We start from the raw sequence: 72,089 nt of genomic DNA, 5'->3' as shown, positions 1-72,089 counted from the left end.
ACTGCATGTAGTTCGTCAGGCGCAGTAACAGTACCAAAATGAAAAGAACAGTTCAAAGCTCGAATTAAGTCCATGCCCATCAAAGCAGAGCCACCTTTCACAACGTAAAAACAAGCAGTGGTTACCTTTTTATTCAGTGAGACGTCCGCATGTAAGCATCCTAGTACTGGAATATCTTCTTTCAAGTACGTGACCAGTTTCACTTTAGGAGCGGTAAGAGAACAATCCGAAAAGTGTCGTTTGTACACAACCGCAGGCAGGATTGACACCGAAGAGCCCGTGTCCACGACTAATTCAGTCTCAACAGAAGCACCATTTGGCGTCGTAACATGAACATTACATAAAAGTTTGTCTGTAGAAGTATTCACAGTTTCAGTCAAAAGTACGACCACTTCAGGGACCACTTCCCGAACATCCTTAGAAGAACGGCAAACTTTAGAAAAATGTCCGGTCTTACCACAAGTACGGCATTTGGCTCGAGCGGCTGGGCAATCGGCAGCATTAGCCAGATGATTTGTAGCTCCGCAACGGTAGAAGCGCGACTCGCCCGCCGTGTAGTATCAGCCACAGATTTTGCTCTGTTAGAATGTTCAGCACGCTTCTTCCGATGAAAGGGTTTAGAAGCCACGGCATGAACTGAACTTTGTGCCGTGAGCATGTCCGAATTCGAGAGCGCTTGTTCCACCTGACACGCAATAACAATAGCGGTGTCCAGGGTCAGTGTTGGTTCCAGCAGGAGTCTGTCTCGCACTGCGGTGGCATACCGGAGTAAAGATAGTTTGCGGTTTGATATTCTGATTTATTTTAGCTGTGGTCCTGCAGTGCGGTGTCGTAGACATGCAAATAATATCTCATTTCGATATTCGTGATTTGTGAATTCGTGTCTCCTGTCCGAAATCAGTGTTTTTGTTCTTCTGAATTTTAATTTTAAATTGGGTATAGCTTTAAAAGTAGATCACTCAGAAACCTGAACCCAGTGTCATCTTGACATTCTAGATTTGTGAATTTTTTCTGTAAACTGTTCGCTAAGTACGCTAGACCGGAATGTGGAAAATAGGCGTTCCCTTTCGAGGGAACTCGAACTGCGTCGGTGACGACACTAGGGGAACGCCCTTCAGCGTAGCGCGTCTGAATTCATGAATGAAACCGAATCCAATCCTATTGGCGTTGCGTGATGACGTAGCGAGTGACGGCATACACGGATGTGTACAAAGGCACACCGGCACAAGCAAGGTAAGCTTTTTTGCTATTCAGCAAGCGCTCTGTGTTTTGTGAGTCTTATTTGGTGTCGTTTGTCTGCTTTGAGAAAAACTTCAGTATGGCTGATCAGTTCAGGAAATGTGTGTTCCCGTGCCCTCGTTTTCTCTCGGCTGGGGATCCACATGAGATGTGTGTGTCATGTTTGGGAAGACAGCACGCTCAAGCAGCTTTCGAGGAAGCTGCTTGTGCTCATTGCGAGTCTCTTTCTGTGAGAGTGCTGCGATCTCGACTGGCTTTATTTTCGGAAGATGGCCAAATGCGTTCTCCCCGCGGTTCGGGTCCCGCATCTGCCGAGGCAATGCGGCGGCTTTCATCGTGGGGATCGCAGAGAGATCTGGTCGAGGGTGAGACTGCCGAGGCATATTCTCGTTCCTCTTCTGGTGAGTCTGATTCCCCCATTCCCCGTTCGGGAGCCCGCTCCGCGGCTTCTCCCGATCGGGAGGATGTTCCTGCTTTACAGCTGTCTAATTCCGAGGATTTAGACATACTGAGCGTTGGGGATGAGGATCATGTTGACACGCATCAGTCTGTTCAGCCGGCACCTAATTACAGTGAGTTGGTGGAGGTTTTGACGCGGGCTGTGGCCAAGCTGGATATTTCTTGGCCACAAGAGCGGCAGGAAGCGCGTCCGAAAAGCAAGCTTGACGAACGCTTCCTGCAGCACCGCACGCAACCTTCACCCCGGTCTCTCCCTTTCTTCCCGGATTTACACAATGAGTTGTGTAAATCCTGGAACAGGCCATTTTCATCACGCCTGTCTAATCCTCCAATGTTGAATTATAGTAATGTTGTGGGGGTTAGAGATAAGGGATACGGGATGATGCCTCGGGTTGAGGAAGCTTTAGCCAGCTACCTTTCACCCGACCTTGCGTCATCCCTGAAGTCGCCGGCGTTGCCTTCTAAACCTTGCCGCACCACATCTGATTTGGTGGGCAGGGCGTATATGGCGGCGGGTCGAGCTGGTGCGAGCCTGCACACAATGGCCATATTACAGGCGTACCAAGCCGACCTTTTGAAGGATATCGACCAGGGCGAGGGTCCATCCCCGGATGATATCGTTGAACTTCGCAGAGCCACGGACTTGTCTCTCCGGGTTACCAAGGAGACGGCCCGTGCCATCGGTCGCTCCATGTCGGCCCTGGTGACCACGGAGAGACATCTGTGGCTCAACCTGTCGGGCATGAAGGAGAAGGATAGGACCTTCCTTCTTGATGCACCCGTTTCAGCCTCAGGTCTATTTGGTGAGGCTGTTAGCACGGTGGTGGACAGGTTTGAGGATGCTAAGAAGCAGGGCGAAGCCTTCAAGCGATATCTCCCTCGCCGTTCTAGGTCTAGGAGGGCTGCTGCGAGAGAACAGCCACAGCAATCCTCCTCTTCCTCTTACCGCCAGGCACAGAAGGCGAGTGTCGCTTCCAGAGCTCCCCCTCGTAGAGCTTGGGACTCTGGTCGACGCTCACACCCTCAGCCTCCTGATAAGACGGATCTGAGGACCGTCATCCAGTATAGGAAGGCTAAGGGGAAGAGGTCCTAACTCCTTTGAGGCCTCAGAGGGCCGCCCCCCCCGAGAGAGAGCGACCGAGGTCCCCTCTCTCGTTGGGCCCTCAGGGAGTTGGCGTCAGTATCCCGCCGTCTCTGACGCTTCGGGACACGCTAGCTCCCAGCGAGCTCACACTGGTTGGCCTGCCCCAAAGGCTTGCAGGCGGTCAGTGTTCGGGTTCGCACAATGTAGGGCGTTGTCGGTTTTTCCCTGCCGGTCCTCCGCTTCAGGGCACCGTCAACATCCTGCACAAAACACCGAGGGGCTGGTTCCTTTGGTGAATTTCGCAGAGGCATGGCAAAACCTCGCGAACATTTCTCCATGGGTCCTGCGCACTGTAAGAACTGGGTACAGACTGCAGTTCCAGGTCCGCCCACCAAAATTCAACGGGGTGGTCTGGACTTCAGTGCACCCAGAGCAGGGTCTAGTGTTGGAACAGGAAGTTCACTCACTGCTGGAAAAAGGGGCCATAGAGCATGTTCCCCCACCAGTCAGGGAGTCCGGGTTCTACAGCCGGTACTTCATAGTTCCCAAGAAGGATGGAGGGTTGCGTCCAATTTTAGATCTAAGGCACTTGAACCGGTCTCTGAGGAGATTCAGGTTCAAGATGCTTACCATTCCCATCATCGTGAGTCAAATCCAATCCGAGGATTGGTTTGTCACGATAGATCTAAAAGACGCTTATTTTCACATCTCCATTCTTCCATCTCACAGGAAGTTCCTGAGGTTTGCTTTCGGGGGCAAAGCTTACCAATATCGGGTTCTTCCATTTGGCCTGGCACTCTCCCCTCGCACTTTTACCAAGTGTATGGATGCAGCTCTAGCACCCCTGAGGCTCGAGGGCATCAGGGTGCTCAATTACATCGACGACTGGCTGATACTGGCGCAGTCGCGAGAGCTGGCGATTCGGCATCGAGATGTCGTCCTCGCCCACATCCAAAGCCTGGGGCTGAGACTCAACACAAAGAAAAGTGTGTTGGCACCAGCCCAGAGAACCCTGTTCCTGGGAGTGGTGTGGGACTCAGTCACGATGCGGGCACGACTGTCTCCTGCTCGGATCGAGTCCGTCCTGACTTCAGTGTCCAGGATAAAGCTAGGCCAAGCCATCACTGTCAAACACTTTCAGAGAGTGTTGGGTCTCATGGCAGCGGCGTCCAGCGTCATACCTTCTGGCCTGCTACACATGAGAGCTCTACAGTGGTGGTTAAGAGCCAAGGGGTTTTCCCCGAGGGGAAGTCCGTTCCGCTTGATAAGGGTTTCGCGCAGATGCCTTCGTTCCCTATCAATTTGGAAGAAGCCTTGGTTCTTGTCCCAGGGTCCCAGGCTGGGAGCGTCGTGTCACCGGATATCTATTTCGACAGACGCCTCCCTCACGGGCTGGGGCGCGGTCATGGACGGCCGTTTTACGAGAGGTCTTTGGCAGGACCAACATTCCTCTTGGCACATAAATTGCCTAGAAATGTTGGCGGTGTTCCGGGCTCTGAGGAGCTTTCTGCCAGACCTCCATGGTCGCCATGTCCTGGTAAGATCCGACAACATGTCGGTGGTATCTTACTTAAATCATCAGGGGGGTCTGAGGTCGCGCCCTCTGTGCAGACTGGCGCATCAGATCCTCCTGTGGTCCCAGCAGAGACTGTTGTCTCTCAGGGCGATGTATGTCCCGGGGGACCAGAATCAGGGAGCAGACATGCTGTCGAGGCAGGGGCTGAGGCCCGGGGAATGGAGACTCCACCCCGAGGTGGTGGAGTTAATATGCGAGAGGTTTGGCCCAGTGGAAGTGGACCTATTTGCGTCTCGAGAGACGACACACTGTCCACTGTGGTTCTCCCTCACACATCCAGCCCCGCTGGGGTTGGATGCCATTGTGCAGACGTGGCCGAGGCTGCGTCTGTACGCCTTTCCCCCAATCGCTCTGCTCCCAGCAGTTCTGGAGAGGGTCCGTCAGGACGGAGTCAGCCTACTATTAGTAGCCCCGTTTTGGCCGGCCCGAGTATGGTTCTCGGACATCATCTTGCTTCTGGCAGGCCCGCCATGGCAGATCCCTCTGAGGAGGGACCTGTTGTCTCAGGCGGGGGGCTCAGTTCTCCACCCTCGGCCCGAGCTGTGGAAACTGTGGGTCTGGCCCCTGAGGGGGCACAGTACCTAGAAGCCGGCCTGTCAGCAGAAGTAGTTGAGACTATACTAACTTCCAGAGCTCCCTCCACGAGGAAATTATACGGCCTTAAGTGGAATGTATTTTCCATTTGGTGCAGAGAGCGTGATTTGGACCCAGTTAACTGCCCAGTGGCTTCAGTACTGGAGTTTCTCCAAGACCGCTTTTCTGCCGGGCTTACCCCGTCCACACTCAAGGTTTATGTGGCTGCCATTGCGGCTTTCCACGCTCCTCTGGGTGATGGTCCTCTGGGGAGGCATCACCTGGTCGTACGCTTCCTCCGTGGAACCTGGAGGATGAGACCTGCGACTCGCACCAGGGTTCCCTCTTGGGACCTGGCAGTGGTGCTCGAAGGGCTGGCCGAGGCCCCCTTCGAACCATTGGAGTCGGCTGAGGCCAAGAACCTGACCTTCAAGGTGGTCTTTTTGTTGGCTATTACTTCTCTGAGGAGGGTAGGAGATCTCCAGGCGCTCTCTATTTCCAATGAGTGCTTGGAGTTTGCTCCCGGCAACATTAAGGCCATCCTTCACCCCAGGCCTGGCTATTTGCCCAAGGTGCCATCTAATGTGGCACGGCCTTTGGTTCTGCAGGCATTTCATCCTCTGCCTCATGTGACGGCGGATGAGGAGAGACTTCATCTACTCTGCCCTGTCAGAGCACTTCAGTATTACATCCAGAAGTCCTCCTCATGGCGGAAGTCGGACCAGTTGCTGGTGTGTTTTGGGTCTCCCAAGAAGGGGCTTCCCGCCTCTAAGCAGACCATCAGCAACTGGATCGTTCAGACTATTTCCCTGGCCTATCAGGTGCGCAATTTGCCTTCACCTATGGCCGTGAGGGCTCACTCCACCAGAGGCATGGCGTCCTCTAGAGCCCTCCTTTCAGGGGTTTCCATACATGACATATGTGAGGCGGCTGGCTGGGCCACTCCGCACACATTCATGAGGTTTTACAGTCTGGACCTTCCCTCTACACCCGGTGCACGAGTGCTTTCGTCCTAAGTTGTGCCTGAAGTCAGTTCACACTAGGATGAGCAGGGTTCGTTGTGGTATAGTGGGTATCTCGTTCCCCTAGTGTCGTCACCGACGCAGTTCGAGTTCCCTCGAAAGGGAACGTCTCGGGTTACGTATGTAACCCTTGTTCCCTGAGAAAGGGAACGAGACACTGCGTCGGTTCGCCACACCTCACCCTGCTTGGAGCACTTGCTTCATAGCAAAGAGCTTACCTTGCTTGTGCCGGTGTGCCTTTGTACACATCCGTGTATGCCGTCACTCGCTACGTCATCACGCAACGCCAATAGGATTGGATTCGGTTTCATTCATGAATTCAGACGCGCTACGCTGAAGGGCGTTCCCCTAGTGTCGTCACCGACGCAGTGTCTCGTTCCCTTTCTCAGGGAACAAGGGTTACATACGTAACCCGAGACGTTTTTCATGTTTAACAATGTATAATACCAAATTATAAAAAACACACACACCGCTGGTTTACAAAAATACTTGTTTTAGATTAAGCTTGATTTGTGAAAACTTTCACAGGACAGTTTGGGTCAGTTAAGCCTTCCCTGAGTGGTTAACTTGGTCATTCTGATTTGTGAAAACTTTCACAGGGCAGTTTGGGTCAGTTAACCCTTACCTGAGTGGTTAACTTGGTCATTCTGATTTGTGAAAACTTTCACAAGTCAGTTTGGATCAGTTAACCCTTACCTGAGTGGTTAACTTGGTCATTCTGATTTGTGAAAACTTTCACAGGGCAGTTTGGGTCAGTTAACCCTTACCTGAGTGGTTAACTTGGTCATTCTGATTTGTGAAAACTTTCACAAGTCAGTTTGGGTCAGTTAACCCTTACCTGAGTGGTTAACTTGGTCATTCTGATTTGTGAAAACTTTCACAAGTCAGTTTGGGTCAGTTAACCCTTCCCTGAGTGGTTAACTTGGTCATTCTGATTTGTGAAAACTTTCACAGGACAGTTTGGGTCAGTTAACCCTTCCCTGAGTGGTTAACTTGGTCATTTTGATTTGTGAAACAAGGGTGAAAGTTTTCACAGAGTTTCCTCTTTGGCGCCCTCCGTGGGGCGATTCTCCGAGGAGAGCCGCAGCGCTGCCACGTCGGTTGTTCCCTGCCGGTTCGCCGTTTCAGGGCACCGAGGTGTCAGCGTCCCCGTGCAATCCTCTGAGGAGGGTTGTAGAACGGTCAGTTCGGTTGTTCCCTGCCGGTTCGCCGCTTCAGGGCGCCGAAATGATTGTTCAATCAAATCCAGAGGCCAGTCTCAAGAGACTGGTTCCCTTATCAGAATTTCTGGCAGCGTGGAAACTTCTGCCAAATATTTCTATATGGGTCCTGCACATAATAGAAAAGGGTTACAGAATTCAGTTCGGTTCTCGTCCGCCCAGATTTCAAGGGGTCCTTCCCACAGTGGTGGACTCACAGCAGGCTCTGGTTATGGAGCAGGAAGTACTGACACTTCTTCAAAAAGGAGCTATAGAGGGGGTGCCTCCTCACAGCAGAGAGTCAGGGTTTTACAGTCGTTACTTCATTGTTCCAAAGAAGGATGGAGGGTTGCGTCCTATTCTAGATCTGCGCCATTTAACCCTCTGGGGACCAAGGTGTTTTTGGGGTCCTTGAGATGTTTTGACATGCTCTGACATTTGTGCTTTTTCAGTTGCTTATAAACATATTAATGGCACAGGTGAAATTACACTCTATTTAGCACAAACAGGTCTAACATAATGTGTGAGCAACATGTATGTACATGTTTGTATTTTTGAGGGAATATTGTTTATGCATGGTTATTGAAAAAACAAAAAAATTAAGTTTTTGAAATAAGGACACAAAAAACATACTAAATATGTGTCCACAAGACTTTTGACTAATGTACGTTGTCGCCTAGAGTTTTTGCTTCAAAATGATCTGAAAATCATCCTTCCTAATCATTCACATAAAACAATAGATTGTTTTAAATTGTGAAAAACATTTTTTTGTTTGCCAAGGCAATATGCGGATGGGCGGAACGGCCCAACCCCTATCATGAATAATTAAGTGGTTCTCAGACAGTGACCCTGCATAATAATGAGCCTTTCATTCAGGGGTGTCACACAAGAAAGAATGCAAGGACAATATATATATATATATATATATATATATATATATATATTGTCATTGCATTCTTTCTTGTATATATATAGCCTACATATATATATATATATATATATACACACACACACACACACACACATATATATATATATATACAAACAATCAAAATATAAATGAAAGCCAAAAGCACATTTTTAGTCATACCTGGAAACAAATCCTGGTCAAATGCTATATGGGCGATTCTACAGAATTGGTTCAAAGTTACAGTTGGAAACATCTTGAAAAGAAAATAGTCTTTTCCCATAAATGTCTTATAAAGTATTATTTTTTAAAGTAGACCAATACAATAAAAATAAACCAGTCGCATTTCAAAGTCGCTCGCGAAATGACCGCCAGGTGGAGCAAAGGGACATTTATCAAAACGTAAGTGGGGCTAATGTCAATTAACAGTAAGGATGAAATTCTACAAGTTATGGTAATTTACAAATAAGCCTACAACAAACATTTATTTTTAAACAAATATTTTTAAATATGCAACATGCACGTTTAAACAACAAACAATACAATCTGAACCAGCGCTTCTGCTCCTGTATTGAGACATGCAGCGCGTTTCAGTTACGATCCTGGTTCCAGTGGCCTTAATACATTCACAGCTTTTTAAAATGTCACAAAGCGTTTTGAGATGGTTTTGAATGAAATATTGAAGTTTATAATTAGGGTATTTTGGCACACCACGCCGAGTGGCTATGCATTATTCTAAAATCTGGCTTTATTCTGGCATGTTGAATTAGAGTTTGACAAACGCGGCGGCGTGTTCATTTGAATTTATTTTTCTCATAACAGCTAAAAGAACTTACTGCGTAATTGTTGGTCATACAGATAAGATATCATCTTTTAAAACTGTAAAAGGTCTACTTTTATTCATGTAGGCTAAAGTAGGCCTACACTCACAGGCTAACGACAAAACGTTTTCTCGCTCATGTGAGAAACAAACGTTTGGGTATTTCTGCAGTGAGGAAATTAATAGCCGAGCGGTAGAACTGACGGTTCGATCATCAAGATGACACGGGTTCGAATCTCGAACAAACATTGTGTACTGTAAATTTTATATTTATTAATGCAGAGAGATTTGTCTAGCTCTAAAACTCTGTTACACCATACAGTTTTTGCTTATATTTATAAAATAAAATTACCATGCATTTCCATTTTACACTAAGGAACAATAGTATCCAACAGAACGACTTTGCATCTGTACCAATCGGGTACCAATCGTAATTTCAAAAGCAGTTCTGTAAAAAAAGTAATTTTATATATATAGCCTATATATATATATATATTTTTTTTTTATTAGGCCTATTATTATTTTATTTTTTTTGATTCCCTACAACCTAGAGTTTTTAAAAACATGGTTTTAAGTAAAGTGTGATTTGCCAGGGGGGACTGGGATTTCCTTCTGGTCTAAACATCCCTGCTTCTGCTGAATTATTTGAATCCCCACACCCCTCCCTCCACAGTAATCAATGCTATAGGCTACTTCACCAATAGACCATATCAAATATAAAATAGAGATATGCAACAAGCACGTTTAAACGACAAACAATAAAATCAAAACCAGCGTTTCAGTTGTTCATTAGTTCCAGTGGCCTTAATGCATGCACGGCTTTTCAAAATTTCACAAAGCGTTTTGAGATTATTTTGAATGAAATATTGAAGTTTATAATTAAGTGTTTTGGCAGACCACGCCGAGTGGCCCTATGCATTTTTCTAAAGTCGGGTTTTATTCGAACTTTTGCTAACGACAAAAGTTTATCTGTCGTCTCTGTCTCCGGGAACTGCGCGTCACAAAAATGAACCGAAAGCCACTTCAGCTCAGTCACTATAAGAAATCGGCTATGTCTAAAGCCTTTAAATGTCTAAATATTCAGGCTAATAAATGTTATCTGATTATGTAATCCATAATGAAAACGAGAGGTACAGAGGATCTACTCAAACATGTAGCCTATGTAAGCACTTCCCAATGAGAAAATGACAAGACAAGGGTGAAAATCTCGCTCTAATTAAATGTAGCAGGCTAAATCGCCCTGAATTAAAATGTAAAAACAGATCAAATAATGTATTTGTCGAAATGTTGCGATATTGTTTCATTTAAGTTCATAATTATTCTATACATGTTATTTAATTTAGCAGCATTACCACGAAGCACCGTGGTTCGATATTTATTTGAATAATAAAGAAAAAAAAACAACTTAATTCACAAATTGCATGCCTGGTTGTAAGGATCCAAAGATCCCTGTAGAATTTAATATTGAGTTGAACATTTTGTTCATGACAACAAATTAACATGCGTTTTTTCATATTATATTTAGTTTTGCTTGGAAAAAGCTGGCCCAAACCAGTTTTATTTCATCAATTACTGAAATAATGAAATATTTAGTAATAAACTTTTATGACAGAAATATCACTAGGCTACATGTAACTTAAATCATTTAATTCCTTCATTATCAACACTGTCTAGAATTAGCCTGGCTCCGCCCTCCTACGCACTTCCGCTCAATTTTATTTTCCTTCAGTACTACGTCTGGGATTGTGCTGTAGACTTTGGTTTCCAGAAATAATTTTTTTACCGGTCCAATCAGCGAACAGAGGGAGTGGCTGAGAACGATGACGTTGATGTAGCGCGTCAGTTTGAGTTGGAGTTCAGTAATGGCAGCGGAGAAAGACGTGAGAAAATCTATTCGGTCCGTTGTTGCAAAACTGCCGAATATCCAGAAGTTAAAGCCGGAGCAAGATCAATGTTTGCTAAGTGTTGTTGGTGGCCATGATGTTGTGGCCCTCCTCCCCACGGGGTTCGGGAAAAGTTTAATTTTCCAGCTCACTCCGCTAGTGGTGAATGAGTTAGCTAAGGCGAACGATAGGATGCAAAGCCGATAGTTGTTGTCGTCTCCTCTTGTTGCACTAATGGAGGACCAAGTGAGGGAGGCAGAAAGGTTAGGAGTTGGTGCTGGGCAGCTCGCCGTGCACGATGATCACTGTACAGCATTTGCGGCAGATCCGAAACGACCGCAGCGGCGTATTGTTAATGATTACACCCAGCTTCGACAGTTGACTGAATACATCACTGTCCTTAGTGTCAAATATACATTTAGAATTTAGAATTGCTCCTTGAACTCTTAAATTCGATGAACAAAACATGCAGCTCTCGTTGACAGACATCTTATTCTAAACATAATCCTCTGATCATTCGGACTTGTTTTTTTTTATTGCTTAAAACAATACACAAGTAATAACAGAAAACATAATACAAAAACAAACAAAAAATAATAATAAAAACAAAACAAAAATAAAACAGTAGGGGGATAATATAAAATAAACATGAACAAGTTAAGAGAATTACATGACACTGAAAAAAGGAAAATAATTACAAACAGATAATGTTTTTAAGGCTTTTTTTGTTCTCAGACAACTTAATTGAAAAGAGGTATTTTTAAAATTCTTTCACAAATATAAGAAAGAGAGGTTTAGCATTTAGATATTTAGATTTATGAATATGGAATTCGGACTTGTTGTTTCCAGCCGGTTTCGGCGCATGACATACGTCACGACCACACGTTAGCGATTGGCTATGGCAGATCCTGAGTGACGCTGGGCAGATCCAATAGTTTTGAACTTTAACAGAGAACCCGCCTACAAGGAAGTAAACGTTTCTCAATGGAGCGAGGCCAGACTCTCTGTACAAATGAAATGTACGAGAGTCTGGTAGAACCAGGCTAGTCTAGAATAGCGATTTAAGTGTAAATTGCGACTTCTCTTTGTGTTAAATCAGCCTCAGACTCCAATAGCCGGTGGGGGGTTGGAGGGACAGTTCAGTGCTGTATCGAGCGCGCAGGACAATAGGCCTAGGTGTTAATGTTCCTCTTTCATATGGAGAGCGAGGGAGACTAAATAAACTTGTTAAAAAGAGATTCAGCGCGAGAGAGGCAAAGAAAAACGCATGTTTTAATTTAATTATGTTGCTTTGGACAATTTTCGTTTTGTAGGCCTACTGTTTTAATTGTTTAATATAGCTGTCATTTCTTTGGCAATACAAATTTAAAATGTCGCAAGAATAAGATTAGCCTAGTGTTTCTTATTTTGCATCGCAAAAGAAATAAACTCTAAACCCGATGCAACCCTGTTTTAAATAAAAAAAACTGTCCCGACACTTTATTTAAACCTTGAAATGTTCGAACTTGGTTTCAAACTTAAGTAATTTTAGTGTTCTTTTACATTACACAATAATTTAGCAGACTAAAGACGTGCTTCTTCATTTTCATTTTCTGATGCAATCGGCTGACAATCTTCCTTCATCAGTTTATGTCCTTTGTGCAGCGCTGCGGTTCCAGGAATGTAGCAAATTTATGTTGTAATAATAATTAAACAAAACTCTTGACTTTAAATAAGTAAACAGTTATAAACAGTTAGCTATTTAAGCATCAAGAAGGTTAAATATAAACGCTGTTGGCCAACATCGGTTAACAACATGTATGCTACATTGAGATTCGATCTCGGGTCGATTGAAGCTCCTCGAAGCTCGTGTTGTTGCGTTAACCACTGAGCTATCGTCTGTACGTCTGTAAATGTTTTTATTGCAATGTTTTATTTTTTCATTATTTATTCAATTTCATTTCAGTAGCCTAATTTCAGTATTGTGATTATGAATTATTTTAACTACGTTTCACTTGTTGAATTCATCTGCTACCAGCTTTCAATCGCTCTGAATGAGCCGCGGTGCGGCAGCAGATTACGCATTAGAGAGAATAAACAAACACTTTTCAGAGTCTATGATTGTAGCGCCTCTTGGCGGTAAAAGGCAGAAAATACACCCCACATTTTACCGCCGCGGTGGAACGGCTGATGTGGGCATTGTCATGGCTTGCCTCAACATTTGCGTTTGAATAGCGCGTGTCCTCCGTGGGCGTGTCAGATTAACGCGTAATGAAGTGTAATGAGCTGGGGAAAAAAAATCTGACAGCACTCTCTTTTCATACAGATTACATAAACTGAGAATATTTATTTTTTATATAAATTACTTCATTGAAAAGAAGAGAATTCAAGCTTCATAAAGAAAAATCTCTCGTGCCTGTATGACAAGTATTTGCAGAGTTAGAGTTAATTTTTCTGACGTGTTTCAGAATGGACTGCACTGACAGAGAGAAGGCAAAACTCGCATCATGTTTATTTTTCTTTATTTGACAAAAACCACAAAACTTTGTTTTTATTGTGAGTATACAGAAAAATAATAGACAATTAACAGGATCGATTGATGTATAACACTTATATGTACGATCAAAATCAACAGAGTATTTTAAGTCTATTTTTCTGCTATGTGAAAAAAAAACGGCAAAACGCGCCGGCGCGTTTCTGGTCCCCAGAGGGTTAAACAGCAGAGTTCAGAAACTCAAGTTCAGAATGCTTACACTCAAACAGATTGTATCACAGATTCAGTCCGAGGACTGGTTTGTCACAATAGACTTGAAGGACGCGTACTTCCATGTATCTATCCATCCTCATCACAGGAAGTTCCTGAGGTTCGCTTTCGGGGGCAAAGCATACCAGTATCGGGTTCTTCCATTTGGCCTAGGTTTATCACCCCGCACCTTTACAAAATGCGTGGATGCAGCTCTGGCTCCTTTGAGACTCCAGGGCATTCGCGTATTAAATTACATCGACGATTGGTTGATTTCAGCTCAGTCAGAGCAGTTGGCAGTTCGGCATCGAGATGTCGTTCTGTCCCACATAAAGGGTTTGGGGTTGCGGCTCAACATCAAAAAGAGTGTTCTCCTCCCTGCTCAGAGGACCACTTTTCTAGGTGTAATTTGGGATTCGACCACAATGCAGGCACGTCTGTCTCCTGCTCGTATTTCTGCGATTCTCATAGCCGTAAAGAATGTAAAACTAGGCCAGTCACTCACTGTGAAACAGTTTCAGAGACTGTTGGGACTCATGGCAGCGGCGTGCAACGTAATTACTTTTGGCCTGCTGTACATGAGACCCCTGCAGTGGTGGCTCAGAACCAAGGGGTTTTCTCCGAGGGGAAATCCGTTCCGCAAGATCAAGGTCACGCGGCTATGCCTTCGTGCCTTGGTCATGTGGAAGAAACCTTGGTTCCTCGCCCAGGGCCCAGTGCTGGGGGCTTCTTGTCGACGCGTCACGCTTTCGACGGATGCTTCCCTCACGGGATGGGGGGCGGTCATGAGTGGCCGCTCGGCGCAAGGTCTTTGGTCTTTGGTCATTCCTGGCATATAAATCGTTTGGAGATGATGGCGGTATTTCGAGCTCTCAAATATTTCCTGCCAGACCTGAGAGGCCATTCATGTGTTGGTCCGCACGGACAACACATCGGTGGTCTCCTATATCAACCATCAGGGGGGTCTGAGGTCACGTCACCTTTGCAAGCAGGCCCATCAGGTCCTCCTATGGGCCCAGGGGAAGTTGCTATCTCTCAGAGCAGTGTACATTCCGGGGCGTCAGAATGTGGGAGCGGATATCCTGTCGAGGCAGGGGCTGAGGCCCGGGGAGTGGAGACTTCACCCCGAGGTGGTGGAGCTCCTGTGGGAGAGATTTGGCCGAGCTCATGTAGACCTTTTCGCATCGTCAGATTCAACCCATTGTCCCATGTGGTTCTCCCTCACGCACCCAGCTCCTCTCGGACTGGATGCGATGGTGCAGGTGTGGCCGAGGCTGCACCTGTATGCATTCCCCCCGATATCTATGCTTCCGGGGGTTCTGGAGAGGGTTCGCCGGGAAGAGGCTCGTCTGCTACTAATAGCCCCTTACTGGCCGACCCGAGTTTGGTTCTCGGACTTGGTGTCTCTTCTGAACTGCTCTCCCATGGAGATTCCACTCAGGAGGGACCTGCTGTCCCAGGCAGGGGGCACGATATTTCACCCTCGGCCGGAGTTGTGGAAACTGTGGGCCTGGCCTCTGAGGGGGCCCGGCTCATAGAATCCGGTCTCTCGACTGAGGTCGTTAAGACTATTCTCCAATCCAGAGCTCCTTCCACGAGAAAACTTTATGCACTGAAATGGAAATTATTCTCCACCTGGTGTGGTGAGCGTCAGTTAGATCCTGTTAATTGCCCTGTTGGTTCAGTTCTTGATTTCCTGCAAGACCGTTTCTCTGCTGGATTATCTCCTTCCACCTTAAAAGTTTATGTGGCGGCTATATCGGCCTACCACACCCCTCTGGGGGGTACTTCTATCGGGAGAGATCCTTTAATTACTCGTTTTCTCCGTGGTACATTGAGGTTGAGACCTGCACTGCACTCTAGAGCACCGGCTTGGGATTTGGCCATTGTACTTGAGGGTCTGGCTTTGGCTCCCTTCGAGCCTATTGAAGAGGTTTCAGAAAAATTCCTCACCTTGAAAGCTTTATTTCTCCTCGCTATTTCATCTATCAAGAGAATTGATAAAATTAAGGCTCTACGGCCTTAATTTCGGGTGTTTCCCTTCTTGATATTTGTAATGCGGCAGGATCGTCCTCTCCGCATACATTTGTCAGGTTTTATGACCTTGACCTCTCCACTCCAGGGGCGAGGTTGCTTGCTTCTTAGTGTGCGCAGGACTTCACACAGAACGGGCATTTGTCACTATGGCATATTGGGTATGGGGTTCCCACCGCGTCTCAAACGCAGCTCGAGTTCCCTTGAAAGGGAACGTCTCAGGTTACGTATGTAACCCTGGTTCCCTGATAGGGAACGAGACACTGCGTTTATCTGCCAAACTTCCTGCATGCCCTGATCGACTTGCTTCAGGCCTTTCAGAAGCTGTCGCGGTCTGTTTTCAGGGGTGCTTTATAGTTTCCTGGTCTATGACGTCACCTATGACGTATCGGGCTTCCATTGGACTAATTTTACATGTGCTTCATGACGCAATCACGCAGAGCGTTCCCACCGGGTCTCAAACGCAGCGTCTCGTTCCCCATCAGGGAACCAGGGTTACATACGTAACCTGAGACGTTTTCACAAATCAGAATGACCAAGTTGACCACTCAGGGAAGGGTTAACTGACCCAAACTGACTTGTGAAAGTTTTCACAAATCAGAATGACCAAGTTAACCACTCAGGGAAGGGTTAACTGACCCAAACTAACTTGTGAAAGTTTTCACAAATCAGAATGACCAAGTTCACCACTCAGGGAAGGGTTAACTGACCCAAACTGACTTGTGAAAGTTTTCACAAATCAGAATTGTTAATTTAACCACTCAGGTAAGGGTTAACTGACCCAAACTGCCCTGTGAAAGTTTTCACAAATCAGAATGACCAAGTTAACCACTCAGGGAAGGGTTAACTGACCCAAACTGCCCTGTGAAAGTTTTCACAAATCAGAATGACCAAGTTAACCAGGGAAGGGTTAACTGACCCAAACTGTCCTGTGAAAGTTTTCACAAATCAAGCTTAATTTAAAACAAGTGTTTTTGTAAACCAGCGGTGTGTGTGTTTTTTATAATTTGGTATTATACATTGTTAAACATGAAAAACGCCTATTTTCCACATTCTGGTCTAGCGGACTTAGCGAACAGTTTACAGACAAAAGCTTTGCTGTGAAAAAATTCACAAATCTCGAATGTCAAGATGACACTGGGTTCAGGTTTCTAAGTGACACCGCACTGCGGGACCACAGCTAAAATAAATCAGAATATCAAACCGCAAACTATCTTTACTCCGGTCTGGGACCGGCGATCGTTCGACCAGCTCATTTCACTCTCCAGATCACCATAAGCACATGATGAAGATAATTCCCGCAAAGTAGACAGGAACTGTGAAATGGTCTCGTCAGCATGTTGAGAACGCTGGCGAAAGCGATGTCGAGCGACCACAACATTCACCTTCGGAACAAAATGATCCTCCAACGCTGTCATTGCCTCTGCAAATGTAGTTCCAGTATTAGGCAATGTGTAAAACAGCCTCTGGCCTTCAGTACCCAAGCTGTGTAGTAAAATAGCACGTTTCCTGGCATCAGGCCATGAGTCTCCTGTAGCATTAATAGCAAGCAAGTAATTTTCGAACATTTTCCGCCAAGTAACAAAAGGAATCGCAGGCTCTCCACTGCATGGCAGAAAAGATGCAGGCGTAGGCACAGAAACCATCGTCGCCAATTTGTAGTGTTTTGTAGTATGAAGCACAAGACCAGAGTAATTCCTTCGAGGCTTTTTATTCAACACATGTCAAACACGTCTTTCTGAACTCCACACACTGCTTCTTATTCTTCCTCAGTAGCACTTCAACACTTTAGCATTATACTGCCCTCTTGTGGTTAACTATGAACACCACAGTGGCTTCTAAACCCTTTCATCGGAAGAAGCGTGCTGAACATTCTAACAGAGCAAAATCTGTGGCTGATACTACACGGCGGGCGAGTCGCGCGTGTTACCGTTACAAATCATCTGGCTAATGCTGCCGATTGCCCAGCCGCTTAAATACATAATACTGTGCATTAGAATTAGTAAAACAATGTCAATTACATTGGTTGAGTTGTTGTAAGGTTAATAACAGTACACAGTAATGCTACGTAATTTTGTTACTTTAAAAAAAAAGAACTTGGTTCTGAACACTAATCTGTGATATGAAGAATATTTCAAGTAAGAGGGGAAACGTGGTGTCCATAGTTAACCACAAGGTGGCAGTGTAATGCTTAAGTGTTGAAGTGCTGCTGAGGAAGAAGAAAAAGGTGATCGGTTCGAAAAGACATGTTTGACATGTGTTGAATAAAAAACCTTGAAGGAATTACTCTGGTCTTGTGCTTCATACTACAAAACACAACAACTTTGTTGTAATAATCAGCATTTCATAATAATAATAAAAAAGTATATATTTTCTAAAAATATCTCTTAAAAATTATGACAGAACCATTACGAACCAGATTTGTTAAGAGGGCTCCCATACAAATTTCTTTCTGATCATATCGGTATCACTTTTGAGTCATCACAACAGTTAAAATCTGTCATGACAGAAATGTGAGGAAGCAATACTGCGAGTGAAATCTCTCTTTATTGATCAACAATGAGTGAAGAAATAATCAGCTACACGAGGGCGATGAGTGGCGCAGGGACCTCGACGGACAACACAGGTGAATGGTGGTGACGTGATGAATTTCGATGGTGAGAGTGATGTAATCCAGACACTGAACGAGGAACTGCAACACCGAACGGAAACACCGACTCGCGAACGGCAACAGGAACAGGACACAAGAGACAGCACGCGGAGACATCAAACAACGATCTGACAATGGAGAGGAGAAACCAGTGAGTATTTGAAGGTGAGTTGATGAGCTGTTGATGAGCCGCAGCTGGCGTGCTAACGAGAGTCAGCTGTCGCTGATCAGAGGAACCGGTGACACCCATACACATACACACATGACAACAATGACACGAGACGAGAAGGAAACAATGAATTCATGAACCGTGACAAAATCATTTCCCAGGATAATTTTTTATTATTATTATTAAACAATTAGTCATATTGCCATGGCAATATCAGTACATCTTTGCATTAGAATATACAAAACAGGTGCATGAAAGAAATAAAAATACAACAGGAATAATAATAATAATAATAATAATGTATAGTAATAATAGAAATAATAAAATAATAGTTTCTCTCGTACTGCGTAATATCTTACGCTAGGGGAAAACCTCTTTTCCACGAGATATTGAAGCCAAAAATGATCCTTAATTTTGAATTAATGTAAAACGCGTTGCGGCAGCATGCAGACATAGGCAAGGCGGCTCGCGTGCCTATTGGCTGTCCTGCGGCAACTGCAGCAGCCTATCGAGAGAGGCCCTTGGTGACGTCAGAACCAATGGGGGCTCTTCGTGCCCACTACGTCACCTTCCGTCAAAGCGGGCGTGGCCTGGGCCTATAAATATAGCTCGATGGGCTGATATAATCAGATTTTTCATCTCTTCAGCGAAGCTCACGCATCGCTGGATCCGGAGTGAAGAAGCCGCGCCGTCTGAGAAAAAGCTTTCTGCGGGACGAGCCTTTGCATCTGAAGCCGCCGGCCTTCATCTCGCCGCCTTCAGTCGCCGTACCTGCTACGCTTTCCGCCGTTTATATCCTTTTTACTCTGCCGAGTGTGTGTTCGCCGCTGCGACTCACTCTCTCTCTCTCTCTCTCTCTCTCTATCTAAAAGAGCAGCGTCTTTTTTAAGATGCCTCGTTCCTGTGGCTTGTGCCGAGCCGCACTCAGCGACGGGGACCGCTATTTCATCTGCGTTTCCTGCCTGGGTAGGGATCATGCAGCTCTCGCGCTCGCTGACGGCGGCTGCCATCATTGCGAGCTGTTGCCATGGTGACTCTGAGGACTCGCCTGGCATTTTTTCTCCGATTCTGCACTTCCGCCCGCTATAGTGCCGCGCCGTAAAAAGCGTCGTACTCAGCGGGTCCCCGAGCCTTCTCCAGCCCATGAAAGCTCGCCGGTTCGCTCGCGAGTTTCACCAGCTTCACTCGAGTCGCTCACCGACGGACAACGGCCGCCGTCCGCCGCCGCTTCCACCATTAATGACGACGAGATAGCTGCATCTGTAGAGGAGGCCAGCTGATGGACCTCCCCCCCCCCTCTGCCCGCGAGTCGTCAGGGAAACGGGCCAGCATCAAATCCAAGCTGATGCGTCTACTCTCGCAGGCCGTGGCGAGCCTCGGCCTTGAGTGGGCGGCGCCTGCGCAGCCCACGCACACCCGCGCCTATGTTCTAGGCCTATGATTGTGAACCACAATAGCCACATATATGAGATCATTTAAATATAGAATAATTTTTTATGTCATAGCTCAATATGTTTTGCAGCATTTAAATGTGTAAATATAGAGGCCCAGTATTTATCTGGAGGTCTTTGTACTGGTTTATTAATGTAATTTTATTTTACGCTTATGTGTTCTATGATATGCAATGGAAGTAAATTTTAATGTTTAACATGGGTGTATTCACAACACATAGCATACAATATAATATAGTAAGATTATTCATCATTATGTTGTCTCTGCCTTTTCTGTTCTGCCCTGTTTTCCATTGTTCACCCTGCCTGTCTTTTTCCATTCTTAATAAAAAGCTGCAAATGGATTCCCCTGGCCTGACCCTGCCTCGTTATAACACATATGCTGCATCTGCTCGCTATCTGCCGAACGGCTCTGGTAGTTCCGCTTCAGCACTGATGATGTTGTAGGAATAGTGCCCTCTGGTTGGTCTGGATTATTAGGAATTTTTTATTTTATACAGAAAAATGTATTTATAATTCAGACGAGATATATATATATATATATTTATATAAAGACACAGAGAATATTATTTGCCTTACCTGATTAGAACAATGAAAAAATAATAATAATAACTAGGGAATCACTAAACCGAGAGAATTATTCTGATTTGATGGTTGTTATGGGTAGACGTGACTGAATTGTCGTGAGCAGATGAAAGCACTCAGGAGAGGTTGGATGAGTTTGGTTCAGATGGGATATTTTTTATTTTTCCCAGTTAAGGCCAATGCAAGGCAATAAAAAATTAACAAAAAAAAAAAAGAAAAAAAAAGAAAGAAAAAAAAACTGTTTAGTAAATAAAGTAAATTGACATGAGAGTAAAAAAAAAAAAACAACAATCAAATGTTACAGCTGTTTGAAAATTGACCTTAACACAAGTCACTATATTTAGCATAAAGACAGACTTATGTCCTCTCACTCACGCTCCCCCCGACAGAATGACAACACTAAACTTTATAGTCCTGAGGTCACCCCTGGAATTGGAACATACCAACACATGATTATGGTGCAGGGGTGGCTCAGCTGACAAAGACATAAATGCTTAAAAACAGCTAAAATACTACTTCTATGAAACTAGAAAATTACAGAATATTATTTCTACATTTTCAGCTAACAATTGACAAGCAACAAATCATATTCTACAGCTACAAATAAATAACTCAAACTCCGGGTCAATAGCAAATGACCCGGAGTTTGAGTTATTTATTTGTAGCTGTAGAATATGACTTGTCATAGCGTCATTTAAACCCCACAATCGCGGCAAATTTTCCTTTACACAAACACACCGGAGACGTCCGTACGACAAAGATGGTATGTCAAAGCTATGTTTCTCTTAAACTAAATAAACGGATACATACTGAAAACATGTGTTGCGTGATTATTGTAACTGATTATGACTGTAACGTAAATGACATGATTTTCTTTAAAACGGCAAGATATGTATTGATAGAAGTAGCTATAGCATATAAATCACCGCAGTACTAGCTGTTAAAAGTGTGCACACAAAAACTACGGGATATATGAGATTTTGTAGTGAAAGGCTAGATTAACAGCAGATTTGTAACAGTATAAATATTAACAGAAGACATTAATGTGCTAGACAAACACATACAGGTCACATTTGCACTCAGTCTTTGTGTACTGGAATAGGCAGCATATCGCTGCCGTGACGATAGCTATGCGCCCCGTCACACACCCCCCCCCCCTTAAGAGCGAACGTCTAGGTCCATCTCATGACGTGAAAGAAAGTCAGCAATAACGTTATCCTTTCCCGCTCTATACCTCACAGTAAACCTGTATGGCTGCAAGGACAGGTGCCATCGGGTGATTCTGGAATTAAAGTCACGCATACGGTGTAGCCATTGCAAGGGCCTGTGGTCTGTCTCCAAGACAAACTCTTTGCCAACAAGGTAATATTTTAAAGTGTCCAGAGCCCACTTGACGGCAAGGCACTCCTTTTCAATGGTGGAGTACCGAGTCTCGCGAGGGAACAGTTTGCGGCTCACAAACTGTATGGGTCTTTTGTCCTCCCCCTCACCCTGCAACAACACTGCTCCCAGTCCAATGCCCGAAGCGTCGGTTTGCACCGTGAAGGGTAAGGAAAAGTCAGGACTCTGTAAAACTGGTTCGTGGCACATACTCTCCTTAAGGTCGTGGAAAGCTGCCTGGCACTCCGCAGTCCAGACCACCTTATTGGGGCTGGTCTTACGAGTGAGATCTGACAAGGGAGCTGCCCGGCTTGAAAAGTTGGAAATAAAGCGCCGGTACCATCCGACCAACCCAAGAAAAGATCTAACCCCCTTCTTGGTTGTAGGCGGCTGGGAGTTGCGGATGGCTTCCACCTTGCTGACCTGAGGACGTATAGTACCACAACCCAGGACATATCCCAAGTAGCACACTTCAGCCCGGGCAAGCTGGCATTTGCTGGCATTCACTACCAACCCGGCCTGACGAATCCTTCGGAAGACATCACTAAGATGTTGAAGATGTTCTTCCCACGACGAACTGTGAATGATGACATCATCAATATAAGCAGCGGCATGGTCCTCAGCGCCCCTCAGCACTTCATCCATGAGACGCTGGAATGTTGCTGCTGCTCCATGAAGGCCAAAGGGCATGACCTTAAACTGGAATAATCCAGATGGAGCTTTGAAGGCGGTCAATTCTCGTGCTTGGGCGTTGAGTGGCACTTGCCAGTACCCTTTACACAAGTCCAAGGTGCTGAGGAACTCAGCCTTTCCCAGGCGCTCTACCAGCTCGTCTACACGAGGCATGGGATATGGATCAAAAGCTGAGATGGTATTCAGCTTCGAAAAGTCCACACAGAAGCGGAGCCCCCCATCCTTTTTTGGTACCAGGACCACGGGACTGCACCACTCGCTGTGTGATGTCTCGATCACCCCCATTTCCAGCATCGCCACCACCTCCTGCTTCAGCGCGGGGATCAGTCGCGCTGGAACCCTGGTGGTGGTCTGCCGGATAGGACCGACCTGGAGAAGTCAGCCGGATGTCGTGGGCGATGACGTCGGTTCGCCCTGGCTGGTCTCGGAACAGGCCTCTTGGGATGATTTTCTTTAGGTCCTCCTGCTGTTCATTTGTCAAATGGGTAACGGAGGGGTAGGTTGACTCGCCGCCCACAGTAGGAAAGTACTGCTCCAACGGCTCTTCTTCCTCTTCCACGGTCCGCGCCCACAGCTGATCTTGGACAGAAGATGTTCGATCAATCCATTGTTTTAAGAGGTTCACGTGGAAGATCTGTTTAGAGCGACGTCTGTCTGGCATTGAGATTTCATAGGTAACCTCACCGACCTTGCGAAGTACCTTGAAAGGGCCTTGCCACTTTGCCAGCAAACTGCTTTCTGATGAAGGCAACAGCAGCAGCACTTTCTGTCCGGACACAAAGGTGCGACTACGTGCTGTCCGATCATACCACGTTTTCTGCCTCGTTTGAGCCTGAGCCAGATGTTGGTGAGCCCTGGAACTCAGCTGGTCCAGCTTCTCTCGCATTTTCAGGACATAACTCACAATGTTGGTTGGCTGATGAGGAGCGTCCCCCTCCCAACTCTCTCGGAGAATGTCAAGTGGGCCTCTCACTTCCCGCCCGAACAAGAGTTCGAAGGGGGAGAACCCGGTGGATGCCTGCGGTACCTCTCTGTAGGCAAACAATAGGTAAGGAAGCCACTGGTCCCAGTCAGTTCCTGATTCCGACACGAACTTCCGCAGCATCGACTTCAGGGTCTGATTGAATCTCTCAACCATACCGTCGGTCTGCGGGTGGTAGGGTGTGGTTTTAATGCCCCGAATCCCTAACAGGGAGTACACCTGTCTCAATGCCTTACTGGTGAAATTAGTTCCCTGATCAGTTAAGATTTCTTTGGGGACACCCACACGGGAGAAAAGTTGAATCAAACTATTGGCCACTTGCCTTGCCTTAGTATTTCTGAGGGGGAATGCTTCAGGGTAACGTGTTGCGTAATCGCAAATTACCAAGATATAGCGGTGCCCTGCCCTACTCCTCTCTAAGGGACCAACTACATCCATAGCGATGCGACTAAAAGGCGTGTCAATAATTGGGAGACTGATGAGGGGAGCTTTTAAGCCTCTTTTGGAGCGAGCAGACAACTGGCACTCTGGACAAGACCTAGAGTACTCTGCTATGTCCCTGTTAACACCTGGCCAATAAAATCTTTGCAGGATTCTCTTCTCAGTCTTCTCCCTGCCTAGATGTCCTGACCATGGAATACTATGACCTAGGTGTAACACTTTGGCTCTTAGAGTCTTAGGAACCACTAACTGCTCTGTGTCTGTACTCACTCGATACAGTTTCCCATTATTGATAACAAAACACCTGTCACCCTCCCTCATGGCATCCCTAGCCTCATCATCGGTCTTAACAGAAGAAAAGCAAGAGCTAAATGTGGGGTCTTCCTGTTGAAGCTTCTTGAAGTCTTCAAAGACTTCAATGTCCTCTAGCTGTGGAAAGGACAGACTTTCCTGCACCAATGTACCTGCCACCTTTGCTCTACGCTTCTCTGCCTTGGACTTTTTAGGTTTATCACCAGGACAATTCTCAAATGGTAACTCTGACCACACGTTGGAGTCTATTTTGGTATTGGCCTGTGCTCTAGTTGTAACATAAGCACTGACTGTGTTAACACTCTGCAATAGCTCTGTAAGAACTGGCACATCCTGGCCTAAAATCACTGGGTAAGGGCATTTATCCAAAATCCCTACGGTTAACAAATATTTTTGACCATTAATATCTATGAGAACCTCACTGGTCTGGTGCTCAGACTCATCACCATGGACACAACGGACTCTCACTTTGCCCACAGGCTGGAAATCAGACCTCAAACAAGATCGAAGCACGAAAGACTGACTACTTCCTGAGTCAACCAAAGCCTGGACTATCTTTCCACTTATCTTCACAGGGACAGTAACATCAGAAGACACACAAGGTAAGTGCTTGCTAGGGCCAGGTAGGTAACATAGTCTGGAATCAGAAACTTTCTTCAGTGTACAATTGGGCCTGATGTGACCTTGTTGACCACAACCGTGACATATAGGTACTCTAGGTGTTCCAGTTGGAGTGGGGCTAACATTGGGGCTATTGGATGGTCTAAACACACGACTATTACCACCCGCAGACCTACCAGGGACTGTCTTCTCTGGCTCTCTTTGGGCTGCTTGGTAGGGTCTTCTCCAGTCCTGTTGTTGTAGACCCAGATGATAGCCTCTTCTGGATTGTCTGGCAGCCATGAAGGTCTCCACCAGATCTGCTGCTTGCACCGACGAAACCGGAGTGCGTTCCCTCACCCATACTTGAAGCTCAGGGTACAGCATGCCCAGGAACTGCTCCAACACTATTTGGTCGCACACTTGTTCCCTAGATTGAGTCTCTGGAACTAGCCACTTCTCCATCAGGTCCTTTAGCCGGGCTTGAAGTTCTTTCGCCGTCTCCCCCTCCTTGATTGACTTGGAGCGGAAACGCTGGCGGTAAGTCTCGGTGCTGATGTTGAACTTGTTGAGAATGGCTTGCTTCACTTTCATGTAATCTTGGCTGTCTTCAACACACATGGCTACATAGGCAGATCTGGCCTTACCATTCAACAAGGGCACAAGGTACAATGCCCAAGTCTCCTGTGGCCACTGACTCGCCGCTGCCAGCCTTTCGAAGGTGGTCAAATAGTGTTCAATATCTTCATCCTCTTCATACGAGGACATCCTAGGGGGTTTCCACCCCCGCTGGAGGTTTAGAGGTGTGGCAATGCCGAGAGCAGTGGAGTTGAGGGAGCTCTGCATCCCTGGTACTGGATGCTGATCTGGATGTGGCTGAGGAGTTGGTACATCCAGAAAAGGCATATTGAGTGGATCAAAGGCTGTCGCAGGGCGGGAGCTGGGCGGGTCCATCTGTTGCAGTCCGGTGAGTGGCTGCTTCGTCGCCTGTGTTAATGCTGGGTCGCCTCTCACCAGTTGCTGTAGTTGCTTGAATTGATGCTCCATACCTTTCCATCTCCGATCTTGTCGAAGCGCCTCTGCCTCTAACTGGTCCTGCTGATGCCGCTGAGACTCCACCATAGTTCTTACAATCCTCTCCAAGCGATCTGTCCTGTCTTCGACCACCGGAGTGTGATGCTTGGATGACTCTGTGGATTTAGGCCTAGCACCCATAGCTGAACCATCTCTAGGGGGTGCCGCACCTCTGTCTTGATTGTCCATCTTGACTCCCCGAGTGCTGCTCGGACACTGTTTACCCGAAAACCGCTGCCACCAAATGTTATGGGTAGACGTGACTGAATTGTCGTGAGCAGATGAAAGCACTCAGGAGAGGTTGGATGAGTTTGGTTCAGATGGGATATTTTTTATTTTTCCCAGTTAAGGCCAATGCAAGGCAATAAAAAATTAACAACAACAAAAAAAAAAAACAAAAAAAAAACTGTTTAGTAAATAAAGTAAATTGACATGAGAGTAAAAAAAAACAACAACAATCAAATGTTACAGCTGTTTGAAAATTGACCTTAACACAAGTCACTATATTTAGCATAAAGACAGACTTATGTCCTCTCACTCACGCTCCCCCCGACAGAATGACAACACTAAACTTTATAGTCCTGAGGTCACCCCTGGAATTGGAACATACCAACACATGATTATGGTGCAGGGGTGGCTCAGCTGACAAAGACATAAATGCTTAAAAACAGCTAAAATACTACTTCTATGAAACTAGAAAATTACAGAATATTATTTCTACATTTTCAGCTAACAATTGACAAGCAACAAGTCATATTCTACAGCTACAAATAAATAACTCAAACTCCGGGTCATTTGCTATTGACCCGGAAGTCATAGCGTCATTTAAACCCCACAATCGCGGCAAATTTTCCTTTACACAAACACACCGGAGACGTCCGTACGACAAAGATGGTATGTCAAAGCTATGTTTCTCTTAAACTAAATAAACGGATACATACTGAAAACATGTGTTGCGTGATTATTGTAACTGATTATGACTGTAACGTAAATGACATGATTTTCTTTAAAACGGCAAGATATGTATTGATAGAAGTAGCTATAGCATATAAATCACCGCAGTACTAGCTGTTAAAAGTGTGCACACAAAAACTACGGGATATATGAGATTTTGTAGTGAAAGGCTAGATTAACAGCAGATTTGTAACAGTATAAATATTAACAGAAGACATTAATGTGCTAGACAAACACATACAGGTCACATTTGCACTCAGTCTTTGTGTACTGGAATAGGCAGCATATCGCTGCCGTGACGATAGCTATGCGCCCCGTCACAATGGTACACTCAAAATATTTCACAACAAAACCTTTAAATTTAATAATATTCAGACCAGAACACGAATACAAAAATAACTATAATCAAGCCAAAACGAAATAATTTAAAACAAAACTGAAAGTAGGCTAAACGGTGTTGGGCTCATGTAAATCTCTCTTTAGAATCAAAATGTTTCAACATTTGCGATGTATTTCGATGCTAAACTATTCTTTATTATACGCTTTGTAGCTACTTCACCCACGTTCTAATATCTATCGAAAAAATCATCCTCTTCACTTGCAGAAAAATGTTTTTGGAAAAATCACAGTGGAGCGGTGCTTACTGTGAATGATACGAATTGTATGACTATTTAAATATAGAAGTGTAATTTTTATATGTTAGGTTGACTATTTTATTATTATTTATTATTAACGCTATAGTGAACAGGCTGCGATGTCAAGATTGCAATGATGGAATGTGTGTGTGTGTGTGTGTGTGTGTGTGTGTGTGCGTGAGTCCCAGCAAAGATCAGCAGCATGGGTCAAATTTCATTACAGAGAGTGAAGAGCTAGTCTCAGCCTCAGACGTCACGCCCACGGAACGTTGGCTAAACGTCTGATGCATATGGTACACTTAACTGGAAACACTTCAGGAATGTCGAAGTCGTCATCTGATTGGTTAAATTTTATCGGATTTCCGGGGGGGGCGCGAGTGTCGCGAGTGTCGCGTTTATTTTCGGACCGCCGGGAAACAAAGCGCAGACGTGTGATTGCGGAAGAAAAACTGTTGTGTTTACATTAGTGACAATGAGCATTTATCAAGATCAGCTAAACGTAGGATTCTCAAAAGTATGCGAGGTTCACGGCATAGACTCTTGAAGTTTTCTTCTCCTTCTTTGATTTTCTATGCTGACTGACTTGTTGCACGCCGGTCTGTTGTTGTGGGGAGATTTCCGCGCCCCGAAACGTGACGCTGAACGAAACGAACTGTAATTGGTTGTTTGACATGTCGGTCAAACGGCCTTATGGGCGGGCCTTGGCCAAAGAAAGCTGCTATGAATTCCAGACCTTCAGCCGTCAGTCTGAAGGTTTGGCTACGCGAGACTGGTGAAGAGCTGACTGAATAAATGATGAGGGAATCTGTCATTATACTCTTTTGTTGTTGTGTTTTCCATGAAAAATAATAGGCCATTGAACTCACAATTCAAGCAATCGGCCCCAGAAAAGGCGGTAATTTTAAAAGGAAACTAACAGCTGCACGGGCATTCATAACGATGCGCATACACGGCGATTTCATTTATAAATATAATTTGGACACAAGAGGGCAGTATAGCCCTATGTGTGATTTTGTGTTTAAACTAAACTATCACCCGAAGAGCCCCCCTCCCCTCCCCTCCCCCTCACACACACACACACACACACACACACACACACAGTTTGATCGCGCCTCTCTCTCCCTCTCTCTCTCTCAGACACACACACAGTTCGATCCCGCCCGCACACCTGTCGCGCGCGCGCACACACACACTACAGCTTTGCAATCTTGACATCGCAGCCGGTTTATTATGCTGCGTTCACACCAAACGTGAATAGAGCGAAATGTATCGCTATTTAGACTGAATAGATGATAAAGGAATATTTTGTGTAAAAGCGCCTATTTAAGCGAATCTGTCATTATACTCTATTGTTGTTGTGTTTTGCATGAAGAATAATAGGCTATTGAACTCACAATTCAAGCAATCAGCCCCAGAAAAGGCGCTTATTTTGAAGTGAAACTAACGGCTGCACGGGTATTCATAACGGTGCGCGTCCATGACGATGAGCGAGCAGAACAGAGCGAACGTTTTTTAGTTCATTCCTACTATAAGAATTCCCTCGAGTGCTCTGAGCGCGCCACCATTATCAATGTCCGTGTGGACGTCCGTATTTAAAAGCTCTCGCTGGTGTCACACGGTGGGAAAATATCCTTAGTCACATACCAAATATATGTTTAAATATTATAATTTTGGACACAAGAGGGCAGTATGGCCCCATGTATGATTTTGTGTTTAAACTAAACTATCACTCGAAGAGCCCCTCCCCCCTCCCCACACAGACACACACACAGAGAGAATGGCAGGTTGCATTGTCAGAGAGAGACAGAATCCACATTCAAACCAAAATATCTGACTTTCTGTTGTTTGTAGCCAGAGGTGGAAAGAGTAATAAAATATTCTACTCAAGTAAAAGTACTACTACTTCAATGAAATTTTACTTAAGTACAAGTAAAAGTACCGGCCTAAAAATCTACTCAAGTAAAAGTAAAAAGTAGCTAATTTAAAATTTACTCAGATTAAAAGTTACTGAGTTACTTTTTTAACAGCGGGTGGGGGAATCCCCCGTGTAGGGCTGTAATGGTATGAGATTTTCACAGTATGATAACGTCTCAGAAAATATCACGGTTTACAGTATTAATCAATTATTAAAGGTGCTATATGTATTTTTTACCGCCTCTATCGGTGATGTTTCAGATTGCAACCAATTTTTACAAGAGCGCTCGTGCTCTTGCGCGTGCTCGAACACAAGAGCGATCACTCATGGTACCGACCACACTGATAATTTCAACACACCGGAGAAAGCATCACACAACATGCTGGAAACTCATGTAAACTCCCACTGCAACTTTATAATAATAGGCTGCTTTTATCAGCTTGACGTTGAACTAATGCTCCATGCTCGTACCATGATAACGTTACATTTGTGGTGTTATCTAGCATAAGGCATTTCACTAACCATTCGTGTATCTTTCACAATCAGCAATGTCAACATAGATGAATGTATAATATGATAACGAAAACGGTTAGTGAACTAGACTGAACAATTTCAGTGTAACAGTAAGATCGTAGGAAGTAACATTACTGTACTGAACGTGTCTGGAAATGTGTATTATAAACAATATGATAGTAGTGGGATGAGTGACGTTAGACAGTAGATCTAGTACATAAAATAAAAGTTACATCCTAAAGCACCTACTTTTTGTTATCCTGGAACAGGATATTGGATACCTGGAACAGGTCTTTTGTATTCATTTCATGTCTCATGTATGTTGTAGTTTACCTTGCTATTTCATTATAGTTTAACATTATTTCAGCATATCTGAAAACTTGTAATTTATCACAATAAAAATAGTGGAGGTCTCTCCATAATTCAAACGCTCTGCCGATGTTGATCCGTGTTTTCGTCCTAAGTCGATCCGATTCATGTTTGACCTGACGAGTTTCAGCAGATACATTTTTGTTTTGTTTTGTTTTTATATTTTTGTGGAGTTTGTGTTGGAGTGTGTGTTGTGCTGGAGGCAGGTCGTTTGTTGGTGTTATCAGACTCCATGTGGTCAGCTGCAGTGCCGTCGCATAGACTGTATATAAAAAGGATAGAGGCTCGGGAGCGCGCATGCACGTCACATCCGATGGATTTCGCAGTAAATCCGACCCGGAGACTTCACATAGAAATAGGAATACCGGCCTTCAGAGGTAATAGCTAAACCCGACAAGTGGATCATTGTAATGTGTGATTACAACCCCTTCACACACAGGCAATAAAAAAAGGATTCATTTTAGAAGAAAAGTTACATATAGCACCTTTAAATAAATAAACGGTATTATTAAATTATTATTATCATTAGTTAAAATGACAGTTAAATTAATGAAAACAGGGTTTTTTTTGGTTGAACAAATGCTTTTACTACAACAAACTTGAAACCATTTGTTTGTTTTGTTTATTAAAATTTCAATAAAACATGTCTAATCAATTAAATTCAATAATTGATAATGAATTAGATTGACAACTTATTTTTAACATTAATAATTTATTAAAATGTTTAAGAATAATATAGTCCTATGAAATGTATTTTATTCAGAAAATTAATGTTTCTTTTTATGATTTAATCCAAATATATTATCAAAAACGGTGGTAATCAAATGTAAATTTAAACTTTGTGTCCTTTTATTTTTTGGGGAAGCGCTGCAAAAACAGATTTACTAAATTAAACCATGGACAAAAAATGTATATTCCTTTAAATAATGTTTAAATAAAATGTATTATTGTTGTTATTATTATTTTGAGAAGTTCGTTCTATTGTATGCCCAGAATTTCTCCTTAGTAAAACCGAACTTTTATTTTGACAGGTTGTAGTGAAGACCCGTTTCAAAGTGTATTTGACAATGGTTTTTCTCAAATAGAATTATGAAAATGCTCATTAGGCGTTCTCTCAGAGCAGCTCTGGAAATGTATGCATGTCCTCAAATTGTTTGTGAGACGCTGAAAACACCATGAACTTGAGTATGTAAGGTTAACGTTAGTAGACAAAGCGGCGCAGCTCAGCAGAACAAATATGTTATATATTTACATAGCAGTATTTTTGTGCTTCAATATTCACAGACCATGTCGCGATTGGATTTATTGCACAGTTCTACTTTCCATGTATTCATCCATCCATTATTTTGCGTGTTTTACGTGGCATCTGCGTTATGTAAATTCCATTTTCATGACTGGATTCCGGGATTCCCTCTGCATCACGTAAGTCATTCGGCCTTAAGTTAAAATCATCGGGACATGCCTTTATCTGCAGGAGGGATGGTGTCCTATGTATCCTCCTTTTGCAGCCACTTTGCGTCCACATTTTTTGCAAATTGGATATCTATCCTCGAGGACAACCACTCGTTTTTTCTACAAAGTATTTCCATACTGGCCATAATTCGCTTCATAAGAATTCGAGGGCGCTTTCAGCTCAGCTGGGTCTGCATCACCATTCTTGCGCGTTTGTTCTCCCGCCCTTCAACCAATCAATGCAGTTGTTTCCGGAGTGTGATTTTTTTTCCTCCCTTGTATTATTTTTTACTCAGTAACGGATATGATTTCAAATGTAGCGAAGTACAATACTTCAAACAAAACGTACTTAAGTAAAAGTAAAAGTACAGATTTTAAAAACTACTTAAAAAAGTAGAAGTACACAAAAAAACTACTCAATTACGTAACGCGAGTAAATGTAATTCGTTACTTTCCACCTCTGTTTGTAGCTAATGACTATAAATTAGAAAGTTGTCTGGTTTGAGGAGTACAATATACATACCGAGTCTTGTTACTCTAGATAACTAACAACCCCACTTTTGTCAAAAGGTGGCGCTACTGAGTCCCTGCACCACGCCCATTTCTGAAACTTTGCACATGTCTACTGGCTAATAAATGTGATCTGTCTGTCGAGTTTCATGCAATTTCAAGCAATTTCAGGCATGCTAAGAGTCTCAAGCATCAAAAAAGAATATTAAAGTTTGATGCGTTGCCATGGCAACATTCTCTTAGATATTAAATAATCTTCTCACAGGTCTACATCTGGCGTGTGTTTACATTATACAGGTTAAGTTTGAAGCAAATTGGGTAAAAATAAGAGGGTGATTTCAAAGCATTTTGAAAGTGACACACTTCCTGCTGCCAGTTGGTGGCGCTATAACTTTGACTCACAATAGTCACATCCATGTGATCGGCCTCTTACAGCGAACACACTGCTGACGTTTCATCAAGATCAGTTAATGTATGCAGAAGTTATAATGCACTTCCTGTTTCCATTATTCGCCATAAATTCGTTTCCTCGCCACGACCAAATCGTTCGAGATATCAAAAATCCCCTGGCAATTTTTCATCCTCAATGTCTTGACTTCATGCACACCGAGTTTGGCGATGATCGAAGGAATTCCCTAGGAGAAGTGTTTCAAATTCCTGAGCATGCGTTTCCAAACAACCCTAAATAGCCGACTTCCTGTTGGGCTGGTGTAAAACTTAGAGGGCGAAAGTTGTTCAGCCCGATGACATCTATAAGTGTACTGAGTTTCAGATTATTACATGCAAGCGTGTTTGATATATGGACAAGTGTTCAAACCCCATTCCAGGGGGCACTGTCGAGCCCCCCTGCCACGCCCGGGTACCAGCTTCAGCCCGGCCCTGATGGCCGCGGGTTCTGACCCGTGTGCAAAGTTTCAAGAGTTTTCGAGCACGTTAAGGGCCCCAAAAGTGCCCAAAATGTTAAAAAAAATAATAATAAATATATATATATAAATATAGCTGCGAGCAGCGATTACGGGCCCAAGCCGGTGGCACCGCCACCCCGGTGCCTTTAGTTACCTAAAGGCACCAGAGTGGCGGTGCCGCCGGCTTTGGCCCTTCATCGCTGCTCGCAGCTATATTTATATATATATTATATATAAAGCCGGTGGCACCGCCACCCTGGTGCCTTTAGGGTTATTGTGCACGACGTGACACAAAATATCTGCTCGCTATCTGCCGAACGGCTCTGGTAGTTCCGCTTCAGCACTGATGATGTTGTAGAAATAGTGCGCTCTGGTTGGTCTGGATTATTTGGGATTTTGTATTTTATACAGAAATAAGTTATTTATAATTCAGATGAGAATAAAGTTAGTGTTGATTAAAATGAAGGAAAACAAATATATTGATCTGAAATATAGCACATTAATTTAAAATTTATTTAGGTTCAATTACCAAACATACAATCTTAATTTAATTTAAAGCAAACAATACATTTAAAATATATGGTTTGTATGCACATTTTTTTTAATAAAAAAAATATATATCCAAAAAGACAAGGCCTTAAAGGGTTAAACTCTTGTCACTGTAACAGACACATCTCTCTCTCTCACACACACACACACACACACACACACGTCAAGTCACTTACATTTTTAGATGCAATATTGAATAAGCAGAAAAATCGGATTTTCTGCTCTGAAAATATAAATAAGCATAAAAATTGAATAAGCACTTTGAATATTCTAAACAGAATAAGCACTAGTCGCTAATGAATAAGTACTAGTACTTAATGGAATAGATACTAGTATCTAAAAAATAAGTACTAGTAGCATGAAAATAGAGACTAGTAGGTTAAAATGATTAAATGTTAAGACGGCTTGCCATATTGGCTCAGAGAGAGAGAAAGAGAAAATGACCTTTTAGATACTAGTACCTATTAATAGATACTAGTATTTATTCAATAAATACTAGTACTAAGTCATTAGATACTAGTATCTATTAAATAGATACCAGTACTTATTCGTTAGCTACTAATACGTATTCAAAAGAATATCTAAAGAATAAGCACTAGTATCTAAAGAATAGGCACTAGTACTAAAGAATAAGCACAAATCGCTAATGAATAAGTACTAGTAATTAATGGAATAGATACTAGTATCTAAAAAATAAGTACTAATAGCATGAAAATAGAGACTAGTAGGTTAAAATGATTAAATGTTAAAACGGCTTGCCATATTGGCTCAGAGAGAGACAGAGAGAGACTCACCATATTCAAACCAAAATATCTGACTTCCTGTTGATCCGAGCTAATTACGGTCAATTAGAAAGTTGTCCGGCTCGAAGAGTACAATATACATATCGAGTTTTGTTACTGTAGATAAAACTAACCCCCCCACTTTTGTCAAAAGCATTTAGAAAGTGACACACTTCCTGCTGCCAGTTGGTGGCGCTATAACTTTGACTCACAATAGTTACATCCATCTGATTGGCCTCTTACCACGAACACACTGCTGAAGTTTCATCAAGATCAGTTAATGTATGCAGAAGTTATAACACTTCGTGTTTCTCTTTTCTCGCCATAAATTCGTTTCCTCGCCACGGCCAAACCGTTCGAGATATCAAAAATCTGTCCGCAATTTAGCATCTTCAATGTGTTGACCTCAAGCTGACCGAGTTTGGCGTTAAACGGATGCAATCTCTAGGAGAAGTACTTCAAATTCCTGAGCAAGCGTTCTCCAAACAACCCATAATAGCCGACTTCCTGTTGGGCTGGCGTAAAACTTGACCGAGGGTAAGTTGTTCGGCCCGATGAGATCTATATGTGTACTGAGTTTCATATTAATTCATGCAAGCGTGTTTGATCTATTGACCAAGTTTTGGGGACCCCGTTCAAGGGGGCGCTGTTGAGCCCCCCTGCCACGCCCGGGTACCAGCTTCAGCCCGGGCCTGATGGCCGTGGGCTCTGACCTGTGTGCAAAGTTTCAAGAGTTTTCAAGCACGTTAAGGGCCCCAAAAGCCCCTGAAACCTTGAACACCATTAAAATAATAGTCAAATTCCCCAAACCCCCCACACACAGAGACAGAGGGAGAGGGAGGGAAAAAATTCTCCTGAAAATCACATTCAAACCAAAATATCTGACTTTGTGTTGTTCGGAGCTAATGACTGTCAATTAGAAAGTTGTCTGGCTCGAGGAGACGAATATACATACCGATTTTTGTTACTGTAGGTAAAACTAATACCCCATTTTTGACTAAAGGTGGCGCTACTGAGCCCCTCACCACGGCCGTTTCTGAAACTTTGCACATGTCTACTAGCTAATAAATGAGATGTGTCTGTCGAGTTTCATGCAATTTCAAGCATGCTAAGAGTCTCAAAAGCATCAAAAAAGAATATTAAAGTTTGATGCGTTGCCATGGCAACATTATCTTAGATATTAAACAATCCTTTCACAGGTCTACATCTGCCGTGTTTTTACATTATACAGATGAAGTTTGAAGCAAATCGGGTAAAAATAAGAGGGTGATTTCAAAGCATTTTGAAGGTGACACACTTCCTGCTGCCAGTTGGTGGCGCTATAACTTTGACTCACAATAGTCACCTCCATGTGACCGGCCTCTTACAGCGAACACACTGCTGAAGTTTCATCAAGATCAGTTAATGTATGAAGAAGTTATAACACACTTCCTGTTTCCATTATTCGCCATAAATTCGTTTCCTCGCCACGGCCAAACCGTTCGAGATATCAAAAATCCCCTGGCAATTTTTCATCCTCGGTGTCTTGACTTCATGCACACCGAGTTTCGTGCCGTGTGTTTTAATTCTCTAGGAGAAGTACTTTAAATTCCATTGCATGCGTTTTACAAACAACCCTAAATAGCCGACTTCCTGTTGGGCTGGGGTAAAAAGTAAGAGCATGAAGTATATATGAACCGATGAGATCTATATGTGTACCGAGTTTCATATTATTACATGCAAGCGTGTTTGATTTATGGACCAAGTTTTCGGACCCCGTTCCAGGGGGCGCTGTCGAGCCCCCCTGCCACGCCCGGGTACCAGCTTCAGCCCGGCCCTGATGGCCGCGGGTTCTGACCCGTGTGCAAAGTTTCAAGAGTTTTTGAGCACGTTAAGGCCCCCAAAAGTGCCCAAAAGGTAGTAAAATAATAATAAGAAGAAGAATAAAATATAGCTGCGAGCAGCGATTACGGGCCCAAGCCGGTGGCACCGCAACCCCGGTGCCTTTAGTTACCTAAAGGCACCAGGGTGGCGGTGCCGCCGGCTTGGGCCCTTCATCGCTGCTCGCAGCTATATTTATATATATATATATATATATATATATATATATATATATATATATTTATATATATATATATATATATATATATATATATATATATATATATATATATATATATATATATATATATATATAAAGCCGGTGGCACCGCCACCCTGGTGCCTTTAGAGTTATTGTGCACGACGTGACACAAAATATCTGCTTGCTATCTGCCGAACGGCTCTGGTAGTTTCGCTTCAGCACTGATGATGTTGTAGAAATAGTGCGCTCTGGTTGGTCTGGATTATTCGGGATTTTTTATTTTATACAGAAATAAATTCTTTATAATTCAGATGAGAATAAAGTTAGTGTTGATTAAAATGAAGGAAAACAAATATATTGATCTGAAATATAGCACATTAATTTAAAATTTATTTAGGTTCAATTACCAAACATACAATCTTAATTTAATTTAAAGCAAACAATACATTTAAAATATATGGGTTGTATGCACATTTTTTTTAATAAAAAAAATATATATCCAAAAAGACAAGGCCTTAAAGGGTTAAACTGTTGTCACTGTAACAGACACATCTCTCTCACACACACACACACACACACACGTCAAGTCACTTACATTTTTAGATGCAATATTGAATAAGCAGAAAAATCGGATTTTCTGCTCTGAAAATATAAATAAGCAAAAAAATTGAATAAGCACTTTGAATATTCTAAACAGAATAAGCACTAGTCGCTAATGAATAAGTACTAGTACTTAATGGAATAGATACTAGTATCTAAAAAATAAGTACTAGTAGCATGAAAATAGAGACTAGTAGGTTAAAATGATTAAATGTTAAAACGGCTTGCCATATTGGCTCAGAGAGAGAGAAAGAGAAAATGACCTTTTAGATACTAGTACCTATTAATAGATACTAGTATTTATTCAATAAATACTAGTACTAAGTCATTAGATACTAGTACCTATTAAAAAGATACCAGTACTTATTCATTAGCTACTAATACGTATTCAAAAGAATATCTAAAGAATAAGCACTAGTATCTAAAGAATAGGCACTAGTACTAAAGAATAAGCACTAGTCGCTAATGAATAAGTACCAGTACTTAATGGAATAGATACTAGTATCTAAAAATAAGTACTAGTAGCATGAAAATAGAGACTAGTAGGTTAAAATGATTAAATGTTAAAGCGGCTTGCCATATTGGCTCAGAGAGAGAGAGAGAGAAAATGACCCTATTCAAACCACAATATCTGACTTTCTGAGGGTCGGAGCTAATTACTTTAAATTAGAAAGTTGTTTGGCTTGAGGAGAAGAATATACACGCTGAGTTTTGTAACTGTAGATAAAACTAACCCCCCCACTTTTGTCAAAAGCATTTAGAAAGTGACACACTTCCTGCTGCCAGTTGGTGGCGCTATAACTTTGACTCACAATAGTCACATCCATGTGATCGGCCTCTTACAGCGAACATACTGTTGAAGTTTCATCAAGATCAGTTAATGTATGCAGAAGTTATAACACACTTCCTGTTTCCATTATTCGCCATAAATTTGTTTCCTCGCCACGGCCAAACCGTTCGAGATATGAAAAATCCCCTGGCAATTTTTCATCCTCAATGTCTTGACATCATGCTGACCGAGTTTCCTTGCGATTGGTTGAATTCTCTAGGAGGAGTATATCGAATTCCAGGGGCATACGCTTCCAAACAAACCATAATAGCCGACTTCCTGTTGGGCTGGGGTAAAAAGTAAAAGTACAAAGGATATATGAACCGATGAGATCTATATGTGTACCGAGTTTCATATTATTACATGGAAGCGTGTTTGATTTATGGACCAAGTTTTCGGACCCCGTTCCAGGGGGCGCTGTCGAGCCCCCCTGCCACGCCCGGGTACCAGCTTCAGCCCGGCCCTGATGGCCGCGGGTTCTGATCAGTGTGCAAAGTTTCAAGAGTTTTCGTGCACGTTAAGAGCCCCAAAAGTGCCCGAATAGTCGATAAAATAATAATAATAATAATAATAATAATAAATATAGCTGCGAGCAGCGATTACGGGCCCAAGCCGGTGGCACCGCAACCCCGGTGCCTTTAGTTACCTAAAGGCACCAGGGTGGCGGTGCCGCCGGCTTGGGCCCTTCATCGCTGCTCGCAGCTATATATATATATATATATATATATATATATATTTATATATATATATATAAAGCCGGTGGCACCGCCACCCTGGTGCCTTTAGGGTTATTGTGCACGACGTGACACAAAATATCTGCTTGCTATCTGCCGAACGGCTCTGGTAGTTTCGCTTCAGCACTGATGATGTTGTAGAAATAGTGCGCTCTGGTTGGTCTGGATTATTCGGGATTTTTTATTTTATACAGAAATAAATTCTTTATAATTCAGATGAGAATAAAGTTAGTGTTGATTAAAATGAAGGAAAACAAATATATTGATCTGAAATATAGCACATTAATTTAAAATTTATTTAGGTTCAATTACCAAACATACAATCTTAATTTAATTTAAAGCAAACAATACATTTAAAATATATGGTTTGTATGCACATTTTTTTTAATAAAAAAAATATATATCCAAAAAGACAAGGCCTTAAAGGGTTAAACTCTTGTCACTGTAACAGACACATCTCTCTCTCTCACACACACACACACACACACACGTCAAGTCACTTACATTTTTAGATGCAATATTGAATAAGCAGAAAAATCGGATTTTCTGCTCTGAAAATATAAATAAGCAAAAAAATTGAATAAGCACTTTGAATATTCTAAACAGAATAAGCACTAGTCGCTAATGAATAAGTACTAGTACTTAATGGAATAGATACTAGTATCTAAAAAATAAGTACTAGTAGCATGAAAATAGAGACTAGTAGGTTAAAATGATTAAATGTTAAACCGGCTTGCCATATTGGCTCAGAGAGAGAGAAAGAGAAAATGACCTTTTAGATACTAGTACCTATTAATAGATACTAGTATTTATTCAATAAATACTAGTACTAAGTCATTAGATACTAGTACCTATTAAATAGATACCAGTACTTATTCATTAGCTACTAATACGTATTCAAAAGAATATCTAAAGAATAAGCACTAGTATCTAAAGAATAGGCACTAGTACTAAAGAATAAGCACTAGTCGCTAATGAATAAGTACCAGTACTTAATGGAATAGATACTAGTATCTAAAAATAAGTACTAGTAGCATGAAAATAGAGACTAGTAGGTTAAAATGATTAAATGTTAAAGCGGCTTGCCATATTGGCTCAGAGAGAGAGAGAGAGAAAATGACCCTATTCAAACCACAATATCTGACTTTCTGAGGGTCGGAGCTAATTACTTTAAATTAGAAAGTTGTTTGGCTTGAGGAGAAGAATATACACGCTGAGTTTTGTAACTGTAGATAAAACTAACCCCCCCACTTTTGTCAAAAGCATTTAGAAAGTGACACACTTCCTGCTGCCAGTTGGTGGCGCTATAACTTTGACTCACAATAGTCACATCCATGTGATCGGCCTCTTACAGCGAACATACTGTTGAAGTTTCATCAAGATCAGTTAATGTATGCAGAAGTTATAACACACTTCCTGTTTCCATTATTCGCCATAAATTTGTTTCCTCGCCACGGCCAAACCGTTCGAGATATGAAAAATCCCCTGGCAATTTTTCATCCTCAATGTCTTGACATCATGCTGACCGAGTTTCCTTGCGATTGGTTGAATTCTCTAGGAGGAGTATATCGAATTCCAGGGGCATACGCTTCCAAACAAACCATAATAGCCGACTTCCTGTTGGGCTGGGGTAAAAAGTAAAAGTACAAAGGATATATGAACCGATGAGATCTATATGTGTACCGAGTTTCATATTATTACATGGAAGCGTGTTTGATTTATGGACCAAGTTTTCGGACCCCGTTCCAGGGGGCGCTGTCGAGCCCCCCTGCCACGCCCGGGTACCAGCTTCAGCCCGGCCCTGATGGCCGCGGGTTCTGACCAGTGTGCAAAGTTTCAAGAGTTTTCGTGCACGTTAAGAGCCCCAAAAGTGCCCGAATAGTCGATAAAATAATAATAATAATAATAATAATAATAATAAGGCACCGGGGTTGCGGTGCCACCGGCTTGGGCCCTTCATCGCTGCTCGCAGCTATATTTATATATATATATATATATATATATATATATATATTTATATATATATATATTTATATATATATATATATATATATATATATAAAGCCGGTGGCACCGCCACCCTGGTGCCTTTAGGGTTATTGTGCACGACGTGACACAAAATATCTGCTTGCTATCTGCCGAACGGCTCTGGTAGTTTCGCTTCAGCACTGATGATGTTGTAGAAATAGTGCGCTCTGGTTGTTCTGGATTATTCGGGATTTTTTATTTTATACAGAAATAAATTCTTTATAATTCAGATGAGAATAAAGTTAGTGTTGATTAAAATGAAGGAAAACAAATATATTGATCTGAAATATAGCACATTAATTTAAAATTTATTTAGGTTCAATTACCAAACATACAATCTTAATTTAATTTAAAGCAAACAATACATTTAAAATATATGGGTTGTATGCAATTTTTTTTTAATAAAAAAAATATATATCCAAAAAGACAAGGCCTTAAAGGGTTAAACTCTTGTCACTGTAACAGACACATCTCTCTCTCTCACACACACACACACACGTCAAGTCACTTACATTTTTAGATGCAATATTGAATAAGCAGAAAAATCGGATTTTCTGCTCTGAAAATATAAATAAGCAAAAAAATTGAATAAGCACTTTGAATATTCTAAACAGAATAAGCACTAGTCGCTAATGAATAAGTACTAGTACTTAATGGAATAGATACTAGTATCTAAAAAATAAGTACTAGTAGCATGAAAATAGAGACTAGTAGGTTAAAATGATTAAATGTTAAAGCGGCTTGCCATATTGGCTCAGAGAGAGAGAGAAAATGACCCTATTCAAACCACAATATCTGACTTTCTGAGGGTCGGAGCTAATTACTTTAAATTAGAAAGTTGTTTGGCTTGAGGAGAAGAATATACACACTGAGTTTTGTAACTGTAGATAAAACTAACCCCCCCACTTTTGTCAAAAGCATTTAGAAAGTGACACACTTCCTGCTGCCAGTTAGTGGCGCTATAACTTTGACTCACAATAGTCACATCCATGTGATCGGCCTCTTACAGCGAACATACTGTTGAAGTTTCATCAAGATCAGTTAATGTATGCAGAAGTTATAACACACTTCCTGTTTCCATTATTCGCCATAAATTTGTTTCCTCGCCACGGCCAAACCGTTCGAGATATGAAAAATCCCCTGGCAATTTTTCATCCTCAATGTCTTGACATCATGCTGACCGAGTTTCCTTGCGATTGGTTGAATTCTCTAGGAGGAGTATATCGAATTCCAGGGGCATACGCTTCCAAACAAACCATAATAGCCGACTTCCTGTTGGGCTGGGGTAAAAAGTAAAAGTACAAAGGATATATGAACCGATGAGATCTATATGTGTACCGAGTTTCATATTATTACATGGAAGCGTGTTTGATTTATGGACCAAGTTTTCGGACCCCGTTCCAGGGGGCGCTGTCGAGCCCCCCTGCCACGCCCGGGTACCAGCTTCAGCCCGGCCCTGATGGCCGCGGGTTCTGACCAGTGTGCAAAGTTTCAAGAGTTTTCGTGCACGTTAAGAGCCCCAAAAGTGCCCGAATAGTCGATAAAATAATAATAATAAATATAGCTGCGAGCAGCGATTGCGGGCCCAAGCCGGTGGCACCGCAACCCCGGTGCCTTTAGTTACCTAAAGGCACCGGGGTGGCGGTGCCGCCGGCTTTGGCCCTTCATCGCTGCTCGCAGCTATATTTATATATATATATATATATATATATATATATATATATATATAAAAGAAGCCGGCGGCACCGCCACCCCGGTGCCTTTAGGGTTATTGTGCACGTCGTGCATAAACGTAACCCCGCTTTGACTGTCGAAAAGAAGTGTGCTGTAGAACTTGCATCAGTGTGGGCTCTGCAAAAGTGCGCATCGAGGGCACATATCAACCACAATGTATGCATGAGCAACCTTCTGAAACCTAAAATGAAAAATGAAACGCCCTACAGACGGTCTCATGGATTTAACGGACACATGAAATAAGCACACAAGAATGAAAATCTGCCGAACGGCTCTGGTAGTTTCGCTTCAGCACTGATGATGTTGTAGGAAAAGTGCACTCTAGTTGGTCTGGATTATTCAGGATTTTTTATTTTATAGAGAAATAAATTATTTATAATTCAGATGAGAATAAAGTTAGTGTTGATTAAAATGAAGGAAAACATTGATTGTATTGATCTCAAATATAGCACGTTAATTTTAAATTCATTTAGGTTCAATTACCAAACATACAATCTTAATTTAATTTAAAGCAAACCATACACTTAAAAGATATGGGTTATATGAATATTTTGGAGAGAAAAAAAAAAAGATATATATATATATATATATACACACAGACACAGACAGACACACACACACAGTTTAAAAGCAAAAGATCTCTCTCTCTATCTCTCACCGTCTCTCTCCTGCGCGCACACACACACACTCCAGCATTGCAATCTTGACATCGCAGCCTGTTCATTATGCTGCGTTCACACCAAACGTGAATAGAGCGAAATTTATCGCTATTTAGACTGAATAGATGATGAAGGAATATTTTGTGTAAAAGCGCCTATTTAAGCCAATCTGTCATTATACTCTTTTGTTGAAGTGTTTTCCATGAAGAATAATAGGCTATTGAACTCACAATTCAAGCAATCGGCCCCAGAAAAGACGCTATTTTTGAAATGAAACTAACGGCTGCACGGGCATTCATAACACACACCGTTCGATCGCGCCCGCGCACCCCTCCCTCTCTCTCTCTCGTGCGCGCACACACACACACACACACACAATTCAGCGCAGCATTGCAATCTTGACATCGCAGCCTCTTCATTATGCTGCGTTCACACCAAACGCGAATAGAATCATTACACTCTTTTGATGAAGTGTTTTCCATGAAGACTAATAGGCTATTGAACTCACAATTCAAGCAATCAGCCCCAGAGGCGCCAAAGGCGCTAATTTTGAAATGAAACTAACGGCTGCACGGGCATTCATAGTGGTGCGCGTCCACGGCGATGAGCGAGCAGAAGAGCGAACGTTTTTTAGTTCATTCCTACTTCCATAGGAATTCCCTCGAGCGCTCTGCAAGCGCCACCATTATCAATGTCCATGTGGACGTCCGTATTTAAAAGCTCTCGGTCCTCAGTCACATACCAAATATGTATATAATTTTGGACACAAGAGGGCAGTATGGCCCTATGTATGAGTTGGTGTTTAAACTAAACTATCACTCGAAGAGTGATATATATATACATATATATATATATATGTGTGTGTATATTTATATAAAGATACAGAGAATATTACTTGCTTTACCTGATTAGAATGCTACCTTGAAAAACAATAATTTAAATTAAATCTCACCCAAAAGAGAAATCCCCCTGCCACCTCCCCACACAGGATTGTCCTCAAACAGAGCACTAATCTGTTTATTTTTAAAGGGGTCATATAATGCCATTTTTGTACAAGCTAATATGATTCTTTAGGGTCTAAATTAAAAGTTTGTAATATACTTTAATTAAAAATTAAATATTGTAAGAAAACACTTATTTTACCTGTAGGGGTGTAACGGTACACAAAAATCACGGTTCGGTACGTACCTCGGTTTTAAAGTCACGGTTCGGTACGTTTTCGATACAGCAAAAAGTAAGAAATGCCAGAGAAATTTCCTATTTGTTAAAAGAAAAAATATTTTTTAAATAAGTGTGAGTTTTCCTACATCTTGAAACTTTCAGGTTTATAAATGGGTGTCATCTTTGAAGGATGAACAAATAATGTTTTGGTAATCACATTAAAAATAACATTTAAATATATGAAGAGTTCAGATGCAAAAGCCATTTGAAATTTTCTCCTAGAATTATCATTTTTATCAAGCTTGTATATTTAAGTTCAGTAATTTCACTTAAATGGCAATGAAGATTACCTATTAATTGTCATTTGAGTGAAATTACTGAACTTAAATATACAAGCTTCATAAAAATGATAATTCTAGAAGAAAATTTCAAATGGCTTTTGCATCTGAACTCTTCATATATTTATTTATATAATATTTGAGTTTTGAAGTGCTGGAAAAAGATGTGTGAAGTACTTGAAAGCATTTCATTTCACTATTCCAGCCAAACTGGTTACATTTAGTGTTACTATATTAAATCCATGGTGAATGTTGCTGGTCTGTGGACGTAAAGTATTACTAGTTCATTCACGGCACACTATTTCTCCTGGTGTCCACGTCAGCGCTGTTTGATCTAATAGAGATCTACGGTTAATAACGGAGAAATGTGAATGCTTCTCACTAGATCTCGCAGCGATGTCATTACTTCAGTGGCGAATTCAAATGTTTTCTTCCCTGGATCTCTCAGCGCTGTGAGCTCCAGCATATCAACAATGACCGCGCCGGTCCACGCGGACTATGATTGACAGCTAGCTCACGAGCGAGGGCGGGTCTGTGTTGAAACGCGGCTGTCAATCAACAATCGTGGGAGGGGCGTGCGAGCTTGTGACGTCACAGGCTCGAACGGCTTGATTTGAGGCAGGGGAAAACATATAAGGAGATTAAAACAAAACCACTGGATGGATTTTTATCATTATATGATGGCTGTGTACAGAGACTGCCAACACACATTTGAGTACAATCAACTTGTAAAAGTGCATGTACCATTATATGACCCCTTTAAGATACACATTCTACATTGATTAAAAAATAAACATCAAATGTGTTTTTAGTCAGAGTATTATTTTATACAGAAAAAAAAATATGTGTAATTCAGATGAGAATGAGGTTAGTGTTTTAAAATTTTAAGGAAAACAAATATATTGAAATATAGCACATGAATTTTAAATTCATTCAGCTTCAATTACCAATACAATCTTACTTTTATTTAAAGCAAACTATACATTTAAAAGATGGGGGTTATATGCATATTTTGTCATTTAAAAAGAAATACAAAATTGTTATGCAAAAAGACAAGGACTTAGAGATTTCTTTATCCTTTAATGCAGGAAAAATCATACCAGCCACACACACACACATAAACACAGACACCAACCCTCCCTCCACTCCCCTCCCCTCCACTCCCCTCCCCTCCCCTTCCCTCCCCACACAGACACACACACACACACACACACACAAACACACAGAGAATGGCAGGGGGACAATAAATCCATTCAAACTACAATATCTGACTTTCTGTTGCTCAGAGCTAATGACTTTAAATTAGAAAATTGATCGGCTTGATGAGAACAATATGCGTGGCAAGTTTTGTAACTGTAGGTAAAACGAGCTAAGTTATAACACACTTTATGTGTCCTTTTTTAGTCATAAAATTAATTTCCTCGCCACGACCAAACCGTTCGAGATATCAAAAATCCCTCCGGAATTTAGCATCCTCAATGTCTTGACTTCATGCTGACCGAGTTTGCTTGAAATCCGATCAATTCCCAAGGAGAATTAAATATAATTTCAGGGGTATGCGTTTCCAAACAAACCATGATAGCCGGCTTCCTGTTGGGATGTCGTAAAACTTAGAGCACGAAAGTTGTTCATCCCAATGAGATCTATAAGTGTACCGAGTTTCATATTATTACATGCAAGTGTCTTTGATTTATGGACAAGTGTTCGAATCCCAGTCCAGGGGGCGCTGTCGGTCCGCCCTGCCACGCCCGGGTACCAGCTTCAGTCCGGCCCTGATGGCCGCGGGTTCTGACCCGTGTGCAAAGTTTCAAGAGTTTTAGAGGATGTTAAGGGCCCCAAAAGCCCTCGAAACCTGTATCAACAATAATTAAAAGCATTGTCACTCAAACAGACACATCCCCCTCCCCCCACAGACACAGAGGTACGCAGAGAGAGGGAGAGAGGGACAGAGATTACTCCAAAGCATCCACATTCAAACCAAAATATCTGACTTCCTGTTGTTCGGAACCAAAATCTGTAAATTAGAAAGTTGTCCGGCTTGATCTGAACAATATGCCTACCGAGTTATAAGATTGCAGGTAAAACTATGAAACTAACCATCTCACTTTTGTCAAAAGGTGGCGCTACTGAGTCCCTGCACCACGCCCGTTTCTGAAACTTTGCACATGTCTACTGGCTAATAAATGTGACGTGTCTGTCGAGTTTCATGCAATTTCAAGCATGCTAAGAGTCTCAAAAGCATCAAAAAAGAATTTTAAAGTTTGATGTGTTGCCACGGCAACAGTATCAAAGATATCAAGAATCCATTCACAGGTCTACATCTGGCGTGTGTTTACATTATACAGATGAAGTTTGAAGCAAATTGGGTTAAAATAAGAGGGTGATTTCGAAGCATTTTGAAAGTGACACACTTCCTGCTGCCAGTTGGTGGCGCTATAACTTTGACTCACAATAGTCACATCCATGTGATCGCCCTCTTACAGCGAACACACTGCTGAAGTTTCATTAAGATCAGTTAATGTATGCAGAAGTTATAACACACTTCCTGTTTCACGTTTCTCGCCATAATTTCGTTTCCTCGCCACGGCCAAACCGTTCGAGATATCAAAAATCCCCTCGCAATTTTTCATCCTCAATGTCTTGACTTCATGCTGACCGAGTTTCGTGGCATTTCTTTGAATTCTCTAGGAGAAGTACTTTAAATTCCATTGCATGCGTTTTACAAACAACCCTAAATAGCCGACTTCCTGTTGGGCTGGGGTAAAAAGTAAGAGTATGAAGTATATATGAACTGATGAGATCTATATGTGTACCGAGTTTCATATTCTTACATGCAAGCGTGTTTGATTTTTGGACCAAGTTTTCGGACCCCGTTCCAGGGGGCGCTGTCGAGCCCCCCTGCCACGCCCGGGTACCAGCTTCAGCCCGGCCCTGATGGCCGCGGGTTCTGACCCGCGTGCAAAGTTTCAAGAGTTTTCGGGCACGTTAAGGGCCCCAAAAGTGCCCGAATAGTCGTAAGAAAAATAAAAGAGGAGAAAAAAAAAAAAAAAATCCTTAGGAAAACAATAGGGCCTTCGCCCTTTGGGCTTGGGCCCTAATAATAATAATAATCCTAAGGAAAACAATAGGGCCTTCGCCTTTTCAAGGCTTGGGCCCTAATAATAATAATCCTAAGGAAAACAATAGGGCCTTCGCCTTTTCAAGGCTTGGGCCCTAATAATCCTAAGGAAAACAATAGGGCCTTCGCCCTTTCAGGGCTTGGGCCCTAATAAAGAATAGCAAATAATCCTAAAAAGAACAATAGGGCTCTGCGCCCTTTCAGGGCTTGGGCCCTAAATAATAATAATAATAATAATAATAATAATCCTTAGGAAAACAATAGGGCCTTCGCCTTTTCAAGGCTTGGGCCCTAATAAAGAAGAAGAATAGCAAATAATCCTGAGAAGAACAATAGGGCTCTGCGCCCTTTCAGGGCTTGGGCCCTAATAATAATAATCCTTAGTAAAAACAATAGGGCCTTCGCCTTTTCAAGGCTTGGGCCCTAATAATGCGGAAGAATAATAATAATAATCCTAAGGAAAACAATAGGGCCTTCGCCCTTTCAGGGCTTGGGCCCTAATAATAATAATTCGGAAGAATAATAATAATCCTAAGGAAAACAATAGGGCCTTCGCCTTTTCAAGGCTTGGGCCCTAATGAAATAAGACTTCATTAGGGGGAAGGGGGATTACAACAAGAAGACCTTTAAATATCCTTTTTTTATTTAATTTTATTCACTGGAAATTATGCATATATTAATTATTTCTAAATAAACAGAGACTTTTGTGTCAGTCCTCTCTAATTTCCATCCAGTGCGACTGTCTGTCAGACCTTCCATACCAGGTAGTGATGAATAAGAAGATATATGGCATTATAGAAGAGTTTGTTTACACATAACATGTCCAGATCATGTCTGATTAATGTGTTTTTTTGTGCCTGTTCATAAGGTGGGATGTTAATATCCCATTTCAATTCAATTCATTATGTCTGATGTGAGACGCCATAAATGTAAGAGTTTCAGGGCTCAACTATAATAACTGGGACTTTGGCCTCCTTCTCAGGATGAAATTTGCTGTTGGTACTCCATTCTACATCCCAATTCACCTCCATGGAGCACTGAGACTCATACTGTATCTGATGGGACTGATGATAGGGGGAATCACCTGTCAACTTGATCTTGGTCGTTTCTCCTCCAGCAGTAGGAGCAATAACTGTACTGTACTGTTGCTGGTGGTTTGCACTACTGATCCACTGTCTCGTGACCTGTCCTGCGCCACCCATCAACTGTCTTGTGCCACCTGTCCTGTGCACTGTGCCACTGACTTGCTGTCCCATGCACTGTCCTGCACAACTCATACTGTTTTGTGACACTTGCCTACTCTCACATGGCACTCACTCAATATCCCATCTGATGTGCCTACTGTCCCTAGTCATTTGTCACTGTCCATGGGTTAGGTTTAGGATTAGGTTTAGGGTTTTAACAATTTATAAGTCTCACGGGACAGTGGTGCGGGACCATAGACCAGTGGCACAGGACAATAAGTGAGTGGCGCAGGACAGTGTACAGGACAGTAGGCGAGTAGCACGAGCCACCAGCGACAGTAGAATACAGTTTTTGCTCCTACTACCTCTCTACAGCCTTGTGGTGGCCTATCCGTATTGAGGGCATGTTTCCATATTATTAAAATTTACCAAATTAATTATATGAAAGTATGAAGTGACACAGAGCTATATTGCTGTTCATGACTTGCAGGCTGGAGAACAGATTGAGAGGATCTATCATGTTATATGCCAAGCTATGCACGCATAGGTGTTAATTGACTCCAAATGTAGCAGAGTAAACAGCCAGGTTGATGGCATTTTCCACAGCCTGGTAAGCAAACTGATAGGGATCCATGAGTGATGAGACAATGGTGTGTAGCCTGAATGCAGACCAATCAAGTCAATAACATTTTTTGTATCCAAATCAAGTAAAATCAGAATCAACTTGGAGTTGAAGCTTATCATAGCTTTTAAAGACACATTCTACTTTCCATTTTCTGAAAAAAGAGGGTGTCTGGCAGGTATAGGCCTACTCAATGAGGAGTTGGTCGACTCGTAAATTGAGCAATGTCCAGGGATGAGAGATATGAGGCTGTAAAACAACAGTGCTGGTGGACATCTGGCATGCAGCTTAATTATACTTTCAGACACTGGCTACGATCTTGTTGTCCCGTTTCCAACTCTGAACCTATCACCACCCTTACTGAAATGATCACTTTTTTTCATATTAATTTAAATACTATCCTGCTTAAATACATTGGTTTTGAATATATGAAAAACAAGATTCATGGCTTTTTATCAAAGCTCTAACCTGTCAAGTCAACACAGCGTGTTAAGTACTGCCAAGTGACACCAGGTCCCATGGACAATTATTGACTTTTGATATCACCAGTGCCACTTCAGCATCCTGAAGAGTTTTTATATTGTGACAGTATGCTGTAAAATGTAGATTTTCAATGAAGACTACTAGGCAATTATGTACTTCAATTACAATCACAAATAATTTACAACATTTTCAAATTCACATTCAAGTTTATTGTAGCCATTTCCACAGTTGAAGAAATCTATCTTTGTGTGCTCACATGTACCACAACACACATCCGACACACAAGAAAATTCAATAGAGCATAAATGAGCTCCATATTGTCCTTTAAGTGCTAAAGTTGAGGTTGAAATGTCACAGTCCAGAATGCATAAAACAGTCCATGTCCAACAGTCCATGCAGAGGGTCAATCCATTCAGTAGATATTGCATTGATATTAATGTACACACTCATGATTGTAGTATATGAAGTTGCAGTGCAAAATAATTTCACATTTAACAACACCTAATGTTGATAACTGAATTATCATAGGGTTAGTGCATATTTACGTGTCTGAAAGCTTGAGGGTTAGCCTGGTAATAAAAGTTAGCCTGAGTCTGGCCATTCGGTAGCGATAAATTATTGCTTGCTGGTGCTTGTTGAAGTTTAAAAAGATAGGATCAGCCCTTGACTGATAGCTTGTCTTGGCTGATAGTATTCTAGCTCAGCGTTCACAACTCCTTGCCACCGGAGACAACCAGCTCAATGGAATCAAATCCAAACTAGCACTGTAGGGAGATGATAATCGAGCGGAAGTGCATAGGAAGGCGTGTCCTGGGGTAAGTACTATCCCTGAATCATTAATCATCAACCAATAATGTTCCTTCTAGTGATGCCTCTGTATCTTTTGCCTGATGTGTGAAGAATGAACAAGCAATGTTCTGGGTAGTTGTTATTATTCAGGGAGGGTGAGAGATAATGGAAAGTTCACAGATTTTAAAGGGGTGCTTCGGAATTTTGGACATCGGGGCTCATTTCCAAGTGAGCCTTATTGTTATTTATCAGTGGAGACAGTTTTCAAAAATTTTCATCCAGTCGTTCAAGTTGCATAGTTCGCCAGTGCTAGGCTAGCGCGAGTCAACGGTATCTGCTAGCCTGCCATTAAAAACAGTTTTACCCACTCCACAGTACACCAAAAGCAAATAAATTATAACGCCAGACTATCGATGTAAATGTCTGTTAAGAGAATAATGTTAGAAATCAAATTACCCTTTCATTGCATTGCAATAGTTATTTTGTTCCCTGTATTTATTAGCACAGTCTACAGCAGCGGCGGAGTGATATTCAGTTACCTAGGCAACCGAGACTACTACTAGCTAGCTAGACGTCCCCGACTGTAGTCCGCTTCTGTTCTGTGTTTACTTTTCGGCGCAGTACTACTAACCGGAGCAAAGTAAAATTCCGCCGCTGCTGAGAAACTAGTTCCTGTAAATGTAATGAGATCATTGAGATGCAAGAGTAGTTTGATTTCTAACATTATTCTCTCAACAGACATTTACATCGACAGTCTGGCGTTATAATTTATTTGCTTTTGGTGTACTGTGGAGTGGGTAAAACTGTTTTTAATGGCAGGCTAGCAGTTACCGTTGACTCGCGCTAGCCTAGCACCGGCGAACTATGCAACTTGAACGACTGGAAGAAAATCTTTGAAAACTGTCTCCACTGATAAATAACACTAAGGCTCACTTGGAAATGAGCCCCGATGTCCAAAATTCCGAACCACCCCTTTAAAAACAAACCAAAACAGAGTGGTCTCCTTTCTAATCTTCTTCTGACTCTGGACTACTAAAGTCATATTCGTCATCAGTGTCCGTTCTGCATTCTGTGTCCTGTATCTGGAGGTCATCAACTATAGCACTATACGTGCTCACAGCTTGTTGGCATAAACTCTCCAGTGCAGAGGACCTCCGCATGAGGACACTTTTGAAACCAGCTGCAGCATCCTCTGACATGTCACCAAAATCTGTAACATACATAAACATAAGAATAACAAGTATTGTTCCAAAATTATAGCATGTAGAACCACATATGACAGAAAGATGTTACTCAATTTCTAGTTTTTTGTTTTGTTTAGATTTTTTGGTTATTTGTTGCAAGAAAACGTCTCAGGTTACGACTGTAACCATAGTTCCCTGAGAAAGGGAACGAGACGATGCGTCATCAACGCTTTGGGAACGCCCCCAGCGTGAATGCGTCTGAGCATCAATGTCAACTAGTCCAATGGAAAGAATGAGCGTCACGGGCGGGTGACGTCATGACCAGGAAGGGATAAAGCACATCCGGTGCAAACCGGCATTAGCTTCAAAAATGTCGAAGCAAGCCGATCACAGGGATGCAGGAAGTATGGCAGGGTGACGCATCGTCTCGTTCCCTTTCTCAGGGAACTATGGTTACAGTCGTAACCTGAGACGTTCCCTTTCGAGGGAACTCACGATGCGTCATCAACGCTTTGGGAACGAGAATACCCAAAACGCCAGAATTCCAAGTACCTGAGTGTCAGTCTGTTGAAACTAAGCACTAAGCACCTGAGAACCAGAGGGCAGCATCCAGGTCCAAGCTGTAAAACCTAACGAATGTGAGCGGTGAGGACCAGCCTGCCGCATCACAAACGTCTTGAAGAGAAACTCCAAATAGTAAGGCTTTAGAGGCCGCCATACCCCTCGTAGAGTGAGCTCTGACCGCCAAAGGACACGGCTGGTCAGAGTACTCGTATGCAAGTGAAATAGCCTCAACTATCCACTTACTAATCGTCTGTTTAAAAGCAGGAAGACCCTTCTTAGGTGATCCAAAGCAAATAAATAACTGGTCGGACTTCCTCATTGAAGATGTCCGATGAACATAAGTATCCAGTGCTCGCACTGGACACAAGAGGGGTTCAGCCTTTCCTGGTCCGCAGATGTAAAAGGAGGAGGACAGAAACCTGCAGCACAATAGGCCTCGGAATAATGGTAGGCACCTTTGGAACATATCCATGTTTCGGGTAAGATTGCCTTGGCCATCCCCGGTGCACTCAAGGCAGGTGGGGACCGAAAGGGCCTGAAGGTCTGACTCTAATAGGGACGAAATGGCTAGCAGAAAATAGTCTTAAAAGAAAGGAACTTCTCTGAGACCAAATCTAAGGGCTCGAAGGGAGCCCCAGATAGGCCTTCTAGAACTATTGCAAGGTCCCAAGCCAGCACCCTAGTGCAAGTTGCAGGCCTCAGCCTCAAAGTGCCACGAAGGAAACGAGTGATCAGGGGGTCTCGACCCAAAAATGTACTACCCACCAGGGCGTGGAAAGCCGCAATGGCCGCCACGTATACCTTAAGCGTGGAAGGACATAGACCTGATACAAAGCGTTCTTGCAGAAACTCGTATACTGTGTTTACTGAACAGTTAACCGGATCCCACTGACGCTGGTAACACCAAGAAGTGAAAAACTCTCGAAATAGTGAATATAGTTTCCTCGTAGCGGGAGCTCTGGAGCTTAGAATGGTCTCAACAACCTCGGTTGAGAGACCACTCTCTATGAGTTGGGCCCCCTCAGAGGCCAAACCCACAGTTTCCAAATCCCCTGCCGGGGGTGCAATATTGCATCCCCTGCCTGAGACAGAAGGTCTCTCCTGATCGGGACCTCCAAGGGAGGTCCGTCGAGGAGAAAAATTAGGTCCGCAAACCAAATTCAGCTCGGCCAGGGTGGTGCTACTAAATAGGCTTATTCCATCCTGGCGGAATCACTCCAGAACTCCTGGGAGCAGAGCAACAGGGGGAAATGTGTACAGACGTAGCCTCGGCCACGTCTGCACCATAGCAACCAGCCCCGAGGGGACTGGTTGAGTGAGGGATAACCAGAGTGGACAGTGCGTCGTATGCTGAGACGAGAACAAATCCACTTCTGCCTGGCCATAAAACTCCCATATTTGCTCCACCGCCTCGGGGTGGAGTCCCCTGGCCTCAGCCCCTGCCTCGACAGGGTGTCTGCTCCAATATTCTGGCCCCCCTGGAATATACACTGCCCTCAGACAGCGTAATTTCCTGAGGGACCAAAATAATAGGCCACCAACGTGTTGTCTGTGGGTCAAGAACCAGAGTTTCCTCCATATAACCAAGGCGCAGGGATACTGCCGCGTGATCTTGATCGTACGGAGTGGGTTTCCCCTCAGGGAGAACCCTCTGGTCCTGAGCCACCACTGTAAAGGTCTCACGTACAGCAGGTCAAAGGGTATCACATTGAACGCTGCTGCCCTGAGGCCTAACAGTCACTGTTTCAGAACAACACATGATGGCCCCTCAGGTCTGGGAGGAGATGTCTCAACGCATTGAAGACGACCATCATCTCTAGGCAATTCATGTGCCAAGCGAGATGATGACTCCTCCCAAGCCCTGAGCTGAGCGGCCTTCCAATACCGCTCCCCAGCCGGTGAGGGAAGCATCTGTCGAGATCACAACTCGATGGCAAAGAGCTCCCAACACCGGACCCTGGGCTAAGAACCAGTGTTTCCTCCATATAACCAAGGCGCGGAGACACCGCCGCGTGATCTTGATCATACGAAGTGGGTTTCCCCTCGGGGAGAACCCTCTGGTCCTGAGCCACCCCTGTAAAGGTCTCATGTACAGCAGGCCAAAAGGTATCCCGTTGGACGCTGCTGCCACAAGACCCAACAGTCTCTCGAACTGTTTTACAGTGCGTGACTGGCCTAGCCTCAGCTCTTTTGTGGCTGTTAGGATAGCAGCTACACGAACGGGCGACAGAGTGGCCCGCATCGTCACTGAATCCCATACCACACCAAGGAAAGTGGTTCTCTGTACTGGAGAAAGCACACTCTTCTTGGCATTGAGCCTCAACCCCAACATCTGCATATGAGCGAGAACGACACCTCGGTGCCGAACCGCTAACTGTTCTGATTCCGCTAGAATCAGCCAGCCATCTATGCAATTCAGAATGCGTATACACTGCAGCCTGGCGGGGCCAGAGCTGCGCCTACACACTTCATGAATGTGCGGGGTGATAGAGCTAGACCGAAAGGAGGTGCCTGATACTGGTGTTCTTTGCCCCAAAGAAAACCTCAGGAACCTCCTGTGCTGAGGGAGGATGGAGATATGGAAGTATACGTCTTTCAGATCTATCGTGACAAACCAGTCCTCGGATCTGATTTGAGTCACGATCTGTTTGAGTGTCAGCATCTTGGACTTGAGTTCCAGCACCAAACACTCCAACAGACGAAGATCTAGTATGTGACGCAGCTCTCCATCCTTTTTTGGAACAATGAGATAACGACTGTAAAGACCCGACGCAATGTCGGGTGAGTACACCTGCTCTATAGCTTTCTTTGCTAACAGGGCCTTTACCTCTTGCTCCATTACCAGAGAGATTACCATACCCATAGAGATATATTTGGCAGTAGCTTCCGCGCTGCCAGAAAATCTACCAAGGGAACCAGCCCCTCGAGGCTGGCCTCTGGTGTAATAAAGACAGCCAGTTCGGGGACCTGAAGCATACTGGCAGGAACCACCCGAACTGACTGTTTTCGAACCCCCCTCAGAGGGCGCGAGTCCGACGCAATGTCGAGTTGACGCTGCGCCAGAAGCTCGCTGGAGAACGCTGCGCCCCGAAGCACCAAGGGTGGCGGGGTTGGCAGAACGGTCCCCTGAGGGCACCGAGATGGAAAGGGCACCGTATAATGAGGTGTACACCATTCCACCCCGGTTGGGGCTGCCCTCACCGGTCTGACGCCGGTGGCGCCAGACCTTTTCTTTTGAGCCGCAGCCTTCTCAGCATGAAGAACGGTCCTCGGATCCGGCTTCTGCTTTGAAGGCTTTGGCTGCTGTGTTGTGTATGAGAAACTAGCCGGCTGGAGCTGCTCACGCCCAGCAGCCCCAGGGGTTGGACATAGCGAGGGAGAGATTATCTTGTATCTTTCTCCATGATTCCCATCAAATTGAGCCAGAGGTGTCTCTCAGTGACCACAAGGGCTGCCATCCCTGAGAGATAAATCTGAGGCCCGACGGAGTTCTCAAACCCCATCGGGCTAAACTCCCTCACTTCTGTCCAAATACCACAGCAGGTCAGCCTGATATGCTTGCAGCACTGCTATAGTGTGCAAGCAGGCTCATGCTAGACCCACTGCCATATATGCTTTTCCCACTAGATTAAAAAATAGTTTTCTTTAATGGTTTAGTGAGAGAAGGCGACGCCTTCAGGGATGATACAGAACCGGGAGACCGATAGCTCGCAAGTGTCTGTTCTACCCAGGGTATTGCCCCATAGCCATACTCTCTTAACCCCCAAATATCTGAATATACATGAATGTGGGGCTAAAAAATGAGTAAGGCTTTTTCCATGATCTAGACAGCTCGCTGTGCAGATCGGGAAAAATGGAAGGCCCCGTGATGGAGGTGGAAAAATAGAGGGAAGGAAACTCGTTCAATTTATTTTAAGGACGAGTGCCCCCTTATTTCTGCTGGCCATTAAATATTTAATTTATCTACAGCCTTAGTAAACACCTCCACCAGCTTATTATTATTTTTTTATATATACATTCTTTATATATATATTCACTTTATTTTATATATAATATATAAACTATCATATATATATATATAGGCTATATATATTTCTCATACGCTGGGGAAGAGATGGCAAATCCACTTCCCCCATGATTGTGTCACGTTCAATGCCCAGCACATCTACCTCCTCGGAGGTAGAGCACTGAAGCATTGATTTCTCTCCCCGGGCGGAAGAGACCGCAGCGCGGGCTTCCGAGACCGGCGAGAGAGCACTGGATCCCTCGTGGAAAGGGAGGAGATAAGATCCGCGGACCCGTCTCCAACCCCGTAAAGAGATCCTATTCGCGATCCACAGGAATGCATTCTCCACGCTGCCTCGGCAGACGCGGGTCCTGCACCCTGAGGATCGCGAGCCTGGCCACTTTCCTCGAAAAGCGCCAGGCGAGAGCGGAGCATGCGGAGCGGAAGCATCTCGCAATGCCGCAATCAGCCCCCTCGAAGCCTGACACCGCATGCTCCACTCCCAAACAAACTACACAAAGCTCGTGTGTGTCCCCAGCCGTTAAATAACGCGGGCAGGGAGAAGCACAGAGTTTGTAAAGTTGTTTCGCCATTACTCTTCCCAATAATATCGAACAGACAACAATAAATAGACAGAGACAGAGTAACACAGATCGCTTGCTGAGACACAGAAGCTAATGCCGGTTTGCACCGAATGTGCTTTATCCCTTCCTGGTCATGACGTCACCCGCCCGTGACGCTCATTCTTTCCATTGGACTAGTTGACATTGATGCTCAGACGCATTCACGCTGGGGGCGTTCCCAAAGCGTTGATGACGCATCGCGAGTTCCCTCGAAAGGGAACTTAAACACGGAATACAAGGACATTTTATTGTCATATGCATAGTTATTGTATGTAAGAAATTCATAGAAATTGTATGTGTTTGACATCCTATATTTTGCATAAATTGGGGGTATAAAGTGCAGTCGGGGAGGGATGGGGGTTTGCAGAAGCTGTGACTGTCTGTGTGTGATTGGTGGGGGGCTATGTTGAGGTGAGGATAGGGCAAACAAAGTGTGAGGGTGGAGCAGAGTGGTATGACTAATATAGAAAAAACAAAACTTGTGGCTCTTTTCCACGGACTGGTACCAGATCCACTTGACTCTGGTACCAAGCACTTTTGGTTCCACCTCTGTTGAAGTTCCAACAATGATGTGTAGATAGCTCTGTGGTCATTGTTATCGCTAGCATCATAATGTTAACGTTCTGAGCAGGCCCTCAGCAGCAGCTTAGTGTTAGCAAGACAGGACGGTCGATAGAGTAAATATTGCCATCTCCCCAAAAACATGTCTGTATTGTGATGAATTCAGAATACTGTTGATGAATACAGGATGTATCTGTTTTGCTGTAGTGATTGATGTTACCAACTTTTACACAATGTTGATGCTAAGATAGTTTACTTCAGTGTTGCTATAGCAACCAGTTACATGAAATGGTACTTTTATGCAGTGGAAAATGAAACCAAAAATTTGAAACCAAACCAAGTAGTCATGTTGAGGTGAGTTGAACTGGTACCATTCAGTAGAAAAGGGACTATACATATGTTAGTGAGAAAAAAAATCCAAATTTGACTTACAGCCCATTCTGATGTTCTCTTTCAGCTTCTCCACTCCCTTTATCTCCTTACCAAGAGACGTGATGTGCTGAGACATTTCCTTCACCAGGATACTCTGCTCCTCCTCAAGGCGTCTAACTAGCATCATTTGGTCAAAAAGAGACCGTTTTAACCTGAAGGAGTGACCTTTAAGTAGAGGGAATTGATGGAAAAAGTGATTTAGCATTTATGATGATTAAGTTATAAACCCAAACATACAAGTGAGAGAGAAAGATATATATATATATATATATATAGAGAGAGAGAGAGAGAGAGAGAGAGAGAGAGAGAGAGAGAGAGAGAGAGAGAGAGAGAGAGAGAGAGAGAGAGAGATTTTCATTGCAATAAAATAATTTTTTTATTTTTATTAAAAAATAAAAAAAGACAGGCATACATTTTAGAGAACATGTCAGGACTACCATACCATCCTCACGTCTCTCCCAAGGCAGGATGTAGTCCTCTGTCAAATTGGAGGCCAACTCCTCGTCAATTGTATCCTCTGCAATTGCATTGTACAGCAGGATCTTTTGTTTCAGTTTTTTTTTTAATTCTCTTATTTTTCTTCTTTTTCTTTGTCTTGTTTGATTGCTATCTGCAAAGTGAAATAAGAAAACTATCAGGAAAACAGTTTTTGTTTGTTTGCATTAACAATGTGCCATTTGAATATTAGTCAACCAACCATTCTGACGATAGAGGTCATGCTTCTTGCGTAGCAGGGCCACTATGATGCTCTCTATCTCAGCCCTGAGATCCTCTGTTGCTCCCTGTTCTGTTGTGCTAACTGGCTCTAAATAGGTAACACAATTAAACGATTGTTTCATTTAAAAATGTCTGAGTGATCACCTTATGTAGTTCATATTTGAACAAAGTAATTAACAGTTGTATTTGTGAAAAATCTGAGCGCTACGCATGATTTACCTGTGACTGCCCACTGCTGAACATCACCCACCCACTGCTGTGCTGTTTGTTCAGTGATGTCATTCTTCTGGCAGAAATCACCGAAGCTAGCAGCTTCCAGCTTTGCCCTCTCGGAGATCTTTAAATCACACAAAAATAAAAAAAATATCATGCAAGCTTTCAGCCAATCCCGGGATCAAGAAATTCCTTCATCTACAGTTTATAAATGAATGAATGAATGAGCTTATTACAGATGGATGGACTCCAGGTCTGCTGTTTGTTGTTAAAATGTATGTTGTGTCAGGCAAGAGGACTATTGGGAAATGTCCTTACTTTGATGTATCTGCGGGCCAAGACTTTGTGAAGGTTCTCTGTCTTTTTTCTGTTCCACCCCATGGCCTGTTGAGTGAGCATATTCTCTCTCCCTGATTAAAAAAATAAATCTGCATGCGTGATTGGATCAATTTACATGGGAAAGACCATTGCAGTTAGACACAACCTAACACAACAAATACTTTAGTGCAAGGAGAACAGGAAAATTACATTTTAGAAGTCAGAAATACCTCATCACAGAGTATGGTTTGTAATGTGTCATACCAACCTGCCTTTGTCATGTACTTTGTGACAAGAGCTGCCCTGGAGAGAAAGCTGTTTACCTAGATAAACAATACAGAAATTAATGTATTCCTATTTTACATTACCAAAAAACAACAACAAATAAACAAAAACATACTGTATGTATATGTGAACATGTAGCCATACTTATTGTTGAACTAATATCTTATCGTCAACTAGCTCTCCACCTTAGAATGCCATGGAAACTAAAGCGACCACGCCCTTTCAGCCATAGCCATAAACAGAAAAATAGGAAAGATCGAGCCCAATTTTTCAAAGTTGGGTCTTGCCAATTGGGTCTACATTTTAAAACATCACAATGGCATGCCAGAGCTGTGACAATCGGCATTTTCATAGAATCCCATGAAATTTGATGATTTTGCACTGTCACCAGGCTGGTGTGTCAAATGGGGTCCTACTGGTAGGTTGAAAAAAGTCTACCATGGCCTACTGGTTAGGGCCTTGGGCGAGTGTCTCGTTCGAATGCCGACCAGGAGGAAAGTGGTTGTGTGGAAAGTGAAAGTGGGTGGGGAAAGTTGTTGAACATCGCTGTCCTGTCCACATCCACGGCTAAGGTGCCCTTGAGCAAGGCACCAAACCCTTCACTGCTCCCTGGGCGCCGCATCAGCTGACTGCCCACTGCTCTAGTGGTTAGGTGTTAGTGTGTGTGACCTCACTGTGTGCTGTGTATGTGCGTCTCTAATTCACGGATAGGTTAAATGCAGAGACTGAATTTCCCAGGATCAAAAGAGTGTATATAATTAAATAGTGCAGCTCAGAGGGAACATAACTTGAAATAGTGATGTATCATGCAGACACCACCACAACTCACTTTTTACTCAGAGGAGACATAATGTGTGTTGCACTTGTGACATAATGTGTGTTGTGCTCTGATGGTCATTCGAGCAAGCATAGATCTTTGTTTGATACCCTGATGTACTTTATCCATCACACTCTGCTTGTCTCACACATAAATGTATCAGTGAAGTCTCCTATATCTACATAGTTACAATAATGTCGGTGATAACATACTTGCTCAACTTCCTCTCCAACAGTGTTCCCTGCTTCATCCTGATTCCTGCCGCCCCATCTCACCTGCAACATAGTGTTGGATTAATTTCATACCATAACTTTAAAAATCTAATGTTATGCAATCATGGATTATGTGCACATTAAAATCACTTTCACATTAAAGGTGTCATATTTTATCTGCATAATATACTACACAAGATATCATAATCACAGACGTACAATTTAGTATATTGCCACTAATACCAGATTAAAATAATAAAAAACAATCATTGCTCGGCTTTTCGCATTAGCTGCCTGCTGGCTACTGTTGCATCTGAATTTCAGTAATTTGAGATACCTCGCATTTTGCTGTATGAGCTTTGGCATGCATCACACTGAGAAATGGCCTCATTTCCATCAGCGGTTGAAGATCTGATGATTCTTCAGTCACTTTGCTTAGGTATGGCCAGTACCTAAAAAGAAGCACAGCATTAGTAGGCATTAACCAACACTTTGCCTGGCCATCAATATAAAACGACTGTAAAAAAACAGGCACTTGACACTTAATGTACAGTAGGTTGACCGAGTTTCAATATGACAGAGAAAAATTACCTGCAGACAACATCCATGCAGAAGAAAGTGACATTGGCCCTCTCTGACAATTCCCTCTGTAAAAACATTGGGTAGGCGAAGACCTCGCCACGGTAGTGGTTCAGTCCTCGCAGCAATATCCCGTGTCTGATACACAAGAGGACAATATGGTTAATGATCAATTTACACAATAAGACCTGTGGAAAACAAAGCTAATCAAAACCCTCTATTCAAAGCCTCTCAGTCTCTCAGTCTCTCAGTCTCTCTCTCTCTCTCTCTCTCTCTCTCTCTCTCTCTCTCTCTCTCTCTCTCTCTCTCTCTCTCTCTCTCTCTCTCTCTCTCTCTCTCTCTCTCTCTCACACACACACACACACACACACACACATTTCCCCATCAATCTCTACATATGTGACTAACTGAGCTTTAAAACAATCTTCTAGGGAAAAAAAATCTGTTAAGGGGATTTACTTTACTTCCCATAAGGAAATTAAACATGACTCTGATACATTTATCCACAAATGAGTTTCCACAGCGTGTAACAAATGGCATCTGTACAATTGCACACTTCTGATCTACCCACATACCTGCAGACTGCCACTTGTATCCCCTCTTCATCTATTTTGGACGATGATTTTTTTGACCTCTCCTTACTCGCCCTGAACCTTGAAACGCCACATGTTCCACTGTTATCTGCCTATAAAGTCAGATATCACTCGTCTTAACAAATAGAAAACACAAAAGACACTCAAACATATGCAGTAGATATACTGTCTTAATATGCAATATTAGACATACTCTTGTCATGCTGCTGCCTCTGACATTGTTGAGAAAGGCTGATACCTCCTCATCTTTGGCAAGAAATAACGAATCGGTTACCTAACGTAACCTCGGTTCTCTCTAGAAGAGGGAACGAGTATTGCGTAAGCTAGCTTACGCTGCGGGAAAGATTCATCTTTGCTGAGATATTGAAGCCAAAAAATTATTTCATAATTTTGTATCCATACACAACGCAGTTCCTCTGCGGCAGACCTAGAGCGGGCTAGCTAGCAGCTCATTGGTTCGCTCAGAGAGAACTGCTTAAGCCTATGGGAGAGCGGGGCTGAACCCGCTTCCAATGAGAGGCGCCCGCACGCTCATTGCGTCATGACCCGCCAGAATGGGCGTGGCCATGGTGTATATAAGGCGCTCTCCCAGGCTTATATGTTGATTTATTTCAGCGTGAAGCGAAACGCTAGTAGCGCAAGCACGGCCGGGAACGCAATACTCGTTCCCTCTTCTAGAGAGAACCGAGGTTACGTTAGGTAACCGATTCGTTCTCTTACGAGAGGTTCTCTCGTATTGCGTAAGCTAGCTTACGCTGCGGGAACACCTGGCCAACGCCGTGCGCGCTACGAATCCACTCATGAAAAACCCAGGGATATACCGGGGGAATTTCTTAACGTGGAGTGAATGTACAAAGAGGCCGCAGAGCGGGCTCATGAAGTGTACACATAAGCATGTATGGGGCCAGCAGAGCGGGCACATGAAGTGTATAAGCATTACAGGAGAGCACAAGGGGCGAACCGGTTGTGAGGGACCTCCAGAAATGCAGCTTCTTAGAGAGCTGTTCGTCAGACAGCTAGTAATTTTGCCTGCAAGGCGGGAACTTCCAAGTTATAAAACCTGACAAAAGTGGACGGGGAGGCCCATCCCGCGGCCACACAAATGTCATGAATGGAAATTCCACAGGACCATGCCCACGATGAGGCCATGCCTCTAGTGGAGTGCGCCCTGATGCCCAGAGGGCAGGGCAGGCATTTAGATGCGTAAGCAGAGGCGATAGCGTCCACTATCCATCTAGACAGTGTCTGTTTTGAGGCGGCCAGACCCTTGGTGCGCCCCCCAAACGACACGAAAAGCTGCTCAGCGCGTCTGAACGCGGCAGCGCGCGTAGTGTACAATCTCAGAGCCCGCACCGGACAAAGGAGATTGGCATCGCGCTCACTATCGGATGAAGGCAGAGCCGATAGGGAGATAATCTGAGCCCTGAACGGGGTACCAATCGCCTTCGGGACATAGCCATGCCTAGGTTTGAGAATGACAATCGAATCATTCGGTCCAAACTCAAGACACGCGGCGCTGGATGAGAGCGCGTGAAGATCCCCAACGCGTTTAACTGAGGACAGAGCCGTCAGGAAAACGGTTTTGAGCGAGAGGTATTTCAGATCCACAGACTCGAGCGGTTCGAACGGGGGTGCTTTCATAGCTTCAAGGACTATAGAAAGATCCCAAACCGGAACCGACGGGGGCCGCGGAGGGTTCATCCTCTTAGCTCCCCTGAGGAAGCGGATGACTAACTCGTCTTTGCCCAATGACTGAGCGCGTCGGGGTTCCGCGAACGCCGCGACGGCTGCCACATAAACCTTGAGAGTGGAGGGGGACCTGCCCTTGTCCAGCATCTCTTGAAGGAAAACAAGCAAAGACGGCACCTCGCACGACCGTGGGTCCAGCTGTTTGTCGGTGCACCATTTTGAGAACACAGACCATTTAGACGCATAGAGCCTTCTCGTGGAAGGTGCTCTAGCCTGTATGACAGTGTTTCTTACTCCCTCTGGCAAATCAACGAATAGTCGTTGATCACCCATGCATGCAGCGCCCAGCGCTGTGGATGGGGGTGCCAGATCGTGCCGCGAGCTTGAGAGAGGAGATCTGCTCTGACTGGGATGGGCCACGGGGCTGTCTGTGACAGCTGCGTGAGCTCCGGAACCCAATTCTGACTCTCCCAACGCGGGGCTATGAGGAGCACCGAGTGGCGTGTGTCCCTGATCCTCTGAATTACCTGTGGTAACAGAGCGATCGGAGGGAATGCATAGAGCGGGCGGCGAGGCCATTCCTGGGCTAGCGCGTCCTCGCTCTTCGAGAAATATATTGGGCAGTGAGCGTTCTCTTCTGACGCGAAGAGGTCTACTTCTGCTCTGCCGAATAGTCGCCACAGTAACTGGACCGTCTGTGAGTTCAGGGACCATTCTCCTGTGGAGATGAGGTTCCTGGACAGTATGTCTGGACCGTCGTTCAGATGGCCCGGCACGTGCGTCGCTCTGAGCGAGAGCAGGCGGCTCTGAGACCAAACTAGAATGCGGTGCGTCAGTCGACAGAGATTTCTGGATCTGACACCGCCCTGACGGTTGAGATAGGAGACCACGGCCATATTGTCCGAACGGATCAGGACGTGGTGTCCCTGGATGCGCGGGAGAAAGTGCGAGAGCGCGTTCTCGACCGCCAGCATTTCCAGACAGTTTATATGTAATGGGCTTTCCTGAATCGACCAGTGGCCGAAGGCCGGTGAGCCCTCGCAGACTGCACCCCAACCCGTGTTGGATGCATCTGTCGAGATGACTTTTCGGCAGGAAAAGGTCCCCATCGTGACGCCTAGACGAAACCATTCTGCTACTGTCCATGGCTGCAGCGCCGTGAGACACGTTTGCGTAACCCTGATCAGCTGGCGACCCGTGTTCCACGCGCGGTGGGGTACACGGCTGTTCAACCAGAACTGAAGCGGGCGCATGTGCAGAAGGCCCAGCTGAAGTACAGCGGAGGCTGAGGCCATGTAACCCAGCATCCTCTGAAAAGTTTTCAGAGGCCTGCGGGTGCCCATCTGGAACGAGGCGGCTAGACGCTGAACACTGCGCGCGCGCTGTGTAGACAGGCGAGCCGTCATCGTGACCGAGTCCAAATCTATTCCTAGGAAGGAAATCGATTGACTGGGATGAAGGGAGCTCTTTGTCCAGTTGACAGAGAGGCCCAGCGTTTCCAAATGGTCGAGGAGAACTGCGCGGTGCGACAGAAGCTCCGTCTGTGATTGGGCCAAAATCAGCCAGTCGTCCAGATAATTCAGAATGCGCAGCCCCTGGCTTCGCAGGGGGGCGAGCGCCGTATCCATGCACTTCGTGAATGTACGGGGCGCCAGAGATAAGCCGAACGGGAGAACGGCGTATTGATAAACAAGACCCTCGAAGGCGAAACGTAAGAATGGCCTGTGACGGGGATTTATCTGGATCTGAAAATAGGCGTCTTTCAGGTCTAGAGATATGAACCAGTCCCCTTGGCGCACCTGCGCGAGGAGTTTCCTGGTAGTGAGCATCTTGAACGGTCTCTTCATGAGCGCTTTGTTCAAAGACCTGAGATCTAAGATCGGTCTGAGGCCGCCGTCTTTCTTGGGAACCAGAAAATAACGGCCGTAAAACCCCGACTCGGTCATAGATGGCGGGACTCTCTCTATCGCGCCCTTTTGCAACAGCGTCGCAATTTCTGAGCGGAGCGTGCCGGCGGCCAGCGGGCTGACAGAAGATTCGAGCTGCGCGCGCGCACGAGGCGGGCGGCGGCGAAACTGTAGCAGGTAGCCGTTCTTTATAATGCTTAACACCCACGGGGAAATGCCTGGAATGGCTTCCCACGCTTTGGAGCATGCGGCTAGTGGCCGAATGGCTGTATTGCCCTGATTGCTGCACATAGCGGGCTGGACACAGTGTGTGGGCGCGCTTTGAATGTGTGTGGCAACGGGATCTGCACTCAGAGAGGAGTCTATGGGCCGTGACACAGAGCGAGCAGAGAGGGGACACGTGCACGAGCTCGTGGGCGTGTTTATGTTCTCTGATATTAGAGCGGGCTGTGCCCGTTTCATGTGATGGGGCTCTGATAGAGACACGGGATATGTTATGCTTGTGTGTATGGGTGAACACATGATTGTGGGCACATTTTCTACACAACTGGCAAAATTTCTCTTTTTGAGATTTCTCTGGGTAGCCGTAAAAACGGCTTTTTGTCGCTCGCAAGCGGGCTGGGACACCGGCTTGTTTGTGGCGGTCAACACTACAGCAGTCGGCGAAATAACGGGGACTGGCAGAGGGCGAAGCTTTGACGGCGGTCCGGCCGCGGCGGGAGAGCACCGTCGTTTTCTTGACATTGTTAGGCAGACTTCTGATGATCAGGCTTCAGCGTGATCTTGGGTCGCGGGCCACGGGGGGGGCGGCGGTCTGCGGCGGCTGTCAGAGCGAGAGCGAGGGCGAGGGCGGCCGCTCTGACTGCGCTGAGTTGTTTGAGTCTGCGGAGGGGGGCGCTGTGATGGGGCTCTGGCGGAGGGCTCGTGAGAGCGGCCCGCTGAAGAGCTAGCGCGGCGGGGTAGAAACAAGTTCATCGCCTGAGAAGCTTTCTGTACTTCAGAAAAGCGATCGACAATTCCCGTGACGGCAGATCCAAACAGGCCCGTCGGGGAGAGGGGCGCGTTGAGAAACGCGGCGCGCTCAGAATCTCCCATGTCGGCGAGCGTGAGCCATAAGTGTCTCTCAGCAACACAAAGGCTGGCCATGCATTTCCCCAGAGCTTGTGCGGCGGCTTTAGTGGCGCGAAGGGCGAGATCCGTAGCACTTCTCAAATCCGTGACGGCGGGGGGGGGTTTTCTACCGCCTTCGGCCCATTCACGGAGAATATCGCTCTGTAACACTTGGAGGACAGACATAGAGTGAAGCGCAGCGGCGGCCTGACCGGCGGCGGCGTAAGCGCGAGCATGAAAGCTCGAGGTCGCTCTGCAAGCCTTCGAAGGAAGCGTGGGTGAAGAACGCCATCTAGCGGAGGGCGGGCAGAGGTGTGTGGCGACCAAGTCCTCGACGGGCGGCATGGCTGCATAGCCTTTCTCGGCGGCTCCGTCCACCGAGCGCAGCGAGGCGGATACATCGGAGCGATTTCTAGCCGAGAGCGGTGCATTCCAGGATTTTGTCAGCTCTGCGTGAAGTTCAGGCAGGAATGGAGCGGCCCGGGTGCACGCGGGGGTCGAGCGCCGATGAAAAAAGCTACCGTCCATTCGGTTCGGGGCCTGCTCGGGTGGAGGAGACCACTCGAGACCGAGGCGTTCGACGGCCTGTGAGAGGAGGCGCATCAGCTCCTCTTCTATCCCGGCGCGGGTCCCCGTCGACTCTCTCGCGGATCCGAGAGATGACCAGTCTTCACTGTCAGAAGCGAGCAGTGAACAGGAGTCCTTCTCCTCCGCGGCGTCATCGGAAACAACAGAGCGGCCACTCGGCGGCAACTGAATGTCCGGCAGGGGCGGGGAGGGAGAGCGGGAAGCGGGAGGCGGCGGCGGCGGCCCGCATGTTTCCGCTGGGGGCTCCGGCGGCCTTTGAGAGCGGCGTTTCTTTTTACGCGGCGAGAGAATAGGCGGCGCGGGAGCGGTTTTCACTGCCAGAAGTCGTGCCCGCAGGGACGATAACGGCAGGCTTTCACAGAGGTCGCATCCTCCATCAGCGAGGGCGAGTTCTGCATGCTCGAGTCCCAAGCAGAGAGCGCAGATGACATGGCGGTCTCCGTCCTCGAGACGAGCGCGGCAAGAGCCGCAGGAAAAACGAGACATCTTTAAAAAGACGCTCGGCTCTTTTAGAAATAGAGAAAGGATACAATCGTCGGATGGCCTAGCTTGCTGGGCGGCTGAAGGTGGCGAAGACGGCCGGCTTCTTCAGGGTCCTTGAGCTCGCTAGAGGATGCCTTCTTCGACGGCGATGGCTTTTCTCAGGAACAGCAGAAGCGTGCAGCTTGCTGAAGATGAAATGAATCAACATATAAGCCTGGGAGAGCGCCTTATATACACCATGGCCACGCCCATTCTGGCGGGTCATGACGCAATGAGCGCGCGGGCGCCTCTCATTGGAAGCGGGTTCAGCCCCGCTCTCCCATAGGCTTAAGCAGTTCTCTCTGAGCGAACCAATGAGCTGCTAGCTAGCCCGCTCTAGGTCTGCCGCAGAGGAACTGCGTTGTGTATGGATACAAAATTATGAAATAATTTTTTGGCTTCAATATCTCAGCAAAGATGAATCTTTCCCGCAGCGTAAGCTAGCTTACGCAATACGAGAGAACCTCTCGTAAGAGAACCCCTTGTACAGAGAGGGTTCCTCATTCCTGTCCATTAAAATTGATCACAAAAAAAATCCTCTTTTAACTGACCAAACATGACTCTACATGCAACTATTTCTATGACAATGCTGTGGTTTTGATATTGAGATTAATGCCTGTGTAATATGAACATACCCCCTTGATTTTTTGAAGAGATAATGTTTGCGATTGCCATCGCAACACACTGCTAACATGTCTGGGTGACATGCTGGTGTCACGGTGTGGGTTTTGTGTCTTGTTCCTTGTTCTTGTCTGTCATGTGGTTCCCTGTTTGTCATGTGATCCTGCCATGTGTCTTGTCCCATGTTCAGCTGTTCCCCGTTATGTTGATTAGTCTTCCCAGGTGTCTCGGATTAACCACGCCCCCTTGTTATCTTGTTTAGCCTGTCTGCTTGTGTATTTATACCTCTGTGTTTCAGTTCTGTTTTGTCAGTCGTTGAAGTTGTTTGCTGTTCTTGTCCCTGTCCTGAGTTCCATTGGATTACCTGTTTGTTTTATTAAAGTGCTTGCATTTGGATTCTCTCTCTGCTTCTTCCTTGCTGCATCGTCACAGAACGACCGACCAACACTGAATCCAGCAGCATGTTCGCCAGTGTCTCTTCTCCAGCCACCGAGCGGGGGAGAGGCCACTCTTTTGAGGGGACCCGGTTGGTCAAGTTTCGCGGGACACGTGGAGGCCTCAGTAGAGGAGGTGGTCGAGAGGAGCCCCGACACCACTCTCCACGCTGGCCACTCTTCGACCCTGGGTTGGTGATGTCCAGCCCAGGGCCCCATTCGCCGCTGGTCCAGCCCAGAGCTTCACGTCAGCCACGTCCAGCCAGAGCTTCACGTCAGCCACGTCCAGCCAGAGCTTCACGTCAGCCACGTCTGCACAGCCAGAGACTGTCCACGTCACGTCTGCACAGCCAGAGACTGTCCACGTCACGTCTGCACAGCCAGAGACTGTCCACGTCACGTCTGCACAGCCAGAGACTGTCCACGTCACGTCTGCACAGCCAGAGACTGTTCACGTCACTTCCTCCGAGCCAGGGTCTACGGACAAAATGGCTGATCCGGAGACTGTTCACGTCACTTCCCCTGAACCAGTGTGTGTGATGTCTGTTCCCGAGTCAGTGAGTGTGTTGTCTGTTCCCGAGCCAGAGTCTGCGTTGTCTGTTCCCGAGCCAGTGTGTGTGATGTCTGTTCCCGAACCAGTGTGTGTGATGTCTGTTCCCGAGTCAGTGAGTGTCGTCTGTTCCCGAGCCAGTGAGTGTGTCGTCTGTTCCCGAGCCAGTGTGTGTGATGTCTGTCCCCGACCCAGTGTGTGTGATGTCTGTTCCCGAGTCAGTGTGTGTGTTGTCTGTCCCCGAGCCAGTGTGTGTGATGTCTGTCCCCGAACCAGTGTGTGTGATGTCTGTTCCCGAGGCAGTGAGTGTGTTGTCTGTCCCCGAGCCAGTGTGTGTGATGTCTGTTCCCGAGCCGGTGTCGTCTGTTCCCGAGCCGGTGTCGTCTGTTCCCGAGCCGGTGTCGTCTGTTCCCGAGCCGGTGTCTGCTGTTCCCGAGCCGGTGTCTGCTGTTCCCGAGCCGGTGTCTGCTGTTCCCGAGCCGGTGTCTGCTGTTCCCGAGCCGGTGTCTGCTGTTCCCGAGCCGGTGTCTGCTGTTCCCGAGCCGGTGTCTTCGCCGCCCTGGCCGCCCGAAGGGTCTTCGCCGCCCTGGCCGCCCGAAGGGTCTTCGCCGCCCTGGCCGCCCGAAGGGTCTTCGCCGCCCTGGCCGCCCGAAGGGTCTTCGCCGCCCTGGGCGCTGGAACTATCTGGTCCGCCCTGGCCGCCTGAAGGGTCGTCTCCTCCCTGGCCGCCCGAAGGGTCGTCTGCAGTTCCTGCTCAGCCCTGGTCGCCCACGCTTCACGACCCAGGTCCGCCATTGCAATGCCCTGGTCCCATTCCCCTGCATGGACCTGGCCCTCCATCCCTCCTGAACTATTGTTTTTTGTTTTTTATGGGCGTCGGGAGCCGCCAATAGGGGAGGGGCTATGTCACGGTGTGGGTTTTGTGTCTTGTTCCTTGTTCTTGTCTGTCATGTGGTTCCCTGTTTGTCATGTGATCCTGCCATGTGTCTTGTCCCATGTTCAGCTGTTCCCCGTTATGTTGATTAGTCTTCCCAGGTGTCTCGGATTAACCACGCCCCCTTGTTATCTTGTTTAGCCTGTTTGCTTGTGTATTCATACCTCTGTGTTTCAGTTGTGTTTTGTCGGTCGTTGAAGTTGTTTGCTGTTCTTGTCCCTGTCCTGAGTTCCATTGGATTACCTGTTTGTTTTATTAAAGTGCTTGCATTTGGATTCTCTCTCCGCTTCTTCCTTGCTGCATCGTCACAGTTGGACAATAAAAGTCATTTACTTCACACATCACCTCTTCTGTATGCTTGCAAAAACAATATTCGAAAAAGCTTTTCTGGAACGTATCTGCACAGACATTCCCCGGCTATGACATAAAAAAAAATTGTGTTTACAGAAAAGAAATATTACAGTAATATGATTGTGTGTAACAATGATTCAAGCAGATTTACCCTTCCAGCCTGAACAGAACGGTGCTCCAGTAGCTTTAAAAAGGCATGCCTTGACATCGAAGGAGCCGATACTTTGATGTGAGCAAAAGCTTCAAAGACATCAAAACTATATAGTGTCTGGCAGTTTGTTGTGCTTGGCCAGTAACGGTACCTGAGGAGCTCTTTCACCCCTGGGGTCCATTCCACAAGGCAGGTAGGACAAACTTTACGGGGCAAACAGACATCATATCGTCCTGTGAAAAAAGAGACACATTAAACGTGTTTCACAGAATCAACTTTTTCCAACTCAACTGTCCCTTATTAATTCACTGTAGTATTTGATATGGCATTAACATTTGGCAATTGGTATATTTCTCAAGAGAAAAGCTTTGCCTTGATTGCAATTGTTAACTTCTGCGGTACTACGAAACAAAAAGCAGGACTTTCCAAACTTACCATTCATGGTGACCACAGAAATATGCTTGCCAGAGGTGACCTCAATCTCATGGGTGCACTCACATAGTGCCCTATGTGCGGGCAATGGCAACTGACATACTGCAATGCAAAGAGGTTGTTACATTTTTCCTCAATCGAGAAGGTATATCACTTGTCATATCAGTGATTCAAAACCAACATCTACAAAATAGACAACTCTACCATGTCATTATCACTGTTTGCTTACTAATAGCACATTGCATAGTCAAAGCCAAACAAAAACAATTTCTTCAGTCAAAGAGTGATTCAAATTAAGAGTTTAAACCTTTTCCATTGACAAAGTATATCAACAAAGAATATTTGTGTAATTAGTAATTTACTAAAATGGTAAATGGACTGCATTTATATAGCGCTTTCACAGACCCAATGGCCACCAAAGCGCTTTACATTTGCCTCACATTCACCCATTCACACACTCATTCATACACCAACGGCGGTGTCTGCCATACAAGGCGCCATCCAGCTCCTTGGAGCGGTTAGGTGTCTTGCTCATGGACACCTCGACACTTGGTCAGGTGGAACTGGGGATTGAACCACCAACCTTTCGGTTCGCAGACAACCTACATAAACCACTGAGCCACTGCCGCCCCTACTAGTCAACATAAATTGATAATAAACACATACCCTGCTCACAAAAGTGAGGCTGGCCGTTTTCACCCATCACCACAGCCTTTGTGGGGGGAATAGGCTCCAGGTAGCCATGGAATAGTGCCTCCCTGCCATGGAACACATTCTTTTTGTGAGCCTCCATGTCGCATCCTCCACATAGAAACTCCATGTCCAGTGGCACACAATCCAGGCACCTAATTACTGCCTCTCCGACACCGCACCTGTGACATTTTTGGTAGAAGTCTCTTTCAGCGGACAGTTTAGC

The 72,089-nt window shown here is 44.6% G+C and overlaps 2 protein-coding genes across 2 annotated transcripts in view; both read right to left on the bottom strand.

Annotated features, from left to right (window-relative positions):
* Nucleotides 1-22,609: 22,609 nt before the first annotated feature.
* LOC130086558 (uncharacterized) lies at nucleotides 22,610-26,044 on the bottom strand. Its single transcript, XM_056252618.1, has one exon. The coding sequence runs from the start codon at nucleotides 26,042-26,044 to the stop codon at nucleotides 22,610-22,612; it is 3,435 nt and encodes a 1,144-aa protein (XP_056108593.1).
* A 25,724-nt stretch (nucleotides 26,045-51,768) lies between these two features.
* The window catches only part of LOC130086557 (uncharacterized), a 21,728-nt gene continuing 1,407 nt past the window's right edge, over nucleotides 51,769-72,089 (bottom strand). The window contains exons 2-15 of the mRNA XM_056252617.1: nucleotides 71,840-72,089; nucleotides 71,177-71,275; nucleotides 70,742-70,974; nucleotides 61,867-61,976; nucleotides 61,304-61,429; nucleotides 61,050-61,164; nucleotides 60,713-60,775; nucleotides 59,667-59,721; nucleotides 59,399-59,490; nucleotides 59,087-59,204; nucleotides 58,848-58,955; nucleotides 58,593-58,760; nucleotides 58,151-58,315; nucleotides 51,769-51,990 (exon numbers count right to left, since the gene is read on the bottom strand). The exon at nucleotides 71,840-72,089 is cut by the window's right edge and continues 117 nt beyond it. Of these exons, the coding sequence (XP_056108592.1) occupies nucleotides 51,788-51,990; nucleotides 58,151-58,315; nucleotides 58,593-58,760; nucleotides 58,848-58,955; nucleotides 59,087-59,204; nucleotides 59,399-59,490; nucleotides 59,667-59,721; nucleotides 60,713-60,775; nucleotides 61,050-61,164; nucleotides 61,304-61,429; nucleotides 61,867-61,976; nucleotides 70,742-70,974; nucleotides 71,177-71,275; nucleotides 71,840-72,089 (1,905 nt within the window). The 3' untranslated portion in view covers nucleotides 51,769-51,787. The remainder of the gene's footprint in view (nucleotides 51,991-58,150; nucleotides 58,316-58,592; nucleotides 58,761-58,847; nucleotides 58,956-59,086; nucleotides 59,205-59,398; nucleotides 59,491-59,666; nucleotides 59,722-60,712; nucleotides 60,776-61,049; nucleotides 61,165-61,303; nucleotides 61,430-61,866; nucleotides 61,977-70,741; nucleotides 70,975-71,176; nucleotides 71,276-71,839) is intronic.

This window comes from Rhinichthys klamathensis, unplaced genomic scaffold (assembly GCF_029890125.1).
Source record: "Rhinichthys klamathensis goyatoka isolate OS25496 unplaced genomic scaffold, OSU_Roscu_1.1 h1tg000098l_1, whole genome shotgun sequence".
NCBI classification, from domain to species: Eukaryota; Metazoa; Chordata; class Actinopteri; order Cypriniformes; family Leuciscidae; genus Rhinichthys; species Rhinichthys klamathensis.
Note: the sequence above shows the minus strand (reverse complement) of the source record. Positions and strands in the feature narration are given on the sequence as shown.

What these genes read in the sequence shown, in the direction of transcription:
- LOC130086558 (XM_056252618.1), bottom strand. Translation starts at nt 26,044, where the DNA reads ATGGACAATCAAGACAGAGGTGCGGCACCCCCTAGAGATGGTTCAGCT.